At 41.4% G+C, this 71798-nt stretch overlaps 4 protein-coding genes and 1 long non-coding RNA gene across 8 annotated transcripts in view; all 5 read left to right on the top strand.

Moving 5' to 3' along the window:
- The first annotated feature begins 1648 nt into the window (after positions 1 to 1648).
- LOC115193545 (CMRF35-like molecule 7) lies at positions 1649 to 7944 on the top strand. 2 transcript variants are annotated; one of them, XM_029752265.1, is made up of 6 exons: positions 1649 to 1911; positions 2121 to 2198; positions 2459 to 2791; positions 6741 to 7160; positions 7328 to 7439; positions 7643 to 7944. In XM_029752265.1, exons 2-6 carry the CDS (start codon positions 2150 to 2152, stop codon positions 7743 to 7745), a joined length of 1017 nt encoding a protein of 338 aa, XP_029608125.1. In that variant the 5' UTR covers positions 1649 to 1911; positions 2121 to 2149; the 3' UTR covers positions 7746 to 7944. The 2 variants fall into 2 exon arrangements, with proteins under 2 accessions (XP_029608125.1, XP_029608124.1); XM_029752264.1 differs by having other exon boundaries at positions 6732 to 7160.
- A 3351-nt stretch (positions 7945 to 11295) lies between these two features.
- Positions 11296 to 32059, top strand: LOC115193546 (CMRF35-like molecule 3). 2 transcript variants are annotated; one of them, XM_029752268.1, is made up of 8 exons: positions 11296 to 11862; positions 12059 to 12364; positions 12961 to 13072; positions 13407 to 13501; positions 13716 to 13756; positions 30863 to 30946; positions 31204 to 31263; positions 31653 to 32059. In XM_029752268.1, exons 1-8 carry the CDS (start codon positions 11811 to 11813, stop codon positions 31668 to 31670), a joined length of 768 nt encoding a protein of 255 aa, XP_029608128.1. In that variant the 5' UTR covers positions 11296 to 11810; the 3' UTR covers positions 31671 to 32059. The 2 variants fall into 2 exon arrangements, with proteins under 2 accessions (XP_029608128.1, XP_029608127.1); XM_029752267.1 differs by having other exon boundaries at positions 31650 to 32059.
- A 4660-nt stretch (positions 32060 to 36719) lies between these two features.
- On the top strand, positions 36720 to 38380 carry LOC115193548 (uncharacterized). Its single transcript, XR_003878200.1, has 2 exons — positions 36720 to 36784; positions 36989 to 38380. It is a non-coding gene; the product is annotated as an uncharacterized LOC115193548 (long non-coding RNA).
- A 4731-nt stretch (positions 38381 to 43111) lies between these two features.
- On the top strand, positions 43112 to 50848 carry LOC115193542 (polymeric immunoglobulin receptor-like). The gene is made up of 10 exons (XM_029752261.1): positions 43112 to 43691; positions 43876 to 44181; positions 44591 to 44926; positions 45096 to 45207; positions 45624 to 45712; positions 45907 to 45947; positions 46248 to 46313; positions 50015 to 50098; positions 50356 to 50415; positions 50662 to 50848. Exons 1-10 carry the CDS (start codon positions 43634 to 43636, stop codon positions 50683 to 50685), a joined length of 1176 nt encoding a protein of 391 aa, XP_029608121.1. The 5' UTR covers positions 43112 to 43633; the 3' UTR covers positions 50686 to 50848.
- A 13828-nt stretch (positions 50849 to 64676) lies between these two features.
- LOC115193543 (polymeric immunoglobulin receptor-like) overlaps positions 64677 to 71798 on the top strand; it is a 10190-nt gene continuing 3068 nt past the window's right edge. The window contains exons 1-7 of one of the 2 annotated variants that reach the window (XM_029752263.1): positions 64677 to 65787; positions 65983 to 66288; positions 66776 to 67111; positions 67281 to 67392; positions 69277 to 69371; positions 69572 to 69612; positions 69721 to 69801. In XM_029752263.1, coding sequence (XP_029608123.1) covers positions 65733 to 65787; positions 65983 to 66288; positions 66776 to 67111; positions 67281 to 67392; positions 69277 to 69371; positions 69572 to 69612; positions 69721 to 69801 — 1026 coding nt within the window. In that variant the 5' untranslated portion in view covers positions 64677 to 65732. Of the gene's footprint in view, positions 65788 to 65982; positions 66289 to 66775; positions 67112 to 67280; positions 67393 to 69276; positions 69372 to 69571; positions 69613 to 69717; positions 69802 to 71798 lie in introns of both variants that reach the window. The other variant, XM_029752262.1, reaches the window with a different exon arrangement.

Raw genomic sequence — 71798 nt, 5'->3', positions numbered from 1 at the left:
TAATTTTATATACTTTACCTTTTCAAAAGGCTGCTGTTTTATTGCACTCTGTCTGTTGCCCAGATAAGGGGGAAAAGAGAAGAGGATTGTATCGTATTATTGAGGATTGAAAAGGACTGCATTTTATTTCCATGGGGAGGTCTGAAATTACAGGAGGCCTATTATGCACGTTGCACATTTTGTTGTTGTTTTTTCAAATCCTAAAATAAAAATGACATCAAAAATCTGATTTCTGTATTGTATTTCTATAATTTCATCAATGCAACGAAACATAATACATGAATATTATAATGGAAGTTAAACTTATTAAAGCACCATCGTACAGCAGAGTAGTCACGTGGTGCGTCATTCTCTCCAGGATGCGCTGCAGGTAAAATAAACGTTTAATCATGAATGCTCATTATGTATTTATAGTCTACTTATCATTTTGATAGTAGGCTAATATAGCTAGTATAGACACTTACAGCACGTGTTGCCTTCATTATAAGGCTTATATAAGGCTTTTAATTTTTTGCGGCTCCAGACAGATTTGTTTTTTGTTTTTTTGGTCCAATATGGCTCTTTCAACATTTTGGGTTGCCGACCCCTGATTTAGGCTAATAGGATCTCTGTGGTGCCAGCAAACTCATTAATGTGTTCTGACTGCCATCTTATTCAGATTATGCCTATCTTCATTAAAGCTTTATACAGAAGACCATTTTTCTAAATTAAAGTTAGCCTTTTATAGAGAGGGCATCCATTGAACTCCTATACATACTCTTTAAGCTCTGGACCTGTTTCTGTTTCTGTAGTGAACTCTAGTCCCTGTATAACTGTCCCAATAGGCTGTTTGGCCCGCTGGATACTGATGAATACTGTCTTCATCCAGCAGGGGTCAGTAAAGTTCCACCTGGGATGTAAAGTGATGAACATACAGTAAGTGCAATGTACAGTTAAGATAAGGAAGGAGTCATTGGGTTTGGCTCGTCGAACCCATACTACTGCTGCTGCAGTCAGCCAACAACGAGTTGCAATTTGCTGAAATTGCTGAAGGCCTTCTGCTGCCGTGCACGAGCTGAGCGCCTGCTGCTGACGTCACTCACAATGCACTTTTGCAGCCAGGCACGTGTTGTGACAGAGAAAATCGTTTTTGTGTCATTTTAGAGGGAAAATGCGTGCATTTTTCAAAAGTTGCTAAAAGTTCCAAATACATTTTTAAAAGTAGCTATATTTGTTGCTAGGTGCTGTTTGAAAAAAAAGTTGCCAGGGTAGTCTGAAAAGTTGCTAAATCTAGCAACAAAATTGCTAAGTTGGCATCACTGCCCCCAGGTCCTAGCACCTGCCCTTTAGAAGTTTAAGATGCGATGGAACGGTTGACGAAAAAAAGAAGAAATCACACAGAAAATATATTGATTGATATATAGATTTATTTAGGGGGGGCTCATTAATTAGCGACCAAGACAAATGAGCATCCACAAACTTCTTGTAAAATAAACCAATAGTAACTCCACACCAGCTGCTGCCTCCGCTCTAGTACTGCAGGGTCAACCAACCCTATAGTTTAGCTAAGCTGTCTTTTATCAACATTTAATGTAATGAGTTAACCTGAAACCTGTAGTCTTGTGGTACAGCAGCTTCCTGAGCTACTGCTGATGAGCTACCTTACAGGACAATGTGGTTTTGAGATGCGTCTATGACCAGGGTTTATTTCCTCGACACAGACAACGTTTATTGTTTCTTTTTCTATTCCTTTTTAGTCTTTTAAGACAGAGAGGCTTCATATCTGGATTTTGTCTAACCACCTTAAAATCACATAGACTGGATTGTGGAAGGTCTAATCATCAGTTTACTTTGAAGCTGATTTTAGGTCTGGTCTGTGGAGATATTGGCCTAACTTTATTGGGGGAAAAATACATCAAGTAACTACATACAGTAAGTACATTAAATAAAGAATTTAAATTAATTTAGTTGAATAAATCAAATCATATCAATTGCATTGACTGATCCACAGAATATATTGTTACCAGCCAATCAGGGGCATGTTCACTTAAACAGAAGCAGAAAGAGGGGTACAGACAGTGATGTTTATAGGAATCATTGTCGTCGGTGCCTCGGCCCTTGACACATACATTTGTGTACAGTTTGTACCACACAGAAACACAAACCACACATGGCTCCTCATCTCTCCCTCCTCCTCGTCATCTTCTCCAGACTCTCAGGTACTGGTAAAATGTTTTTATGAATTGATAAAGTCTCATGTTTCTGTGCACTGCTGCTTGAAGTCAGGTACTGGCTACATGCTGAAACCCTGAAGACAAAATATTGGCTAGCCTATATATTGATCCCACACTCATCCCTGCCATACCAGCCATGTTGTGCACTACTCACTTCTACTGGTGTCCTGAATGGGTAATTGGTAGACAACCTTATCAGTCGACCGAAAGGAGTCTAAAAGTGTTTTCTGTTGCTGTGTCTGCAGGTACTCAGTTAGGGGCGTACAGTGTGTCAACAGTAAGTAAGGTGTCTGTGAAGACAGGAAACTACATCACCATCCCATGTCGCTATGATCAGAGATACATACAATATGTCAAATACTGGTGTCAAGGAGATTACTGGAATTCTTGTTCTGCTCTTGTACGCACGGACCAACCAAAGCTATCTGGGACGGTGTCAATCTCTGATGATGTCACCCGAAGAATCTTCTCTGTTAACATGACTGATCTGCAGCCAGAGGACTCTGGGTATTACTGGTGTGCTGTGGAGACTGCAGGACGAGATCAAAATACATACTTGCACCTGTCAGTCACCACAGGTTAGCTCCCCTTACCTCTCCTCAATCACACTGTGTTTGATCATCATAGAGAGCTGACTTAGAGTGTATGACATGTTCTTGTCTTTTATACACTATAGTAATAATTGCAGGTCACATGCTATCATCCTTTGGTTTATTTGTTCAGTATGACACAGCTATGTAGCTATTGATTTGGGGAAGACTATTTTAAGGCTCTAAATACAATGTATTTACATGGTTATACATACAGGCAGTCACAATATAAATATGGAATGGGTTTACATTGTAGGTATACATTGTTACACTGTGGAGAACAGAAACACTTTATTTTGAAGGGTGCCTACATAAGGACGTCATAACACATTCATAAGCCATGCATAATGAATTCAAAGTTAATGTTTTTGTTAAGTCACAGTATTGTCACTTTCATATGCCTAACGCAACAACAAAAAAGAGTTCCCAAACCCAGAGATCCACCATGATGTGACATACAGCACTGTGATGCCTGATCAGTTCAGGACAGAAGATCAACATTTTATATACACTGTATTTCCTACAACATGAGGTTGGAATAATACTGTGAAATTGTGAAAATGATGATAATGCCCTTTTAGTGTTGAGCTGTTTGAAAAGACCGCCTGAAATGTCAGCCTGTTTTGGTGGGATGGAGTTGTGGCATTCCATGGTGCCATCACCATGCATTAATTAGTTAATATAAACTGGTTGGTTCGAGCCCTGAATGCTGATTGGCTGACAGTTGTGGTATATCATACCGTTTACCACGGGTATGACAAAACATTTATTTTTACTGCACTAATTACGTTGGTGAACAATTTTTAATAGTAAATAAGGTACCCCAGGGGTTTGGTATATGGCTAATATACCACAAGCCCCTGTAGCCAGGCACTGCGTAAGAACATCCCTCAGCCGTGGTATAATGGCCATATATCACACCCCCTCGTGCATTTTTGCTTAAAGACCAATAAGAAAGAGATCTCCAAAGCTCTCTACCAAGAACAGCTAATGAGGGATGAGCCTGGATAAATGTAACCACTCAAACTCATGGACAGAGCTATGGAGTGACCATCCAAGATAGTAAAATGATAGTTTTAAGCATGTTTTGAGGCTATACAGTGTTTGTTTACATTTACAATGTTTACAAACATTGGAGAAAAACAAGCTTACAGTTGAAGTCGGAAGTTTACATACACTTAAGTCATTAAAACTCGTTTTCGGCCACTCAACAAAATTCTTGTTAACAAACTATAGTTATGGCAAGTCGGTTAGGATATCTACTTTGTGCATGACACAAGTAATTTTCTCCAACAATTGTTTACAGACAGATTATTTCACTTATAACTCACTGTATCACAATTCCAGTGGGGCAGAAGTTTACATACACTAAATTGACTGTGCCTTTAAACAGCTTGGAAAATTCCAGAAAATTATGTCATGGTTTAGAAACTTCAGATAGGCTAATTGACATCATCTGAGTCAATTGGAGGTGTACCTGTAGATGTATTTTTAGGCCTACCTTCAAACTCAGTGACTTTTTGCTTGACATCATAGGAAAATCAAAAGAAATCAGCCAAGACCTCAGAAAAAAAATTGTAGACCTCCACAAGTCTGATTCTTCCTTGGGAGCAATTTCCAAATGCCTGAAGGTACCACGTTCATCTGTACAAACAATAGAACGCAAGTATAAACATCATGGGACCACGCAGCCGTCATACCGCTCAGGAAGGAGACGCTTTCTGTTTCCAAGAGATGAACGTACTTTGGTGCGAAAAGTGAAAATCAATCCCAGAACAACAGCAAAGGACCTTGTGAAGATGCTGGAGGAAACAGGTACAAAAGTATCTGTTTCCACAGTAAAACAAGTCCTATATCGACATAACCTGAAAGGCCACTCAGCAAGGTAGAAGCCTCTGCTCCTAAATTGCCATAAAAAAGCCAGACTATGGTTTGCAACTACACATGGGGACAAAGATCGTATTTTTTTGAGAAATGTCCTCTAGTCTGATGAAACAAAAATAGAACCGTTTGGCCATAACGACCATCGTTATGTTTGGAGGATAAAGGGGGAGGCTTGCAAGCTGAAGAACACCATCCCAACCGTGAAGCACGGGGGTGGAAGCATCATTATTGTGGGGGTGCTTTGCTGCAGGAGGGACTGGTGCCATTCACAAAATAGATGGCATCATGAGGATGGAAAATGATGTGGATATATTGAAGCAACATCTCAAGACATCAGTCAGGAAGTTAAAGCTTGGTGGCAAATGGGTCTTCCAAATGGACAATGACCCCAAGCATACTTCCATAGTTGTGGCAAAATGGCTTAAGGACAACAAAGTCAAGATATTGGAGTGGCCATCACAAAGCCCATCAATCCTATAGAGATTTTGTGGGCAGAACTGAAAAAGTGTGTGCGAGCAAGGAGGCCTACAAACCTGACTCAGTTACATCAGCTCTGTCAGGAGGGATGGGCAAAAATTCACCCAACTTATTGTGGGAAGGTTAAACAATTTAAAGGCAATGCTTCCAACTCCTAATTGAGTGTATGTAAACTTCTGACCCACTGGGAATGTGATGAAATAAATAAAAGCTGAAATAAATCATTCTCTCTACTATTATCCTGACATTTCACATTCTTAAAATAAAGTGGTGATCCTAACTGACCTAAGACAGGGAATTTTTACTAGGATTAAATGTCAGGAATTGTGAAAAACTGAGTATAAATGTGTTTGGCTAAGGTGTATGTAAACTTCCAACTTCAACTGTATATTTTGGGTTTTGATGGGGTACAACCATAGAACTAAGTGCATGAGGCATTTATAGGCTATATTTTCAAGAATAAATGGGTATATATATATCTATAAATGGGTAAATATATATATATATATCATTATTTGAAGTAATTGATTGAAGTAGTCACCTTTTCAGCTCATTTATCACATTTCAATAGGTGGTCCAGGTATCCTCATGACATGGCACAAGTGGGGGATGGACCTTTCCTCTTTTGTTGTCTATCATTCCTGTATTGTTCCCACAAGGGTAAGGTCGATGACCTCACGGATTCCCATCAGACCAACTCATTGACACTAAAAACACTATTTTGCTCAAAACATATTTTTTTACCCTTAAGTGTATGTGGAATTTTTTTACTCAACCCGGAAATGTAAAAAAATAGCTGGAGTGTGTCTTTAAATACATGTATTAATTATCTTTGAGACATTAAGTTGAAATACTGTGCAATTCCCATCATTCCTGTGGAAGACCGCTCCTTCTGAGGAGTACCAATATGGCAGACAGGTGCTTCAAAGCCTCTCATTGGCCAATACATAGCTTCAGCAATCTAGTGTTTGTATACACTGAATGCACAAAACATTAGGGACACCTTCCTAATATTGAGTTGCTCCCCCGTTTGACCTCAGATCAGCCTCAATTCGCCAGGGCATGGACAATACAAGGGGTCGAAAGCGTTCCACAGAGATGCTGGCCCATGTTGACTCAAATGCTTTCCACAGTTGTGTCAAGTTGGCTGGATAACCTTTGGGTGGTGGACCATTCTTGATACACACGGGAAACTGTTGAGTGTGAAAATCCAGCAGCATTGCAGTTCTTGACACACTCAAACCGGTGCACCTGGCACCTACTACCATACTGTGTTCAAAAGCACTTAAAGCTTTTGTCTTGCCCATACACAATCCATGTCTCAATTGTCTCAAGGCTTAAAAATCCTTTAACCTGTCTCCTCTTCTTCATCTACACTGATTGAAGTGGATTTAACAAGTGACATCAATAAAGGATTGTATCTTTCACCTGGATTCACCTGGTCAGTCTATGTCACAGAAAGAGCTGGTGTTCTTAATGTTTTGTGCACTCAGTGTACATCATTGCCTATGATATGACATGCTTTTCTTCTCCCTTGGTGAATTTGTGACTGTACCTCTGTGTTCAGGTACACCAGAACTCTATGTGGACCAACAGGAGGTGACTGGAGTTGAAGGAGGGAGTGTCACTGTCCGTTGTTACTATAGTAACACTGTGGTTAAGAAGTGGTTGTGGTGTAAGATGGGTATCTACTATGTCCCCTTGGTGGGGAGATATTCAGGGATTTTAGATGGAACATCAGTGACATCACAGCAGATCATTGATCACAACAACAGACACATTTTAACAGTGACTCTGAATGGATTGAATATGGGAGATACTGGCTGGTACTGGTGTTCCAGAGGAGACCTCCAAATGCCTGTTCATATCACTGTCAATCAACTGACCACAACACAGAGTACCACACCTGCCTCCACCACCACCCCTACCCCCTCTTCCACCATCATCATCTCCACTGTCAATCAACTGACCACAACACAGACTGATACCACCATTAGTAAGTAATGAGAGACCAGTTATAACCAAAAATAGTGGAATGAGTCTTTCAAATTCACAGAATCCAACTGAAGTCATTTTGTTAATTTAAAACATTGATATATCACGCTGAAATTGTGTCACTTTAACACTAATAAATGACATACGGAAACTGTTGCACCTTGACAGAAAAGCAGACCACTCAAGACATCTGCCTGACCTCACCCACAACTGTAGATCCTGCTGTCTCCTCTTCCACCTCTCAGGCCCCAGTCAACAACACACACCATGCAGCCCAGGGGTAAGTGTTCACTACCACCTCTTTAACCGGTACTCAATAAGCAAAATGGTAATTTATTTAAATTTCAATTACTGGATTAATGAATTGTGTTGTTTTATAATCACTTACAAAAATTGCCCCTGTATGCCTCATTCTTCAATTATATATGTCTGATTGAAATTGGCAGAGTATCATGTCCTCAAAGCAGTGTTGTTCTTCTACAGATGGGAGAGAACACTCTTCTACCTTCCAAAAACTGTTAATGCAGTGCTCTTCTTCCTGTGCAACGTCATTGCTGTGGTGAAGTTCAGGGCAACCCGACTCTGAGGTAAAACAGGATTAGTAGAAACTGGATTTATTTAGCATTTGCACCTTTTTCATTGTGGTATATGTCTTTATCTTCTTCACCTTCTCCAGCTTTAATGGAATATTTAAATGATTTGCTAATAGACATGTTTTACTGTTCTCAAGATCATCTGTCACCAAATTCTGTGAAATTCTGTGAAAGAAAATCTGAAATTCTGATATGTCGAAGTTATTTGCTGTGTTGGAGACAACAAGTGTTTAACAAGATGTCATAGTATGAGTTAGTTTACCAGAAACCTGCAGCCTTGTGGTACAGCAGCTTCCTGAGCTAACTTTAACAGTCTAGGTTGGAGGACATCTGTGGTTTTGAGCTGCATCTATGACCAGGGTTGATCTCTAAGTGGAAGGCAGTCAACACTCCATCTCCGTAGCTCATGTGCCCTCAATTCTATACATTTCTTTTTGTAATCATTAGTGACCTATTTTCCAGCTGAGGGTAACAGGATAATAGTGACTCTTGGTCCCAAAGAGCCCTTGGAGAAAGCTGGAAGCTGAAATACATTGTAGTGACTATGATTTTGTGGTTGAACTAGTCTACATAATGCAATGGTTCCTATCTTCCACTGAGGGGGCATGTACACAAAAATGTTCAGCTTTCTTCAGGATAAAACACACACACCCGTATGTTTTACAATCTTTGTGTGTACAAAAAAATGTATGCCAATTCAAAATCCTATTTCCCCTAACCCTAATTGTAACCATAACCCTAAACCTAACCCCTAAGCCTAAAATATACTTTTTCCTTGTGGGACCGGGCAAAATGTCCCAACTTGTCCAAATGGTGCATCACCCATCTCATATGTATATACTGTATTCTATACTATGCCACTGTATATTAGTCCAATGTCACTCTGACATATATTTATATATATTCTTAATCCATTCATTACTTAGTTTTACGTGTATTTTGGGAATATGTTGTGAAACTGTTAGATATTACTTGTTAGATATTACTGCACTGTCAGAGCTAGAAGCACAAGCATTTCGCTACACCTGCAATAACATCTGCTCAACACGTGTATGTGACCAATACATTTGATTTTAATTGATTTAGATTTTTGACTTGTCCAAATGGTCCTTGTTTTACCCACAAGGATAGTAAAACCAAACCACACACACACACACAAAACAAGGTTACATTTAAATGTTTTTGGTTTGTTTATTAATCCTGAGTTCTTGGGTTGTTTCATAGTTGATATTTGGTTTTCTGGTTTTCTGTAACAAATCCTCTCCTTGTTGAATCAGAGCCTTGGATAACTATTCTGTCTTCACCTTGTCCAGCTTTAATGGATTATATAAATGCTTTGTTAATGTTTTTGTTATAGCTTTGGGACTTTTTTCGAAAATATGTGGTACATTTTCCCAACTCTTAGTACAAAACTCCAAACTGGTCACACTTGTAACGCAGTCAGTCTTTCATTCATAACCTGTCATTGTGCGTCATTTGGATTGTAAACATCTCTCACCACAAAACCATTATTTCAAAATACAAATTTATTGTGAAATTTACTGAGAACATTGGTTTAATCACAAAAATTCAACATAATGAATTTAGTCATTTTAACAACCAGTTAATCCAATAGCAAACAATGCAAGATACGTGTTTCAAGTCGCCCTTAGAAGTCCTGGAAGTAGTTTGCTACAGTACTGTAAATTACAGTAGATTACACTGTTTTCACATTAGGCAATAAAATTACTTTACCCAACAAAATCTTTAACTTTCCATAATATCTATCCAATGTGTAAATAAAAGTGTGATCAATGAAGACACTGTTCTGAATTGATGTCGTAGCCTGCCTCATCCATGGCCAGAAGGAGGGCGGCACTCATGGGGATGGTGACCATACACCTTCCACCTCCATGCTGAAAATACATCCTCAATAGGGCTGAGGACAGGAGAGTATGGGGGCAGGTATAGGGTCACGAACCATATTCCGCCCACGGCACCGACTTTTAGCCAGGTTGAAGTCTGCTTCATCAACAAAGATCTACTTGTGATGGTTAACAGCAGCATCAGGCATCATCACTATCATGTAAGACCCAGGTGCAGACAGTGTCGAAATAACAAAGTTTATTATTCAAACAGGGTCAGGTAAAAGGACAGGTCAAGGGCAGGCTGAGGTCAGTAATCCAGATAGGTGGGGCAAAGGTACAGGACAGCAGGCAGGCTCAGGGTCAGGTCAGGCAGAATGGTCAACACCGGGGAAACTAGGAAACAGGAACAATCAAGAGACAGGAACAGAGGGGAAAACGCTGGTAGGCTTGACAAAACAAAACGAACTGGCAACAGACAAACAGAGAACACAGGTATAAATACACAGGGGATAATGGGGATGATGGGCGACAGCTGGAGGGGGGTGGAGCTAATCACAAAGATAGATGAAACAGATCAGGGTGTGACAGTCACACTCTAAAAATACATTTGGGTTAGTTATTTTTACAGTATAGTTCCTTCATGATATTGTGAAGTAGCATGTGCATCAAAACGTAACAGTAATACAGTTTATAGTGCTGTACCTGAACACACTCGGCCCACAGTTGTTTCACCTGGGGATCAAAAAGCACCAGGTAAATGTGTTTCATAGATATCTGGTGTCTCTTCATAAGGTGGCCGATTGTTGATAGGCTGATGGATGCCACATTGGCAAAGGTGTCATCATTTAACTCAATGGCCTGCCCTATATCGGACAGCCTTATGTTACAATATGTCATTTAATGTCTATGTAATGGTAAACCATAGTGCATATCCTGCAGACTTGCCGGTTTTCTTGGCAAAATGTTATCATGATTGAAATGACAGTTGATCTTTTCAGATATGGGTGAACAAATCTGGCAGCCTCTGCCATGGTAAGGCCTCTGTTTACCACAAGGTCAACAAAAATGGCCGGACTTCATTAGAGGCCCACCTCTTTGACGGGGCCCATTCCCACCTCATTAACCTCTTTGACGGGTCCATGCCCACCTCTTTGATGGGGCCCATGCCCACCTCTTTGACGTGGCCCCTGCCCACCTCTTTGACCTCTCTGACGGGCCCCTTGTCCACGAGCTCTGATTTCTCTCTCTCCCTTGCTGTCCAACCTGCTCCATGTTGAAAGTAAGTGTTCACACAAACACCCTTTTATATGGTCAATAAATCAATCAAATGTATTTATAAAGCCCTTTTTACATCAGCCGTTGTCACAAAGTGCTGTACAGAAACCCAGCCTAAAACCCCAAACAGCAAACAATGCAGATGTAGAAGCACGGTGGCTAGGAAAAACTCTCTAGAAAGGTCGGAACCTAGGAAGAAACCTAGAGAGGAACCAGTCTATGATGGGTGGCCAGTCCTCTTCTGGCTGTGCCGGGTGGAGATTATAACAGTACATGGCCAAGATGTTAAAACGTTCATAGATGACCACCAGGGTCAGATAACAATAATCACAGTGGTTGTAGAGGTGCAACAGGTCAGCACCTCAGGAGTAAATGTCTGTTGGCTTTTCAAAGCTGATCATTCAGAGTTAGAGACAGCAGGTGCGGTAGAGAGAGAGTCCAAAACAGCAGGTAGCATTGTTGCCAACTCATTTTCAGGGTAAGTTGCTAAAGGCAGGTTGATTTGTTGTTAAAAGTTGCTAAATGACTTTGTGATGTCATTGACATTAATGATATAGTTTGTTATATACTGTAATATAGATTTTTGCCAATGGAAATGTGGTGCATGTCGCCCAATAATTGAATCTTGATAATCATAAGTGGCCTGTGTTCCAGTAGAGAGTAACAGGATAGTAGTGACTCTAGGTCCCAAACAGCCCTTAGAGAAAGCTGGAAGCTGAAATATATTGTAGTGACTATGATTTTGGGGTTAATGTAGTCTATATGATGCAATAGTTCCTATCTTCCACTGAGGGGGGCATGTACACACAAACAGAAACAGGAAGAGAGTTAAAGTGAGGTCTGTGAACAAGAAGTAATTAACACTAGTGCCTTGGTCCTTGACACACGTTTGTGCTCAAGTTCAATTTAACATAACAGGCAGAGACTAACTTTCACATGGCTCTTCGTCTCTCCCTCCTCCTCCTCATCTTCTACAGGGTCTCAGCAGGTAAGGGTAACATTAACATGAATTAAGGGTGAAGTCACCTGAGTCAATTCACTTTAAACACTGTATAATCAATCTCTATCATGAACAAGCTGTTTAAAAGTGTTGGAGCAATACGATTTTTGTTATTTTTCCTCTGTACAGATTCTATTAAATGTTAACTCTAATTTAAATGTGTTTTGTGTTGATGTATCCACAGGGAGGCATGTGTCTGTGCAGACAGGAGGCTCCATCACCTTCCCATGTAGCTATGATCTGAATCACATCAACCATGTGAAATACTGGTGTAAAGGATTACGTTGGGATGCATGTTCTTATGTAGTACGCACTGACCATCCTAAGAGCAGTGGTAAGACCTCAATCTCTGATGACATCAACAAGAGAATCTTCACTGTGACCATGACTGACCTGACGTCATGGGACTATGGGAATTACAGGTGTGTTGTGGAGATCAATGGAGGAACAGATATCAGGATACAATGGTTCTACCTATCTGTCACTCCAGGTAAGATCCCTTCACTTTTCATATCTAGTAAAGTAGAATGAACAGTGCTCAGAAATGTCCTATGGAGTGTCCTGTAACCTGCAATGTCAAATACTAAATAATGATCCAATTATAAATAGCCTACTACAACAAATGAAATGAGAACTGTGAAACCTCTCTGAAATTCATAGACAGATCTATACTGTACATCTCTGTGCAATTAACTGACCATGTTTTGAAGCTGTACAGTGTTTGTTTACAATTACATTGTTTGCAAACAGCTGAGTAAAACAAGATTATATTTTGGGTCATGATGGGGCAAAAGTTGAACTAAGCTCCTGATGCAAGTTACATTCTTCAAGAATCAATGGCAATATATAACTATTATGAATTTAAAAGACCAAAAATGGATATACCAATCACATACTGCAGCTTTAAGGAATTTGTAAGGAGCCTGTTGTAAAAGCACTTTATGATCAATATGATTCACTTTGTTTAATCCACTGGTATCATCTGGAACTAATTGTAATATTAACTATGAATGTGATGTTGCTATACAACCTGACTATCTGGTATACCATTAACTTCATTGATGATATTGTTGTTTTACCTCACAGCAACCCAAGATCCAACCACTCAACAACTCTCTGTCTCTCCAACTGCTGAGCCTGTTCAGACTGACAACACAAGTCAAGGAGCTGAGGGGAACATGGAGGAAGTCCACCAGAGGTTATTAACGCTAACCAAACACCCTCCCTAAATGCATATAGAGACTGTTATCACTTCCTCTTGTGGTTGCCTTGTGAGAAGTAGCAGCAATGTTGGTCTTATTCTCCCTCATTTGCAAAGACAAGAAGAACACTTAAAATAGTCATAATCTCAATAATAATAATAATCTCAATAATAATCATATCATCTCTTCATTTGCATTGTCAACTTTCACACATGTGAATAGATCAATAATTGTTCCATTTATCACAACAGTGCATACAGCAAATTATCAATTTATAATGATCTATTTAAATTGTATTATTAATTCAAGTTTTTATATGTAATCCATCAGGTCCATAGATGTGAAAGTCCTACTCATCTCTCTGGGCATGTTGGTGGTGGTGACAGCTGGTATCCTAGTAACATGGAAGATGTGGAGAAAGCATAGTAAGTAGTCATTTTATGTGAATATAAAAAAGGAGAATAGTTTAGAAAAATACTAAATGTATTGATATTATGACCAACAGTATATTTCTTGCCTGTGATTTATCTTGAATGACAGAAAATATTTGTACGTATTGTCTTTAAGAAATCCATTCAGAGGTATTATTGTACTATAACAAACTCAGAAGTAATTGACATCTCCCTCTCTTTATTCGAGAGGACAATAAGGCCAAGGACCAGACAACTAACAACTCAGTGGTAGGATAAACCTATTTTATTTAATTATTTTCAACAACCTGCTATTCTGTTCTAGATCTGGGATCATCTACCAGTTGATTATCAATGAGTTGACATAAAAGGTCCCATGTTCTAACTGAAACCAAGCTCTTATAACACTCAAGATGTTGAAAAATGCTGTTAATAACATAGAGAACAGGAAATTGTCAGTTCACTAAATATATCTCTGACTGCATCCTATCATTTCACAGTATTACAGCTGATGACTGTTTCTAAACCAATTCTATGAATTCTTGACAAACACATGACATTTGAATATGCATTAGACAGATATGACATATTTTGTTTGCATGTATGTGTAAGAGTGTAACGGTTGACGTCGGGGATAGAGGACCAATACGCAGCAGGAATGTGGATGCTCATCTTAATATTTATTTTAAATAAAGAGAACACCAAAACAACAAAACAGAACGCACGACCAACAAAACAGTCCTTTCAGGCTCACACAGGCAAAACAAGAAACAATCTCCCACCAACACTAAACCAAACACATACCCATATATAGGACTCTCAATCAGATGCAACTAGAAAACACCTGCTTCCAATTGAGAGTCCAATCCCAATAAACTAGACATAGAAATACAAAAGACTAGAGACCACATAGAAATACAAACCTAGAACATAACCCCAAAAACCCGGAACTAACTAAACCAACACCCTACTAAATAAATCACCACCCCGAACCACATAAACAAAATACCCTCTGCCACGTCCTGACCAAACTACAATAACAAATAACCCTTATACTGGTCAGGACGTGACAGTACCCCCCCCCCCCCCCCCCCCCCCACCCAAAGGTGCAGACCCCGGATGCACCTCATAAAATTTTTTTTTTAAAATCCCCCTAAACTAAAGGGAGGGAAGGGAGGGTGGCTGCCGTCACCGATGGCACTTGTGCTACACCCCCCCTCCCCAACCCACCTATACAGGAGGTGGTTCTGGCTCCGGCCTACTGTCCTCCAGAATGCAGACAGACTTGCTCAGTTTCGGGCCGTAGGCAGACTCCCATCGTTCCGGATCGTAGGCAGACCTCTTCCGTTCCACACTGTAGGCAGACTCATTCGATACACAGTTAATCATCTTTAGCTAAGGATTGTCAACAGACTTACTCAGTTCCGGGTTGCTTATCGACTCCCTTGCTTCCTAGTCATAGTCAGACTCACCCAGTTCTGGGTCACAGGCAGACCCCTTCGTTTCTGGGTCGCAGGCAGGCTCCTTCGGTTCCGGGTCGCAGGCAGGCTCCTTCGGTTCCGGGTCGCAGGCAGGCTCCCTCGGTTCCGGGTCGCAGGCAGACTCCCTCGTTTCTGGGTCGCAGGCAGACTCCCTCGTTTCCGGGTCGCAGGCAGACTCCCTCGGTTCCGGATCGCAGGCAGTCTCTCTCGGTTCCGGACTAGACACTGTTGCCGGATACTCTGGACTGCACACTATTGCCGGATACTCTGGACTGCACACTGGTGCCGGATACTCTAGACTGCACACTGGTGCCGGATGCTCTGGACTGCACACTGGTGCCGGATGCTCTGGACTGCACACTGGTGCCGGATGCTCTGGACTGCACACTGGTGCCGGATGCTCTGGACTGCACACTGGTGCCGGATGCTCTGGACTGCACACTGGTGCCGGATGCTCTGGACTGCACACTGGTGCCGGATACTCTGGACTGCACACTGGTGCCGGATACTCTGGACTGCACACTGGTGCCGGATACTCTGGACTGCACACTGGTGCCGGATGCTCTGGACTGCACACTGTTGCCGGATGCTCTGGACTGCACACTGTAGCCGGATGCTCTGGACTGCACACTGTTGCCGGATGCTCTGGACTGCACACTGTTGCCGGATGCTCTGGACTGCACACTGTTGCCGGATGCTCTGGACTGCACACTGTTGCCGGATACTCTGGACTGCACACTGTTGCCGGATACTCTGGACTGCACACTGTTGCCGGATACTCTGGACTGCACACTGTTGCCGGATACTCTGGACTGCACACTGTTGCCGGATACTCTGGACTGCACACTATTGCCGAACTCTCGAGGCTGGGCTGATGCACTAGAAGCCTGATGCGTGGTACTGGTACTGGATGTGCCAGTCTGGGGACATGCTCCTCAGGGCTAGTGCGGGTAGCGGGAACAGGCCGAGTCGGACTGGGTTGACGCACTGGAAGCCTGATGCTTGGTGCTGGTACTGGAGGTATCAGCCTGGGAACACGCACCTCAGGGCTAGCGTGGGGAGCGGGAACAGGACGAGTCGGACTGGGCTGACGCACTGGACCATAGAGGCGTACTGGCGGTCTCGAGCACAGAACTGGCATCGATCTTACTGGCTGGATGCCCACTCTTCCCTGGCAAATGCGGGGCACTGGTACTGCGCGTACTGGCCTAAAAATACTTGGCCTCGCCACAGTACCCATTACCCCGAAGCACGGGACCTGTCCAGTCACTGGTTGCCCAAAAAAGGTACGGGGATTTGGCCTGGGGCTCACTCCTCACCCAGCCAAATTACCCATGTGCCCCCCCCAAAAAAAAATCTTGGGGCTGCCTCTCGGGTTCCTTTAAATCCTCCACAGCCCTGGAAATGCCTCTCCTCAACTCTGCCCATGTCTCCTTTTCCCGACAGTCCATATCATATTCCCATCGCTCCCTTCTCCGCTGCTTGGTCCTATTATGGTGGGAGATTCTGTATCGGTTGTCGTCGGGGATAGAGGACCAATACGCAGCAGGAATGTGGATGCTCATCTTGATATTTATTTTAAATAAAGAGAACAACAAAACGAAGAACGCACGACCAACAAAACAGTCTTGTCAGGCTCACACAGGCAAAACAAGAAACAATCTCCCACCAACACTAAACCAAACACATACCCATATATAGGACTCTCAATCAGAGGCAACTAGAAAACACCTGCCTAAAATTGAGAGTCTACCCCAATAAACTAGACATAGAAATACAAAAGACTAGAGACCACATAGAAATACAAACCCAGAACATAACCCCCAAAACCCGGAACTAACTAAACCAACACCCTACTAAATAAATCACCACCCCGAACCACATAAACAAAATACCCTCTGCCACGTCCTGACCAAACTACAACAACAAATAACCCTTACACTGGTCAGGACGTGACAAAGAGAGTTTAGCTCCTCTTGTCAGGCATATCGTGGAAACAAACTGTGGTTTAGGTGGTAAATAGACAAGTCCTGTTCTTCTTTGCTATTTATTTCTTTGCAGTCTGCTGACTCTGAGCAGGACATTACATACAGCACAGTGACCCACACCAGAGAAACAGCACCGCAGGTACAAACTGAATAAACTTGGTTTTGGTCTGTGGAGATCTTGGACTAGTACCGATCACTCCATCTTTGCAGTGAGATGTGAGATCTCCTCACATCAACACCATCATCCCAGAAACCCTAGACCCACTCCAATTTGCATACTGCCCTAACAGATCTATAGATGATACGATCTCTATTGCACTCCACACTGCCCTTTCCCACCTGGACAAAGGAACACCTATGTGATAATGCAATTCATTGACTACAGCTCAGCGTTCAACACCATAGTGCCCTCAAAGTTCATCGATAAGCTGAGGAGCCTGGGACTAAACACCTCCCTCTGCAACTGGATCCTGGACTTCCTGACGGGCCACCCCCAGGTGGTAAGGGTAGGTAACAACACATCCGCCACACTTATCCTTAACACAGGGGCCCCTCAGGGGTGCGTGCTCAGCCCCCTCCTAAATTCCCTTTTCCCTCATGACTGCACGGCCAGGCAAGACTCTACCACCATCATTACATTTTCCGATGACACAACAGTGGTAGGCCTGATCACCGACAACGACGAGACAGCCTATAGGGAGGAGGTCAGAGACCTGGCCGTGTGGTGCCAGGACAACAACCTCTCCCTCAACGTGATCAAGACAAAGGAGATGATTGTGGACTACAGGAAAAAGACGCTCGAGCATGCCCCCATTCTCATCGACGGGGATGCAGTGGAGCAGGTTGAGAGCTTCAAGTTCCTTGGTGTCCACATCACCAACAAGCTAACATGGTCCAAGCACACCAAGACAGTCGTGAAGAGGGCACGACAAAACCTATTCCCCCTCAGGAGACTGAAAAGATTTGGCATGGGTCCTCAGATCCTCAAAAGGTTCTACAGCTGCACCATCGAGAGCATCCTGACTGGATGCATCACTGCCTGGTATGGCAACTGCTTGGCCTCCGACCACAACGCACTACAGAGGGTAATGCGAACGGCCCAGTACATCACTGGAGCCAAGCTTCCTGCCATCCAGGACCTCTATACCAGACGGTGTCAGAGGAAGATCCCTAAAAATTGTCAAAGACTCCAGCCACCCTAGTCATAGACTGTTCTCTCTGCTACCGCATGGCAAGCGGTACCGGAGCGCCAAGTCTAGGTCTCAGAGGCTTCTAAAGAGCTTTTACCCCCAAGCCATAAGACTCCTGAACATCTAATCGAATGGCTACCCAGACCATTTGCATCTTTACACCACTGCTACTCTCTGTAGCTATCATCTATGCATAGTCACTTTAATAATTCCACCTACATGAACATACTACCTCAACTAACCGGTGCCCCCGCACATTGACTCTGTATCGGTACCCCCGTGTATATAATCTCGCAATTGCTATTTTACTGCTGCTCTTTAATTACTTCTTACTTTTATGTCTAATTCTTATCCATATTTTTTTGAAACTGCGTTGTTGGTTAGGGGCTTGTAAGTAAGCATTTCACTGTAAGGTCTACACCTGTTGTATTCGGGGCAAGTGACTAGTAACATTTGATTTGAGCTGGGGTTCTCTCTCTCACTCTCTCTCTCCTCCATCTCTGCAGTGATAGCTGGTGTTCTCTCTCTCTCTCTCAACTCGATTTCAATTCAAGGGCTTTATTGGCATGGGAAACATACTGTATGCTTACATTGCCAAAGCAAGTGAAATAGATAATAAAAGTGAAATATACAATACAAAATCAACAGTGAACATTACGCCAACAAACGTTACAAAGGAATAAAGACATTTCAAATGTTAAATTATGTATATACAGTTGAAGTCGGAAGTTTACATACACCTTAGGCAAATTTAAGCTCAGTTTTTCACAATTCCTGACATTTAATCCTAGTTAGAATTCCATGTCTTAGGTCAGATAGGATCACCACTTTATTTTAAGAATGTGAAATGTCATAATAGTAGAGAGAATGATTTATTTCAGCTTAAATTTATTTCATCACATTCCCAGTGGGCCAGATGTTTATATACACTCAATTAGTATTTGGTAGCATTGCCTTTAAATTGTTTAACTTGGGTCAAATGTTTCGAGTAGCCTTCCACAAGGTTCCCACAATAAGTTGGGTGAATTTTGGCCCATTCCTCCTGACAGAGCTGGTATAACTGAGTCAGATTTGTAGGCCTCCTTGCTCGCACACGCTTTTTCAGTTCTGCCCACACATTTTCTATAGGATTGCGGTCAGGGCTTTGTGATGGCCACTCCAATACCTTGACTTTGTTGTCCTTAAGCCATTTTGCCACAACTTTGGAAGTATACTTGGGGTCATTGTACATTTGGTAGATCCATTTGCGACCAAGCATTAACTTCCTGACTGATGTCTTGAGATGTTGCTTCAATATATCCACATAATTTTACTCCCTCATGATGCCATTTATTTTGTGAAGTGCACACGGGGTGATGCTGCCACCCCGTGCTTCACGGTTGGGATGGTGTTCATTGCCTTGCAAGCCTCCCCCTTTTTCCTCCAAACATAACAATGGTCATTATGGCCAAACAGTTCTATTTTTGTTTTATCAGACCAGGAGGACATTTCTCCACAAAGTATGATCTTTGTCCCCATGTGCAGTTGCAAACCGTAGTCTGGCTTTTTTATGCTGGTTTTTGGAGCAGTGGCTTCTTCCTTGCTGAGTGGCCGTTCAGGTTATGTTGATATAGGACTCGTTTTACTGTGGATATAGATACTTTTGTACCTGTTTCCTCCAGCATCTTCACAAGGTCCTTTGCTGTTGTTCTGAGATTTATTTGCACTTTTCGCACCAAAGTACGTTCATCTCTAGGAGACAGAATGCGTCTCCTTCCTGAGCGGTATGACGGCTGCGTGGTCCCATGGTGTTTATACTTGCGTACTATTGTTTGTACAGATGAACGTGGTACCTTCAGGCGTTTGTAAATTGCTCCCAAGGATGAACCACACTTGTGGAGGTGCACTTTTTTTTCTGAGGTCTTGGCTAATTTCTTTTGATTTTCCCATGATGTCAAGCAAAGAGGCACTTAGTTTGAAGGTAGGCCTTGAAATACATCCACAGGTACACGTCCAATTGACTCAAATTATGTCAATTAGCCTATCAGAAGCTTCTAAAGCCATGACATCATTTTCTGGAATTTTCCAAGCTGTTTAAAGGCACAGTCAACTTAGTGTATGGAAACTTCTGACCAACTGGAATTGTGATTCAGTGAATTATAAGTGAAATAATCTGTCTGTAAACAATTGTTGGAAAAATTACTTGTGTCATGCACAAAGTAGATATCCTAACTGACTTGCCAGAACCATAGTTTGTTAACAATAATTTTGTGGAGTGGTTGAAAAACGATTTTTAATTACTCCAACCTAAGTGTATGTAAACTTCCGACTTCAACTGTATACAGTGTTGTAATGATCTTCCAGTTCTCTGCTGCCAATGACTGGACGAACTGCAAAAATCTCTGAAGCTGGAGACTCTTACTTCCCTCACTAGCTTTAAGCACCAGCTGTCAGAGCAGCTCACAGATCACTGCACCTGTACATAGCTCATCTGTAAATAGCCCATCCAATCTATCTTATCCCCATACTGTATTTATTTATTTATCTTGCTCCTTTGCACCTGTCGTGTCTTTGGCTATGCCGGATTAAGTGGTATGACATGCTATTCTATAAAATCCTTTCTCTGTAATTAATTATACCTGATTAAGCTAATCATGTAAATGTAATTAACTAGAAAGTCGGGGCACCACGAAAGAGTGTTTATTGAGCTGTTATCTTCCGAATAAACTCTTAAAGACCTAGTAATATTTTACATCAATAGCAGTCAATATTAATCATCACCTTATTTCAGTCTCATCTGAACATCGTAAATTATTGGTTATCTTCACGAACCCTGGCTAACAAGTTGAATCAGCAATACAAATTTTGGTTTAATTATTTATTTACTAAATACCTAAATAATCACACAGAATTACATATTCACAGAATGCAAATTATGTCATACAGAAAACCTCCCTGGTGGATGGAGCCGACATGACGGCTGGTTACACAAAGGAAAGGGGGTTGGGTTCTTAGTGAAAGAGCGGGAAGAGTGAGGAACAAAGGGAGAAGCTATGCTATCGTAAATACAGTATCTTATGCATTCTAAATTACCGCTCATTTGGAAAAGGAAAATGCAATAAATATTTACTCTGAGCTGCGCTTCGGTAGGTTGGTCGTAGATGCTGGCCGTGTTGCCCAACAGAGATCTTCCTGTCCTCGGAAGAATGTCTCTGGTGGTAAATTGGATATGTTGTAGTATCGTCGTTGTGTGTTAGACTGGATCCGTCGTCCGTCCTTTCCTAGCCCACGTTTACAGCGGCTGCTGCTAACTCAATGGCTAGGAGGTATCACTTCTGTTGTGAATAAGAGTTCAAAGTTCATACCATTCACAACCAAAGCTCACGCTGGGGTTGGCTTAGTTCTGTAGTTGACATGTTAGTCCTTTTAACGTGGAATCGTTGTCCTCACAACAGTTTATTATCTGAATCCTTCTGACATCGGACCGTCGCCATCATGTTCCCGGAACAGAACGTTTTTCGCCCTTTTAACGCAGAGGCTGCAGACCTCGCGTACTCGGAACAGGAGGTTATGATAAAAACAACCTAAAGGTTGATTCTATACATCGTTTGACATGTTTCTACAAACTGTAGTATAACTTTTTTGACTTTTCGTCTGGACTAAGTAAGCATGCGCGCAGTGGATTTGGATAGTGAACCTAACGCGCGAACAAAATGGATTATTTGGAAATAAATATGAACTTTATCGAACATTTATTGTGGAGCTGGGATTCCTGGGAGTGCCTTCTGATGAAGATAATCAAAGGTAAGTGAATATTTATAATGTAATTTCTTAGTTTTATTGACTTCAAGATGGCGGGTTTCTGTTTGATAGTTGTTAGTGTCATCTGGGCTGTACTCAGATTATTGAAAATTGTGCTTTCGCGGTGAACCTTTTTTGAAATCTGACAATGCAATTACATTTAGGAGAAGTATATCTATAATTCTGTGCATAACACTTCTATATTGATCAATGTTTACGATGAGAATTTATGTACTATGTGTGCTCATTTTGCTGATTCACCGGTGTGTTTGGAGGGAAAACAATTCTCAACATTACGCGCCAATGTAAAATGCTGTTTTTGGATATAAGTATGAACATTATCGAGCAAAACGTACATGTATTGTGTAACATAATGTCCTAGGAGTGTCATCTGATGAAGATCGTCAAAGGTTAGTGCTTCATTTAGCTGTGTTTTGGGTTTTTGTGATGCATCTAGTTGCTTGGAAAATGGCTGTGTGGTGTTTCTTGTGAAGTTTATGTCCTAACATAATCTAATTTTATGCTTTCGCCGTAAAGTATTTTTGAAATTGGACAATGTGGTTAGATTAACGAGAAGTTTATCTTTAAAATGGTGTAAAATAGTTGATTGTTTGAGAAAATGGAATTATGAGATTTTAGGTGTTTTAAATTTGGCGCTCTGATTTTCCACTGGCTGTTGTCAAAATCAATCCCGTTAACGGGATGAGAACGGGAAGGGGTCCCAAAGAGGTTAATTGCAATATTGTAATTGCTTTGCCACCATGGCCTATTTATTGCCTTACCTCTCTTATCCTACCTCATTTGGACATGCTGTATATAGATTTTTCTACTGTATTATTGATTGTATGTTTGTTTATTCCATGTGTAACTCTGTGTTGTTGTATGTGTCGATGTCACGAAACACTTCGATAGCAGGAGGGGTGAAGTCAGGCGCAGGAGACCGTGAAACACACATTTAATAGTTATGAAAAAATGCCGCAACAAGGCAGGGTGCACAATAATAAGGTAGGAGAACAACTCCAAAAATACCAAAGGACGGGATACAGTCCGGCAACCCTAATGCCTAAAACACGCAGCGTAAAATCGAAAATGCAATGAACCCCTACGTGCCCAAAAGGCATGACACAATAAACAATCCCGCACAAATCCCCAAACGAAACAGACAAACTAAATACCCCACTAATTGACTAACACAAAACAGGTGCAGACTAAACAGACATAACCAAAAGACACAGAAACAGATCTGTGGCAGCTAGTAGGCCAGCGATGACAACCGCCGAGCCCCCCGACCGGGGAGAGGCGCCACCTTCTGTGGACGTTGTGACAGTCGAACTGCTTTGCTTTATCTTGGCCAGGTGGCAGTTGCAAATAAGAACTTGTTCTCAACTAGCCTACCTGGTTAAATAAAGGTGAAATAAAATAAAAAAAATATGCAAATAGTTAAAGTACAAAAGGGAAAATTCACATTTGTACAGGTTTTTCTAGTGGCAACAGGTCACAAATCTTGCTGCTGTGATTGCACACTGTGGTATTTTACCCAATATATATATATATATATATATATATATATATATATATATATATATGTATCTAGTATGGTCATCTATTTGGCAGGAGGTTAGGAAGTGCAGCTCAGTTTTCACCTCATTTTGTGGGCAGTGTGCACATGTGGGCCTGTCTTGTCCTGAGAGCCTGACTTTGTTGACTTTGTTAGACCTTGGCTGCAGCCTAGGGTCACTTTATTCTAATCTGTTCATTCTTCACTCCCATGTCTTATACCTTCGGGTCAGAAGTGGGCGTAACCGCCTTTAGGGCAATTCTCTGGGCGTACCAAGTTAAGAGACAAGGCCTAGATTTTACTCAAATCCAATTTTAGACAACTAACTTCACATTTCATCTTTACCAAAACATTGTCTTTGATTTGGATATTTTCCACACAACGTACAATGTATAAACATCAGGCATATACTGGGAAAACTCTTAAAGGTACAATGTTTTCATAATAACGTCATCTGTTAACCTTTAATAACAAAACAAAAATTACATACATTTTCATATTCCATCTATTGTCATGACCACCATTGTGGCTGACGGAAACCATTGTTCCAAAGTCCCTTTATTGCATGTTTAATGTTCTGAGGCCAGTTCTCCATAGTGAGGACAAAGGAATTTCGCCTGTGGCCTAAGATTTATCATGGGCGTGAGGGGTCATAAAACCCCCACATCTTCAGACCCCGAGATCTCTCCTCCTCTGTTGGGGGTGAGAGATAATCTGTAGGATTGTGGTCTCCTGTAACCTGACCTGATCAGGACAGTCATGACAATGGCATAGAAGGCCATTCTTGCCTTGTCTCTCAGATCGTTCACAGCTTTCTGGAAGTTTTATGTGGCGCTGATGTTTAGGCCAAGGTATGTATCGTTTTTCTGTGTAATCTAGGGCAACAGTGTCTAGATGAAAATTGTATTTGTGGTCCTGTCAACTGGACCTTTTTTGGAACACCATTGTTTTTGTCTTACTGAGATTTACTATCAGGGCCCAGGTCTGACAGAATCTGGGCAGATGATCTAGGGGCTGTTGTAGGCCCTACTTGGTTGGGGACAGAAGTACCAGATCATCAGCAAACAGTAGCCATTTGACTTCAGATTCTAGTGGTATCACGTTTCAGGTAAGACCCAGATGCAGACAACGTTGAAGTAACAACAGCTAATTAATCCAACAGGGGCAGGCAAAAGACAGGTCAAGGGCAGGCAGTGGTCAGTAATCCAGATAGGTGGGGCAAGGTACAGGGCGGCAGGCATGCTCAGGGTCAGAGTAGGCAGAGGTAAGTAATACAGATAGGTGGGGCAAGGTACAGGACGGCAGGCAGGCTCAGGGTCAGAGTAGGCAGAGGTAAGTAATACAGACAGGTGGGGCAAAGGTACAGGACGGCAGGAATGCTCAGGGTCAGGGCAGGCAGAAATGGAAAGACAGGTGAAACAGATCAGGGTGTTACAAGCAGACTGTTCTAGTGCCCTCGCGAATTCGTTGATATATATGTTGAAGAGGGTGGGGCTTCCCTGTCTCACCTCCCCGGCCCTGTGGAAAGAAATGTGTGTTTTTTGCCAATTTTAACCGCACACTTGTTGTTGGTGTACATGGATTTTATAATGTAGAATGTTTTTCCCCAATCACCAATTTCCATCCATTTGTATAGCAGGCACTCATGCCAAATTGAGTTGAAAGCTTTTTTGAAATCAACAAAGCATGAAAAGAATTTGCCGTTGTTTTGGTGTGTTTGTTTGTCAATTAGGGTATGCCGGGTGAATACATGGTCTGTTGTACGGTACTTTGGTAAAAAGCCAATTTGACATTTGCTCAGTACATTGTTTTCACTGAGGGAATGTACGAGTCTGCTGTTAATGATAATGCAGAGGATTTTCCAAGGTTTCTGTTGACGCTTCATCTATGGTAGTTATTGGGGTCAAATTTGTCTCCACTTTAGTGGATTGGGGTGATCAGTCCTTGGTTCCAAATATTGAGGAATATGCCAGAGCTGAGGATTATGTTAAAGACCCTTGTGTTGTTTTAAGGGAAATTTGATGACTTTTCCTTGAGTGACCCCAACATTAGAAAAAGTGAAACATCACCTTTGTTCATATTTTAGTGAAAGCTGTACACCACCAGGGTACAACGATTGTCTTAGGGTAATTTTTGACCCGGCAGTTATAAAACTATTTACACACCACAAAAAACACACACACACACACACACACACACACACACACACACACACACACACACACACACACACACACACACACACACACACACACACACACACACACACACACACACGAGATTGAGATTATGTGTGCTACTGATTGAACTCAGACAAAACTAGAACTTTCTTGTGCAAGTGCAGCATCTCCCCTCCACAACCCCACACATGACTCAAGTTCACAGACAAAATAAAACAATTTCAGACAAAATAAACATTTCTTGAAAGCATTGTTTACTAATGGGGAACGCAATCAGAGGCTATAAAGGTGCTGCAGATGACAGTCTCTCTTTGCTGAAGCCATAAGTGCACGTTTTAGTGCCCAACAGGTCGAAGATCTGATTTTTTCAGATGTCCAGGAGGAACAAGAGAACAATGATTTAGAAGAGGAGGTATCTTAAGAAGAAGTATGGGAAGAAAACAACCCAGAGCATGATGCATCATCTTCAGATGAAGAAGAAATCCCCCAAGCTGAAAGATACATTTTTGTCAAAGAACAGCAAAATAACATGGTCCTTGTCACCACATGACAACCAGGGCAGGATGGCAGCACAAAATGTCATAAGGATGACCCCAGGGCCCACAAGACATGCAGTTGCCCATGTCCAGGACCACCTCAACATTTCCATAAATATGGAGACACCTGGAAAAGGATGTATGAGGTTGACCTGCATGCCTACATAGGACTGCTAATCTTAGCGGTGTGTATAGGTCCCGAGGCGAGGCTACATGTAGTCTCTGGGATGCAGAGAGTGGAAGGGCGATTTTTTTGTGCCACGATGCCACTGAAAGTCTTTCACACTTTCTCAAGAATACTAGGATTTGATAACCGTGAGTCAAGACCTGCAAGACGTGTGAGAGACAAAATGCCGGCCATAAGAGAGGTCTAGGAGAAGTGGGTGGAGCGTTTGCCATACCTCTACAACCCTGGGCCTGAAGTAACAGTGGATGAGCAACTGGTTCCATTCAGAGGTAAATGTTTATTTTCCTATCTGTAATGTAAGATATTTTCACTGTTCATTTTATTATGTATTGCTGTAATATCGTTGATTTATGTGATTGTTTTCTGTGACATTGATGCTAATTACTGATAGTGTTACGCTCGTCGTAAAGATTTGACCAAGGTGCAGCGTGGTAGGCGAACATTTTACTTTATTTAAAATGAACACCGACAAAACAACAAAATACAAAACGAACGTAAAGTTCTGCAGGCTACACAGCAGCTATGCAAAATCAAGATCCCACAAACTAAAGGTGGAAAAAGGCTGCCTAAGTATGATCCCCAATCAGAGACAACGATAGACGGCTGCCTCTGATTGGGAACCATACCCGGCCAACAAAGAAATAGAAAACATAGATTGCCCTCCCTAGTCACACGCTGACCTAACCAAATAGAGAATAAAAGGGATCTCTAAGGTCAGGGCGTGACAGTACCCCGCCCCAAAGGTGCGGACTCCGGCCGCAAAACCTGACTCTAGAGGGGAGGGTCCGGGTGGGCATCTAGCCTTTATGGCGGCTCCGGTGCGGGACGTAGACCCCGCTCCGCTCGTGGATCCGCCATCTTCGGTGGCAACTCTGGTGCGGGGATCGTCGCCGGAAGCTTCGGACCGCGGATCGTCGCCGGAGGAACCGGACCGCGGATCGTCGCCGGAAACTCCGGACCGCAGACCGTCGCCGGAAACTCCGGACCGCCGACCGTCGCCGGAGGCTCCGGACCGCCGACCGTCGCCGGAGGCTCCGGACCGCCGACCGTCGCCGGAGGCTCCGGACCGCCGACCGTCGCCTGAGGATCCGGACCGCCGACCGTCGCCGGAGGCTCCGGACCGCCGACCGTCGCCGGAGGCTCCGGACTCCCGACCGTCGCCGGAGGCTCAAGGGCCGCGGATCGTCGCCGGAGGCTCCGGACTGAGGAGGCTCCGGACTGCGGAGGCGCACTTGAGGCCTAGTGCGTGGAGCCGGCACAGGGCGCACCAGGCTGGACAGATGCACTGGAGGCCGGTTGCGTGGAGCAGGCACAGGTCGTACCTGGCTGGGGAGACACACTGGGGACTGGGTGCGCGGAGCTGGCACAGGATAAACTGGGCCGTGGAGGCGCACTGGAGGTCTGGAGCGTAGAGCTGGCACAACCCGTGCTGGTTGGATGCTCACTTTAGCCCGGCAAGTACGGGGCTCTGGCACTGGACGCAATGGGCTGTGAAGGCGCACTGGAAACACAGTGAGTAGAACCAGCGCAGGATATCCTGGTCCAAGGAGGCGTACTGGAGACCAGGAGCGCTGAGCCGGCACAACCCGTCCTGTCTGGATGCTAATTTTCGCACGGCAAGTGCCGGGAGCTGGCACCGAGCGCACCGGGCTGTGAATGCGCACTGGAGACACAGTGTGTATCCCCGCATAACATGGTGCCTGAACGGTCACACGCTCCTTACAGCGAGTGCAGAGACCTGGCTCCGCCAACCACCCCGTATGCCCCCCCCCCACAAAACAAATTGGGGGCTGCCTCTCGTGCTTGCGTTGTGGTTGCGACCCCCAGAGTCGTCATTGATGGTCCTTCGTTGCTTCCGCCTGCTTCCCCGGCAGGCTTTCATATCTCTCCAATACTTCCTCCCAAGTCCAGGCTATTCTCTCCTCAACCTCTTCCAAAGACCAGGATGCCATCTCCTCCCGGGCACGCTGCTTGGTCCAGTTGAGGTGGGATCTTCTGTTACGACCGTTGTTGTAAAGATTGGACCAAGGTGCAGCGTGGTAGGCGAACATTTTACTTTATTTAAAATGAACACCGACAAAACAACAAAATACAAAATGAACGTAACGTTCTGCAGGCTACACAGCAGCTATGCAAAATCAAGATCCCACAAACTAAAGATGGAGAAAGGCTGCCTAAGTATGATCCCCAATCAGAGACAACGATAGACAGCTGCCTCTGATTGGGAACCATACCCGGCCAACAAAGAAATAGAAAACATAGATTGCCCACCCTAGTCACACCCTGACCTAACCAAATAGAGAATAAAAGGGATCTCTAAGGTCAGGGCGTGACAGATAGTAATTTATTTTGTCAAAAGATTGCTGTCCTTTCTGACAGTATATGCCCAGCAAGCCAGCAAAGTATGGCATCAAGATATGGGTGGCCTGTGATTCACAATCCAGCTACGTTTGGAAGACGCAAGTCTACACAGGGAAGCCGATAGTGATAGAGAAGAACCAGGGGATGCGGGTTGTGCTTGGTGTGACAGATGGACTGAGGGGCACTTGTAACCCCGTCTCTATGTTTTTGGTTGGACAGGTTTCTCAATTTCTTTTTTAGATTTTTGCATTCTTCATCAAAACGTTTGTCATTGTTGTTCATTTTCTTAGGTTGTCTGCTTGAAATATTTTGATTTGATATGTGAGCTGAGAGGTCAAATATACTGTTTAGGTTTTCTACTGCTAAGTTTACACCTTCACTATTACAGTGAAACGTTTTGTCAAGGAAATTGTCTAGAAGGGATTGAATTTGCTTGGGGTTTGGTCTTAGCTGTTTGGGGTGATCTTGGTGTCGGTTCTCAAGGTGCAGGTCTTTCAGGAGGGGGTCTTGCAGGTCTGGGCGGGGTGCAGGTTGCTCGCTTGCTCTTGTGTGAGTTGCTGGGGGTACGGTTGAAGGTGTCGTACTTCAGGGTCCTTCAGTGTTCTGGCAAAAGTTGGATTGCTGACTTGTAGAGGTGGACCTGGTCATAAATGTTGTTCAAGTCCAGGGTGGAGTGGTGGGCCTGGTAGACATTAGGTTTTTGTCATAGTCTCGCAAAATGCTTGCAATCAACCTCTGTTTGGTGGCAGGGTGAAAGTCTTTTCACCATCTCTGCAGTGTGAGCTGGGGTTCTTTCTCTCTGTCTCTCTTCCATCTCTGCAGTGTGAGCTGGGTTTCTCTCTCTCTATCTCTCTCTCCATCTCTGCAGTGTGAGCTGGGTTTCTCTCTCTCTCCATCTCTGCAGTGTGAGCTGGGTTTCTCTCTCTCTATCTCTCTCTCTCTCTCCATCTCTGCAGTGTGAGCTGGGTTTCTCTCTCTCTATCTCTCTCTCTCCATCTCTGCAGTGTGAGCTGGGTTTCTCTCTCTCTCTCTATCTCTCTCTCCATCTCTGCAGTGTGAGCTGGGGTTTCTCTCTCTCTATCTCCATCTCTGCAGTGTGAGCTGGGTTTCTCTCTATCTCTCTCTCCATCTCTGCAGTGTGAGCTGGGTTTCTCTCTCTCTATCTCTCTCTCTCCATCTCTGCAGTGTGAGCTGGGTTTCTCTCTATATAGCTCTCTCTCCATCTCTGCAGTGTGAGCTGGGTTTCTCTCTCTCTATCTCCATCTCTGCAGTGTGAGCTGGGTTTCTGTCTATCTCTCTCTCCATCTCTGCAGTGTGAGCTGGGTTTCTCTCTCTCTATCTCTCTCCATCTCTGCAGTGTGAGCTGGGTTTCTCTCTCTATCTCTCTCCATCTCTGCAGTGTGAGCTGGGTTTCTCTCTCTCTATCTCTCTCTCTCTCCATCTCTGCAGTGTGAGCTGGGTTTCTCTCTATCTCTCTCTCCATCTCTGCAGTGTGAGCTGGGTTTCTCTCTCTATCTCTCTCTCCATCTCTGCAGTGTGAGCTGGGTTTCTCTCTCTATCTCTCTCTCCATCTCTGCAGTGTGAGCTGGGTTTCTCTCTCTCTATCTCTCCATCTCTGCAGTGTGAGCTGGGTTTCTCTCTCTCTATCTCTCCATCTCTGCAGTGTGAGCTGGGTTTCTCTCTCTCTATCTCTCTCCATCTCTACAGTGTGAGCTGGGTTTCTCTCTATCTCTCTCTCCATCTCTGCAGTGTGAGCTGAGTATCTGAAGTTCCTGTACTCTCACTTCCTATGCATATAGACATGTGTTTACCTTCAGTGCTGTCCATTTCTCAGAGGCCAAACCGAGAGCCACCATGACGTGATGTACAGCACTGTCATACCTGATCAGTTCAGGACAGCACAGAATGTCAACATATGGCTTCAAGCATCTCGGCTGTTAGACAACATTATGGCTGTTACTCATTAAACGTCATAGCCCTGGCAAATGTGCATCTGTTTTAGAAAACAATTGTATTTCCATTATACTTTTCTGTCTTGGAACAAGCAATAGGTAAATGTACACTATAACAGTATAACAACACGTTTTTGTTATTTGTGTCTCTCTCTACCAACAGGATCTATTTCCTGAAGCTGATGATGATGTCACATACAGCACTGTCATCCCCCAGCACAAGGCCCAACTAAAAGGACAGACCAAGGTAAAGCTCTTCTACTGATTATCCACAGCTAGTATTATGTTATCAGAAACAACAGTAGGTGATTGTTTCCTCAGTGTTAATATAGTCATGGTTATGTCACCATTATAGCTGTAGGCCTAATATATCACCTTTATGTTACATATCACAATTATAACTGTCTATACTTTTAATTTCACTGAGAACTGTGTTTTTATAGTGTACTCTCCATCATGACAGAACTTTCCCTGTTCACCTCTCTCCCTGTTCCTCCTCTGTAGTCAGCAGAACCAGATGATAATGTGGTCTACAGCTCACTAGCTCTACAGGTGACCACACAGGTCAGTGTTGGTGTCTCCTCTGTCTGTTGTACCAAATGATGCTGATCTCTCAAAGATACAGACAACACCACATTACTATGTGTAGTAAACATCACTGTTTAACCACACAAATCTTTCTTAGTGTATTTGTTTTGCTGCATGTAAAATGTAATGACATTGTGACCAGCTAACCTCATTGTTATCAGTGTGTATCCATAACATTACAGTGTGGACTGTGCCTGGGTTTGTGTGAAGTTGCCCCTAGATGCTGATCTTGGGTCAGATTTCAATTTATTTCCCACTGAAGATTAAGGTTAGGATAGGAAGAGGGGAAGCTGATCCTAGATCTGTATCTAGTGGAAACGTCACAATGGAGATTGTGACTGAATGTTTCACTTCCTCTCCAGCAGAGGGCAGCAGCACAATAGTGACTGACAGAAGGCCTTGGTCGAGTCCTTTTCCTGGATGGACAGAACACTCCCCTCTCCTGTGTCACAACATCTATCTGCCTCCAATAAGCTTCTGTCATACCTGTTAACCCACACCATAAAGACCCCTCTATCCTTTTGTGTGATAAACTGCTGAAGACAGTCTGCTGTGTTTGTTCTGATTATCAACACATTTCTGTTTATAGTTTATGTTCCATCCACCTTTCCTCTTGTCTGGTGTTTCTTACATCATGATCTTATTGATCTCATCTAGTTAAATGTCCTATGACTGTAACTAATCATGATCAAACGTGTATTATGATCTTAGTATAGATAGCTACTCTGTATAATAACTCCTGTACTGCGATAATAAAATGTACTATATATATATATATATATATATATATATTAAACAATGGACATTGATTGTTTAATGCAATTGTTACATCTATTTATAGCAACTATTTGTAGGAATTACACAAACATTTTCTTTTTGCAAAACATATTTATTGGTAATCATTTAAGTCGTTTTTTTATGAATAAAAAAAATGGGGGATAGATCAGCTTTAATATTGCAGATAGATTGTGGCTTCTATCAATGTATTTGTCTGCATCATTTCCAATCCCATATATATATAGCTAAAAAAAATAAAGGGAACACTTAAACACCACATCCTAGATCTGAATAAAAGAAATAATCGTATTAAATACTTTTTTCTTTACATAGTTGAATGTGCTGACAACAAAATCACACAAAAATAATCAATGGAAATCCAATTTATCAAGCCATGGAGGTCTGGATTTGGAGTCACACTCAAAATTAAAGTGGAAAACCACACTACAGGCTGATCCAACTTTGATGTAATGTCCTTAAAACAAGTCAAAATGAGGCTCAGTAGTGTGTGTGGCCTCCACGTGCCTGTATGACCTCCCTACAAAGCCTGGGCATGCTCCTGATGAGGTGGCAGATGGTCTCCTGAGGGATCTCCTCCCAGACCTGGACTAAAGCATCCGCCAACTCCTGGACAGTCTGTGGTGCAACGTTATAGGAATCATTGTAGTTGGTGCCTCGGCCATTGACATATACATTTGTGTACAACACAGAAACACAAACCACACATGGCTTATCATCTCTTCCTCGTCATCTTCTCCAGACTCTCAGGTACGGGTAAAATATTTTGATGAATTGATAAAGTCTCATGTTTCTGTGCACTGCTGCTTGAAGTCAGGTACTGGCTACATGCTGAAACCCTGAAGACAAAATATTGGCTAGCCTATATATTGAGCCCACACTCATCCCTGCCATACCAGCCATGTTGTGCACTACTCACTTCTACTGGTGTCCTGAATGGGTAATTAGTAAACCACCTTATCAGTCGAAATGTCAGCCTGTTTTGGTGGGATGGAGTTGTGGCATTCCATGGTGCCATCACCATGCATACATTAGTTAATATAAACTGGTTGGTTCGAGCCCTGAATGCTGATTGGCTGACCACTGTGGTATACCACGGGTACCAACCAGTGGGTATGACAAAACATGTATTTTTACTGCGCTAATTATGTTGGTAAACAGTTTTTAATAGTAAATAAGGTACCCCAGGGGTTTGGTATATGGCTAATATACCACAAGCCCCTGTATCCAGGCACTGCGTAAGAACAACCCTCAGCCGTGGTATATTGGCCATATATCACACCCCCTCGTGCCTTTTTGCTTAAAGACCAATAAGAAAGAGATCTCCAAAGCTCTCTACCAAGAACAGCTAATGAGGGATGAGCCTGGATAAATGTAACCACTCAAACTCATGGACAAAGCTATGGAGTGACCATCCAAGATAGTAAAATGATAGTTTTAAGCATGTTTTGAGGCTATACAGTGTTTGTTTACATTTACAATGTTTACAAACATTGGAGAAAAACAAGCTTACAGTTGAAGTCGGAAGTTTACATACACTTAAGTCATTAAAACTCATTTTCGACCACTCAACAAAATTCTTATTAACAAACTATAGTTTTGGCAAGTCGGTTAGGACATCTACTTTGTGCATGACACACGTCCTTTTTCCAACAATTGTTTACAGACAGATTATTTCACTTATAACTCACTGTGTCACAATTCCAGTGGGTCAGAAGTTAACATGCACTAAGTTGACTGTGCCTTTAAACAGCTTGGAAAATTCCAGAAAATGATGTCATGGCTTTAGAAACTTCAGATAGGCTAATTGACATCATCTGAGTCAATTGGGTGTACCTGTGGATGTATTACCTTCAAACTCTGTGCCTCTTTGCTTGACATCATGGGAAAATCAAACGAAATCAGCAAAGACCTCAGAAAAAAAATTGTAAACCTCCACAAGTCTGATTCTTCCTTGGGAGCAATTTCCAAATGCCTGAAGGTACCACGTTCATCTGAACAAATGTAAGGGCTGTCGTGAGAGAGAGTAGACCAAGGTGCAGCGGAGTTAGTGTTCATCATTGAATATTTAATCACAGAAAGAACACTATACAAACTAAACAAGAAAACTGACAGCCAAACAGTCCTGTCAGGTGCAAACACTAACAGAAACAATTACCCACAAAACCCAAAGGAAAAACATGCTCCTTATGTGTGACTCCCAATCAGCAACAACGAGCTTCAGCTGTGCCTGATTGGGAGCCACACACAGCCCAAAACAAAGAAATACAAAAACATAGAAAAAGGAACATAGAACGCCCACCCAATGTAACACCCTGGCCTAACCAAAATAAAGAACAAAAACCCCTCTCTATGGCCAGGGCGTTACAACAAACACTAGTACGCAAGTATAAACACCATGGGACCACGCAGCCGTCATACCGCTCAGGAAGGAGACGCGTTCTGTCTCCTAGAGATGAACGTACTTTGGTGCGAAAAGTGAAAATCAATCCCAGAACAACAGCAAAGGACCTTGTGAAGATGCTGGAGGAAACAGGTACAAAAGTATCTATTTCCACAGTAAAACAAGTCCTATATCGACATAACCTGAAAGGCCACTCAGCAAGGTAGAAGCCTCTGCTCCTAAATTGCCATAAAAAAGCCAGACTATGGTTTGCAACTGCACATGGGGACAAAGATCGTACTTTTTGGAGAAATGTCTTCTAGTCTGATGAAACAAAAATAGAACAGTTTGGCCATAACGACCATCGTTAGGTTTTGAGGATAAAGGGGGAGGCTTGCAAGCTGAAGAACACCATCCCAACCGTGAAGCACGGGGGTGGAAGCATCATGTTGTGGGGGTGCTTTGCTGCAGGAGGGACTGGTGCCATTCACAAAATAGATGGCATCATGAGGATGGAAAATGATGTGGATATATTGAAGCAACATCTCAAGAAATCAGTCAGGAAGTTAAAGCTTGGTCGCAAGCTTGGTCTTTCAAATGGGCAATGACCACAAGTATACTTCCATAGTTGTGGCAAAATGGCTTAAGGACAACAAAGTCAAGATATTGGAGTGGCCATCACAAAGCCCATCAATCCTATAGAAAATTTGTGGGCAGAACTGAAAAAGTGTGTGCGAGCAAGGAGGCCTACAAACCTGACTCAGTTACACCAGCTCTGTCAGGAGGGATGGGCAAAAATTCACCCAACTTATTGTGGGAAGCTTGTGGAAGGCTACCCGAAACGTTTGACCCAGGTTAAACAATTTAAAGGCAATGCTACCAACTACTTATTGAGTGTATGTAAACTTCTGACCCACTGGGAATGTGACGAAAGAAATAAAAGCTGAAATAAATCATCCTCTCTACTATTATCCTGACATTTCACATTCTTAAAATAAAGGGGTGATACTAACTGACCTAAGACAGGGAATTTTTACTAGGATTAAATGTCAGGAATTGTGAAAAACTGAGTATAAATGTGTTTGGCTAAGGTGTATGTAAACTTCCAACTTCAACTGTATATTTTGGGTTCTGATGGGGTACAACCATAGAACTAAGTGCATGAGGCACTTATAGGCTATATTTTCAAGAATAAATGGGCATATATATATATATATATCTATAAATGGGTAAATATATATATATATATATACCATTATTTGAAGTAATTGATTGAAGTAGTCACCTTTTGTACCTCATTTATCACATTTCAATAGGTGGTCCAGGTATCCTCATGACATGGCACAAGTGGGGGATGGACCATTCCTCTTTTGTTGTCTATCGTTCCTCTATTGTTCCCACAAGGGTAAGGTCGATGATTCCCATCAGCTCACGGATTCCCATCAGACCAACTCATTGACACTAAAAACACTATTTGTTCAAAACATATTTTTTTTACCCTTAAGTGTATGTTGGATTTTATTACTCAACCGGAAATGTAAAAAAATAGCTGGAGTGTGTCTTTAAATACATGTATTAATTATCTTTGAGACATTAAGTTGAAATACTGTGCAATTCCCATCATTCCTGTGGAAGACCGCTCCTTCTGAGGAGTACCAATATGGCAGACAGGTGCTTCAAAGCCTCTCATTGGCCAATACATAGCTTCAGCAATCTAGTGTTTGTATACACTGAATGCACAAAACATTAGGGACACCTTCCTAATATTGAGTTGCTCCCCCGTTTGACCTCAGATCAGCCTCAATTCGTCAGGGCATGGACAATACAAGGGGTCGAAAGCGTTCCACAGAGATGCTGGCCCATGTTGACTCAAATGCTTTCCACAGTTGTGTCAAGTTGGCTGGATAACCTTTGACAGTGACTCTGAATGGATTGAATATGGGAGATACTGGCTGGTACTGGTGTTCCAGAGGAGACCTCCAAATGCCTGTTCACATCACTGTCAATCAACTGACCACAACACAGACTGACACCATCATTAGTAAGTAATGAGAGACCAGTTATAACCAAAAGTAGTGGAATGAGTCTTTCAAATTCACAGAATCCAACTGAAGTCATTTTGTTAATTTAAAACATTGATATATCACGCTGAAATTCTGTCACTTCAACACTAATAAATGACGTACGGAAACTGTTGCACCTTGCCAGAAAAGCAGACCACTCAAGACATCTGCCTGACCTCACCCACAACTGTAGATCCTGCTGTCTCCTCTTCCACCTCTCAGGTCCAGTCAACAACACACACCATGCAGCCCAGGGGTAAGTGTTCACTACCACCTCTTTAACCGGTACTCAATAAGCTAAAAAGGTCATTTATTTAAATTTCAATTACTGGATTAATGAATTGTGTTGTTTTATAATCACTTACAAAAATGTCCCCTGTATGCCTCATTCTTCAATTATATATGTCTGATTGAAATTGGCAGAGTATCATGTCCTCAAAGCAGTGTTGTTCTTCTACAGATGGGAGAGAACACTCTTCTACCTTCCAAAAACTGTTAATGCAGTGCTCTTCTTCCTGTGCAACGTCATTGCTGTGGTGAAGTTCAGGGCAACCTGACTCTGAGGTAAAACAGGATGAGTAGAAACTAGATTTATTTAGCATTTGCACATTTTTCATTGTGGTATATGTCTTTATCTTCTTCACCTTCTCCAGCTTTAATGGAATATTTAAATGATTTGCTAATAGACATGTTTTACTGTTCTCAAGATCATCTGTCACCAAATTCTGTGAAATTCTGTGAAAGAAAATCTGAAATTCTGATGTATCGAAGTTATTTGCTGTGTTGGAGACAACAAGTGTTTAACAAGATGTCATAGTATGAGTTAGTTTACCAGAAACCTGCAGCCTTGTGGTACAGCAGCTTCCTGAGCTAACTTTAACAGTCTAGGTTGGAGGACATCTGTGGTTTTGAGCTGCATCTATGACCAGGGTTGATCTCTAAGTGGAAGGCAGTCAACACTCCATCTCCGTAGCTCATGTGCCCTCAATTCTATACATTTCTTTTTGTAATCATTAGTGACCTATTTTCCAGCTGAGGGTAACAGGATAATAGTGACTCTTGGTCCCAAAGAGCCCTTGGAGAAAGCTGGAAGCTGAAATACATAGTAGTGACTATGATTTTGGGGTTGACCTAGTCTACATAATGCAATAGTTCCTATCTGCCACTGAGGGGGGCATGTACACAAAAATGTTCAGCTTTCTTCAGGATAAAACACACACACACAAACGTCTGTTTTACAATCTTTGTGTGTACAAAAAAATGTATGCCAATTCAAAATCTTATTTTCCCTAAACTAATTATGATTCTAAACTTAACCCTAATTGTAACCATTAACCTAAACCTAACCCATAAGCCTAAAATATACTTTTTGCTTGTGGGGCCGGGCAAAATGTCCCAACTTGTCCAAATGGTGCACCACCCATCTCATATGTATATATTGTATTCTATACTGTGCCACTGTATGTCCTGTATGTCCAATGTCACTCTGACATATATGTATATATATTCTTAATCCATTCATTACTTAGTTTTATGTGTATTTTGGGAATATGTTGTGAAACTGTTAGAAGCTAGAAGCACAAGCATTTCACTACACCCGCAATAACATCTGCTCAACACGTGTATGTGACCAATACATTTGCTTTTAATTGATTTAGATTTTTGACTTGTCCAAATGGTCCTTGTTTTACCCACAAGGATAGTAAAACCAAACCACACACACACACACACAAAACAAGGTTACATTTAAATGTTTTTGGTTCGTTTATTAATCCTGAGATCTTGGGTTGTATCATAGTTGATATTTGGTTGTCTGGTTGTCTGTAATAAATCCTCTCCTTGTTGAATCAGAGCCTTGGATAACTATTCTGTCTTCACCTTGTCCAGCTTTAATGGAATATATAAATGCTTGTTAGTTTTTTAAATTTTCTTTGGTACTATTTTCGAAAGTATGTGGTACATTTTCACAACTCTTAGTACAAAACTCCACACTGATCATACTTGTAACTCAGTCAGACTTTCATTCATGGCCTGTCATTGTGCGTCATTGTGATTGTAAACATCTCTCACCACACAACCACTGATTCAAAATATATGTATTGTATTGTGAAATGCACTGAGAACATCACCAAAATTCAACATAATGAATTTAGTCATTTTAACTACCAGTTAATCCCAATAACAAACAATGCAAGATACGTGTTTCAAATCGCCCTTAGATGTGCTGAAAGTAGTATGCTACAGTACTGTAAATTACAGTAGATTATACTGTTTTCACATTAGGAAATATACTTACATTACCCAACAAAATTGACAGAAAATCTTTAACTTTCCATAATATTTATCCGATGTATAATTATAGGTGTGATATCAATGAAGACGTCCAATGAAGACATCGGTCTGAATAGATGTAGTAGCCTGCCTCATCCATGGCCAGAAGGAGGGTGGCACTCTCGTACACCTTCCAGCTCCATGCTGAAAATACATCCTCAATAGGGCTGAGGACAGGAGAGTATGGGGGCAGGTATAGGGTCACGAACAGCGGATGAGCCCGAAACTATGCCTGAACAACCTCTGCATGGTGGAACCTGACATTGTCCCACACAATGACATAGGTGAACCCATCACCTTGACAGGCCAGCTCAATTTCTTACGGCTGAAATCTCGTTAACGGGATTGATATGACAACAGCCAGTGAAAGTGCAGAGGGCCAAATATAAAACAGCAAAAATCTCATCATTAAAATTTCTCAAACATACAAGTATTATACACCATTTTAAAGATAAGATTCTCATTAATCCAGCCACAGTGTCCGATTTCAAAAAGGCTTTACAGCAAAAGCACACCAAACGATTATGTTAGGTCAGCACCTAGTCACAAAAAAACATACATCCATTTTCCAGCCAAAGAGAGGAGTCACAAAAAGCAGAAATAGAGATAAAATGAATCACTAACCTTTGATGATCTTCATCAGATGGCACTCATAGGACTTCATGTTACACAATACATGTATGTTTTGTTTGATAAAGTTCATATTTATATCCAAAAATCTCAGTTTAAATTGGCGCGTTATGTTCAGTAATGTTTTGCCTCCAAAACTCCCGGTGACTTTGCAGAGAGCCACATCAATTTACAGAAATACTTATCATAAACTTTGATCAAATGTACAAGTGTTATGCACAGAATTAAAGATACACTTCTCCTTAATGCAACCGATGTGTCAGATTTCAAAAGAGCTTTACAGCGAAAGCAAACTTTGCAATAATCTGAGTACAGCGCTCAGATATCAAAACAAGCCATACAGATACCTGCCATTTTGGAGTCAACAGAAGTCACAAATACCATTATAAATATTCACTTACCTTTGATGATCTTCATCAGAATGCACTCCCAGGAATCCCAGTTCCAAAAGAAATGTTTGTTTTGTTCGATAAAGTCCATCCTTTATGTCCAAATACCTCCTTTTTGTTTGCGCGTTCCGTCGAGTAATCCAAATGCACTGTGCTCGCGCAGTTAGTTCAGACGAATAGTCCAAAAAGTTATATTACAGTTTGTAGAAACATGTCAAACGATGTATAGAATCAATTTTTAGGATGTTTTTATCATAAATCTTTCATAATATTCCAACCGGACGATTCCTTTGTCTTCAGAAAAGAAAAGGAACACAGCTAACTCTTACGTGAGCGCGTGCCACAGAGCTCATGTCATTTTCTCAGTCATCTGATTCCAATGGCTCTTATTCTCTCCCCATTCACAATAGAAGCATGAAACAACGTTCTAAAGACTGTTGACATCTAGTGGAAGCCGTAGGAAATGCAAAATGACCCCACAGACACTGTATACTGGATAGGCAATCACTTAAAAAACTATAACCTCAGATTTCCACACTTCCTGGTTGGATTTTTTTCTCAGGTTTTTGCCTGCCATATGCGTTCTGTTATACTCACAGACATCATTCAAACAGTTTTAAAAACTTCAGAGTGTTTTCTATCCAAATCTACTAATAATATGCATATCTTAGCTTTTGGGACTGAGTAGCAGGCAGTTTACTCTGGGCACCTTCTTCATCCAAGCTACTCAATACTGCCACCCATCCATAAGAAGTTTAAAAAACACAATGAGGTGTGCAGCGTTGTAATATCCAAGTAGTGGCCTTCGTCCTACCACACCATCTTTAGTGGTAATTGCACATGTGGAGATGTTTCCCCCACATTGTCCAGGCACTTGGCCGATGAGAGTTTGCCCACAGCGCTGAGTTTTGGCCAGGTTGAAGCCCGCTTCATCAACAAACATATACTTGTGGTGGTTAACAACAGCATCAAGCAGCATCACCCTCTAAAAATACATTTGGGTTATTTATTTTTACAGTATAGTTCCTTCATGATATTGTGAAGTAGCATGTGCATCAAATAGTAACAGTAATACAGTATATAGCGTAGTACCTGAACACACTCGGCCCCGCTGTTGTTTCACCTGGTTGTTGTTTCTCTCCAAAGGCACCAGGTAAACGTGTTTCATCGATACCTGGTGGATCTTCAGAAGGTGGCCAATTGTTGGAAGGCTGATGGATGCCACATTGACAAAGGTGTCATCATTCTCCTCAATGGCCTGCTTCTTTTCGGACAGCCGCATGTCATTCCTGGCCCTCACCATTTCCACCACTCTCTCTGATGTCCACCTCTTTGACAGGGTCCATGCCCACCTCTTTGACCTCTTTAACGGGGCCCATGCACACCTCTTTGACCTCTTTGACGGGGTCCATGCCCACCTCTTTGACCTCTTTGATGAGGTCCATGCCCACCTCTTTGAACTCTTTGAAGGGGTCCATGCCACCTCTCTGCCGGGCCCCTTGTCCACGAGCTCTTTGATTTCTTCCTCTCCCTTGCTGTCTATCCTGCTCCATGTTGAAAAAAATTGAAGTGTTCACACACACACCTGTTACATGTTGACCAACTGTGGTTACCACTACGTGAAATCAATTAGAAAAAATGAATGTTCATTATGTATGGTTATCATGTATTATACATGTCATTTAGATGTTTATACCGTACAAACAGACATTTTATTTCTGTAGTTCTCAAAATCCATATGCTGTATAGTATACAAACCAGTTTAAAATCTACATGTTTACCAAACAGTTAAGTGATTAAACATGAAATGCCGTTGGATTAACCCTCCTGCTGTGCTCCAGTCTAAAGTTTCCTCTCTGAAAAATGTAGTTCATTTAATCTGATTGTCATAAGGTTCAATGGCTTTGTCCACACAGGGCATCTGAACACAAAAATACATTTGGATGATTTTCATTATATTTTGCGTGTTTTATTTAACTTTTGTACACCTGTGGTGTTCCCGGTCAGAAATGACCGGTCATTAGAAATGAATAGGTGAGACTACAATTAGTGTATAAAAGGCACATGCCCATTCATCAGATGGACACACTTCCTCTCCCAGACCCCCCCCCCCCCCACACACACACACACACACACACACACACACACACACACACACACACACACACACACACACACACACACACACACACACACACACCTCACTCCCCTTCTTGGCTTCCATGGTAACCCCCATGGGAACCTTTCCCCAATAGAATCTTTCCCCATGGGAACCCCACCTGATGGCATTCTCACAAACAATCGCAACATTGTTTCAACAATATATAGAACTTTTCTTGCAGCTCTGGTATATAAAGCTTTTTTGAGGCCTTGCTCACAATTCATTCTGTGGCAGCACAATGACCAAACGATATACTGTATGTGAGGCTCTTGATCATATCTTTGATCGTGACACTGGTGAGGAGGAGAGAGTCCTTGTTTAACTGTGACACAAAGTGGTCTGTGATAAATAGCACAATATGTTTCATCTGAGTATTTGTTATAGTCAAAATAATCCATACATTATGCTTTTTTTACTCAAAAACGAGTTGTATGAGCTCAGGTTAATGAGGCCTACAGGCCATAAATAGCAAATATAAGTTCAAAACTTGTAATGTTCACAAGAACTTAAGTTGATAAAAAGATCTAACACAACATTAGGTGATATATATGTATTATTATGGATTTATAATCAGCTATAATGGGGCGGTCATTTTGGACCGGGAACACAGAATGAATTAACATGAAACGAACACAACAGGAAGGTTAAGTGATGGTCAAATGTATTTAAACAAATTAGAAGATAAAAATATGAAAAGTATTGTGAGCATTGCATTGGGAATGGCAATGACTTTATATGAAAGGTATTTCTAGATGAAACTGATTAGGTTTGGTGAAAAGGTTACTGAGTGATTTTGTGTGTTGTATTTAGTCAATAGATAATGTGCTTAAAGTTTTGTTAAACCAGCATTTCTGAAGATCTGTTTTAAGTTTTGTACTAAAAGTTATGAAATGTTAACACAGATGTGTGAAAATAGCATGAAAGCAATAAAAAAATATATATTTTGAGAGTTAATGCGGCTTCCTGAGCTAACTTTAGCACTTTCACTTGGAGGACATCTGTGGTTATGAGCTGTACATGACCAGGGTTCACTTCCTGTATAGAAGGGGGAGAGAGACAGAGTGTTCTTGTTGACCATAAAATCACATCAGACTGGGTTGAACCTTGAACTTGGTTTAAAGTGAGAGTCTGTGGAGGTCTTGGTCTAGTACCCATCACTACATCTCTGTAGCACATGACCCCTCAAATCTATCAATGTTCAGCATATGCAGGACATTTATCATGTAGTTTCTTATATAGTGAAATATAGAATTTTGCCAATGGAAAAATAGTGCACCAAATATTTGTAATCATTAGTGACCTATGTTCCAGTAGAAAGTAAGAAGATAGTAGTGACTCTTGGTCCCAAAACCCATAGAGAAAGCTGAAATATATTTTGGTGACTATGATTATGTGGTTAAATTAGTCCATTTTATGCAATAGTTGCTGTCTGCCACAGGGGGGAATGTACACACAAACAGAAGCAGGAAGAGAGTTACAGACAGTGAAGTCTATAAACATTCGGAAGTAGAGTCATTCTGGCTGGTGCCTTGGTCCTTGACACACATTTATGCTCAGGTACCATTTAATATTACAGGCAGACTGAAACACTCATATGGCTAACCATCTCTGCTTCCTCCTCCTCTTCCTCATCTTCTACAGAGTCTCAGCAGGTATGTGAAACATGTTTCTATGAAGGTCTGAAGTCCAGTGGGTCAAATCACTGTAAACACTGTATAATACATCTCGATCTTTAACAAGCTGTTTTATAGTTTATAAGCAATGGGATTTTGTTTTCTGCAGTGCAGATTCTATTGAATTCAAAACTAAATGTGTTTTGTGTTGATTTGTCCACAGTCAGCCATGTGTCTGTGCAGACAGGAGGCTCCATCACCATCCCATGTAGCTATGATCAGTATTACATCAACCATGTGAAATACTGGTGTAAAGGGTATGTTTGGACTATTTGCTCCTCTGTAGTACGCACTGACCATCCTAAGAGCACTGATAGGGCCTCAATCTCTGATGACATCACCCAGAAAGTCTTCACTGTGATCATGACTGATCTGGAGCCAGAGGACTCTAATACCTACAGGTGTGTTGTGGAGATCAATGGAGGAACAGATAGCATGATACAATTGTTCTACCTATCTGTCACTCCAGGTAAGATCCCTGCAACTCTTACAATTCAGTAAAGTAGAATAGGTAGTTCTCAGTAATGATGAGACACTCAGAAAATGCCAGCTTTCACAAACTACATGACTGGTGTTCTCGTTTCATTTCCTTGTAACAAGTTCCTTGTTTGGTAACTGGTATTACCATTATTGTTCAAGTTGACCTGAGGAATGTAGGCATACGTATATTTTATGTTTTCTATATGTAGATGTTGATGTAAACTTTGTTTAAAGTCCGCTGTCTGCATTGTGTCTTTCAACGTTGTCTACCACAAGAAGCACCATATCACCAAGTAACACTATGTGTAAATGTACTTGGAGAATAAAGGTCATACACCTGCTAGATATAAAGGTCTGCTGCTGAGTTCTTTCTATGGTGTCTGTACCTCTGTGTTCAGGTACTCCAGAACTCTATGTGGACCATCAGGAAGTGACTGGAGTAGAAGGAGGGAGTGTCACTGTTTGTTGTTACTTTAGTAACTCAGGAGATATGAAGTGGTGCAGGATGGGTGGTGATTGTGTGAGTGGGTATTCTGGGACTTTAAATGGAACATCAGTGAGATTAAAGCAGACTAGTGATGCCAACAACAGAACAGTCTTAACAGTGACCATGAGTGGACTGAAGATGGAGAACATTGACTGGTATTGGTGTAGAGTGGGAGAACTAGAGATGCCTGTTCACATCACTGTCAGTCAACAAACTGCAACACAGAGAAGCTCTAAGATGACCTCAAGTTAGTTGATCAATCACATACTTTATGATCAATATGATTCACTTTGTTTAATCCACTGGTATCATCTGGAACTAATTGGAATATTAACTATGAATGTGATGTTGCTATACAACCTGACTACCTGGTATACCATTAACTTCATTGATGATATTGTTGTTTTACCTCACAGCAACCCAAGATCCAACCACTCAACAACCCTCTGTCTCTCCAACTGCTGAGCCTGTTCAGACTGACAACACAAGTCAAGGAGCTGAGGGGAACATGGAGGAAGTCCACCAGAGGTTATTATCACTCATTCAGCTGTATTATCCCACATATTGTTAGATACTATGAACACAGAGAAACATTACAATTCCATCACACACTACAACAGTTAATGCTAATCAAACACTCTCCCTAAATGCATATAGAGACTGGTATCACTTCCTCTTGGGTAGAAGAAGTAGCAGCATTATAGTGTTATTCTCACTCATTTGCAAGGACAAGTTGCACACATAAAAAAACGTTTTTTTTATAGTAATAATCTCAATAATAATCATATCATCTCTTCATTTGCATGGTCAACTTCCACACATGAATAGATCAATAATTGTTCCACTTATCATACATCAAGTTATTACCTTTTCACAAATGATCCATTTATAATGATCTACTTTCATTGTATTATTAATGATATGTTTTATATGTAATCCATCAGGTCCGTGAAAGTCCTACTCATCTCTCTGGGCATGTTGGTGGTGGTGACAGCTGGTATCCTAGTAACATGGAAGATGTGGAGAAAGCATAGTAAGTAGTCATTTTATGTGAATATAAAAAAGGAGAATAGTTTAGAAAATACTAAATGTATTGATATTGTGACTGTGATTTATCTTGAATGACAGAAAATATTTGGAGGAATTGTCAAAAAGAAAACCATTCAGAGGTATTATTGTACTATAACAAACTCAGAAGTAATTGACATCTCCCTCTCTTTATTCCAGAGGACAATAAGGCCAAGGACCAGACAACTAACTACTCAGTGGTAGGATACACTTATTTCATTATTTTCAACCATCTGCTTTTCTGTTCTTGATCTGGGATCATCTACCATTTGACTCCATCGTTACCTCTTCAGTTGATTATCAATGAGTTGACATAAAAGGTCCCATCCCATGTTCTAACTGAACCCAAGCTCTTATAACACTCAAGATGTTGAAAAATGCTGTTAATACTGTCAGTTCACTAAATATACACCTGACTGCATCCTATCAGTGGAAACAAACTGTGGTTTAGGTGGTAAATAGACAAGTCCTGTTTCTCTTTGCTATTTATTTCTTTGCAGTCTGCTGATCCTGAGCAGGACATTACATACAGCACAGTGACCCACACCAGAGAAACCGCACAGCAGGTACAAACTGAATAAACTTGGTTTTGGTCTGTGGAGATCTTGGACTAGAACCAATCACTCCATCTCTGCAGTGAGCTGGGGTTCTCTCTCTCTCTCTCTCTCTCTCTCTCTCTCTCTCTCTCTCTCTTTCCTCCATCTCAGCAGTGAGCTGGGGTTCTCTCTCTCTCTCTCTCTCTCTCTCTCTCTCTCTCTCTTTCCTCCATCTCAGCAGTGAGCTGGGGTTCTCTCTCTCTCTTTCCTCCATCTCAGCAGTGAGCTGGGGTTCTCTCTCTCTCTCTTTCCTCCATCTCTGCAGTGAGCTGGGGTTCTCTCTCTCTCTCTCTCTCTCTCCCTCTCTTTCCTCCATCTCTGAAGTGTGAGCTGGGGTTCTCTCTCTCTTTCTCTCAATTCAATTCAAGGGGCTTTATTGGCATGGGAAACATATGTTAGCATTGCCAAAGCAAGTGAAGTAGATAATAAACAAAAGTGAAATAAACAATATAAATTAACAGTATACATTACATTAACAGAAGTTCCAAAAGAATAAAGACATTTCAAATGTCATATGGTGGCTATATACAGTGTTGTAACGATGTGCAAATAGTTACAAAAGGGAAAATAAATCAACATAAATATGGGTTGTATTTACAATGGTGTTTGTTCTTCACAGGTTGACCTTTTCTTGTGGCAACAGGTCACAAACATTGCCGCTGTGATGGCACACTGTGGTATTTCACCCAGTAGATATGGCAGTTGATCAAACAAAACAAATCCTTTGTGGATCTGTGTAACCTGAGGGAAATATGTGTCTCTAATATTGTCATACATTTGGCAGTAGGTTAGGAAATGTATCTCAGTTTCCATCTCATTTTGTGGGCAGTATGCACATAGCCTGTCTTGTCTTGAGAGCCAGGTCTGCCTTTGGCGGCTTTTCTCAATAGCAAGGCTTTGCTCACTGAGTCTTTACATAGTCAAAGATTTTTTTTGGTGTTGGTTTTGTTATGGAAGGTTTGAGAATCGCTTCCGTTTAGGTAATTGTAGAATTTAAAGTCTCTTTTCTGGATTTTGTTAATTAGCAGATATCGGCCTAATTCTGCTCTGCATGTATTATTTAATGTTTTACGTTGTACACAGAAGATATTTTTGCCGAATTCTGCATGCAGAGTCTCAATTTGATGTTTGTCCCATTGTGTGAATTATTGGTTGGTGAGCGGACCCCAGAATTTACAACCATGAATGGCAATGGGTCCTGTAACTGATTCAATATTTTTAGCTAGATCCTAATTGGTATGTCTAATTTTACGTTCCTTTTGATGGCATAGAAGGCCCTTCTTCACTTTCACAGCTTTGTGGAAGTTACTGTGGTGCTGATGTTTAGGCCGAGGTATGTATACTTTTTTTGTGTGCTCTAGGGCAATGGTGTCAAGATGGAATTTGTATTCGCTGTCCTGGCAACTGGACTTTTTTTGGAACACCATTATTTTTCGTCTTACTGAGATTTACTGTCAGGGCCCAGGTCTGGCAGAATCTGTGCAGAAGATCTAGGTGCTGCTGTAGGCCCTCCGTGGTTGAGGACAGAAGCACCAGATCAGACTTCAGATTCAAGTAGGGTGAATCCGGGTGCTGCAGACTGTTCTAGTACCCTCGCCAATTCGTTGATATATATGTTGAAGAGGGTGGGTGTCACGTCCTGACCAGTAAAGGGGTCTTTTGTTATTGTAGTATGGTCAGGGCGTGGCAGGGGGTGTTTGTTTTGTGTGTTTTGGGGGGGTTTTCTAGGGGATTTTGGTTCTAGTTTTCATTTTCTCTGTTTCATTTTCGAGGTTTGGCCGAGTGTGGTTTCCAATCAGAGGCAGGTGTCTTTCGTTGTCTCTGATTGGAAGCCATACTTAGCTAGCCTGTTTTCCTTTGGGTTTTGTGGGTGGTTGTTTTTCATATAGTCCTTGTGTCCTTACGGAACTGTTTGGCATTGGTTTATTTTGTTTAAGTGTTCACTCGTAGTAGAAAGATGAGCACTTTACGAGCTGCGCCTTGGTCTGTCCTTTACGACGCCCCTGACAGTGGGGCTTAAGCTGCATCCCTGTCTCACCCCCCGGCCCTGTGGAAAGAAATGTGTGTTTTTTTTGTACATGGATTTTATAATGTCGTATTGTTTTCACGCAACACCACTTTCCATCAATTATGTATAGTATAGCAGGCCCTCATGCCAAATTGATTCGAAAGCTTTTTTGAAACCAACAAGATTTTGAAGAAGAATTTGCCTTTGTTTTGTTTTGTTTGTTTGTCGATTAGGGTGTGCAGGGTAAATATATGGTCTGTTGCTCAGTACATTGTTTTCGCTGAGGAAATGTACGAGTCTGCTGTTAATGATAATGCAGTGGATTTTCCCAGGGTTGCTGTTGACAAATTTCCCACGGTAATTATTGGGGTCAAATGTGTCTTCACTTTTGTGGTTTGGGGTGATGAGTCCTTGGTTCCAGATATTGGGGAATATGCCAGAGCTGAGGATGATGTTAAAGAGTTTAAGTATAGGCAATTGGAATTTGTGGTGTGTATATTTTATCATTTCATTTAGGATACCATCAACCCCAAAGGCCTTTTTGGGTTGGAGGGTTTGTATTTTGTCCTGTAGATCATTCAATGTAATTGGAGTATCAAGTGGGTTCTGCTAGTATTTAATAGTTGATTCTAAGATTTGTATTTGATCATGTATATGTGTCTGCTGTTTGTTCTTTGTTATAGAACCAAAAAGATTGGAGAAGTGGTTTATCCAAACATCTCCATTTTGGATAGATAACTCTTTGTGTTGCTGTTTGTTTAGAGTTTTCCAATTTTCCCACAAGTGGTTAGATTCTATGGATTATTCAATTACATTGAGCTGATTTCCTATGTGCTGTTCCTTCTTTTTCTGTAGTGTATATTTGTCCAGGAAATGGTCTAGAAGGGATTGAATTTGTTTTGCCTCATTGTTTTTTGGTAGATTTCCACAATACTTTCCTTCCATCTACAGCATTTCTTAATATTATTCAGGTCCTTTGGCTTTGATGCCTCATGATTGAGCATGGCTCTGTTCAAGTAGAGTGTGATTTTGCTGTGATCTGATAGGGGTCTCACCACTACTGCCAAGAGATGAGCTATAGGTGTACCTACCATAGGAGTCCCCTCGAGCCTACCATTGACTATGTACAGTTATGTTGTCGTAGTTGTGTCTGGGGGGACATATGGGGGAGGGAATGCTGTCACCTCCAGCTAGGTGTTTGTCCCCATGTGTGCTGAGGGTGTCAGGTTCTTGTCCAGTTCTGGCACTTAGGTCGCCACAGAGTAGTACATGTCCCTGAGCCTGGGAATTGTTGATCTCCCCCTTTAGGGTGAGCTGAGTGAGCTGAGTATCTGTAGTTCCTGTTCCATGTGTTTACCTTCAGTGCTGTCCATTTCTCAGAGGTAAAACCCAGAGAGCCTCCATGACATGATGTACAGCACTGTCATGCCTGATCAGTTCAGGACAGCAGAGAAGGTCAGCATATGGCTACAAGCATCTCGGCTCTTGCACAACATTATGACTGTTACTAATAAAACGTCATAGTCTTGGCAAATGTCCATCTGTTTTAGAAAACAATTGTATTTACAGTATCATTTTCTGTCTTGGAACAAGCAATAGGTACATGTACACTATAACAGTATAACAACATGTTTTTGTTATTTGTGTCTCTCTCTACCAACAGGATCTATTTCCTGAAGCTGATGATGATGTCACATACAGCACTGTCATCCTCCAGCACAAGGCCCAACTAAAAGGACAGACCAAGGTAAAGCTCTTCTACTGATTATCCACAGCTAGTATTATGTTATCAGAAACAACAGTAGGTGATTGTTTCCTCAGTGTTAATATAGTCATGGTTATGTCACCATTATAGCTGTAGGCCTAATATATCACCTTTATGTTACATATCACAATTATAACTGTCTATACTTTTAATTTCACTGAGAACTGTGTTTTTATAGTGTACTCTCCATCATGACAGAACTTTCCCTGTTCACCTCTCTCCCTGTTCCTCCTCTGTAGTCAGCAGAACCAGATGATAATGTGGTCTACAGCTCACTAGCTCTACTGGTGACCACACAGGTCAGTGTTGGTGTCTCCTCTGTCTGTTGTACCAGATGATGCTGATCTCTCAACAAAGATACAGACAACATCACATTACTATGTGTACTAAACATCACTGTTTAACCACACACATCTTCATTAGTCTTTTTAGTTTGCTGCACTTAAACCTGTATCACCACTTTCTAAGAAGCGGACCTTATCGTTTCCATTGTCTGTAAGATTACAGTGGTTTGATTGTGACTGAATGTTTCACTTCCTCTCCAGCAGAGGGCAGCAGCACTGCAGTGACTGACTGAGTGACCTTGGTTGAGTCCTTAACCTGGAAGGACAGAACATTCCCCTCTCCTGTGTCACAACATCTATCTGCCTCCAATATGCTTCTGTCATACCTCTTAACCCACCCCAGAAAGACCCCTCTAACCTGTTGTGTAATAAACCACTGAAGACCGTATGCTGTGTTTGTTTTCATTATCACCACATACACTATCTGTTATATTAGTTATGTTCCATCCACCTTTTCACCTTGTCTCTTGTTTTTTACATGTTCATCTTATATCTCTCATGTATATTGTCAAATGTCCAACGCCAGTAACTAATCATGATCAAGTGTGTAAATTAAATGTACAAGCTGTGTAACAAAATAAATATGATGACGATGAATACAAAATGTACAGTGCCTTGCAAAAGTATTCACCCCCCTTGGCATTTTTCCTATTTTGTGGCATTACAACCTGTAATTTAAATGGATTTTATTTGGATTTAATGTAATGGACATACACAAAATAGTCCAAATTGGTGAAGTGAAATTTAAAAAATGACTTGTTTCAAAAACATAAAAACGCAAGTGGTGCGTTTTCACCCCCTATTCACCCCCTTTGCTATGAAGCCCCTAAATAAGATCTGGTGCAACTACCGTAATTTCCGGACTATTGAGCGCACCTGAATATAAGCCACACCCACTGATTTTTTTAAAAATTATTATTTTGAACATAAATAAGCCGCACATGTCAATAAGCCGCAGGTGCCTACCGATACATTGAAACAAAATAACTTTACGCAGGTTTTAATGAAACACGGCTTGTAACAAAAATAAATAGGCTTTAACGAAACACGGCTTGTAACAAAAATAAATAGGCTTTAACGAAACACGGCTTGTAACAAAAAATTAAAAATTAGCAGTAAACAGTAGCCTACCAAGAAAGTCATTGCTCCAGACCAAGCTCCCGTGCAGCAGCTCTATTTCCTTTTCTAACAGCCAGATCAATCGCCTTCAACTTGAAGCTGCATCATATGCATTTCTCCGTGTCTTTGCCATGATAAGGGTGACAAAATGACTACCGTAATCAGAATGATGGGAAGTTTGAGAGCGCTCGATTTAATCTAAACAGCAAACAAAAAAGTTATTTGACTGTAACCCGTTCGGCAATTTCATTGCTCTAATGAAAGCTTCATGCCGCCAAAAAACTGAGCACGTCACAGAATGTGTTTATTTATTTTTTAATTTGAAAGCGGGAAAAATCCATATATTAGCCGCGTCATTGTTTAAGCCGCGAGGTTCAAAGCCCGGGAAAAAAGTAGAGGCTTATAGTCCGGAAATTACGGTAATAGCCTTCAGAATTCACATAATTTAATTAAGTCCACCTGTGTGCAATCAAAGTGTCACATGATCTGTCACATGATCTCAGTATATCTCAGTATATACAGTTGAAGTCAGAAGTTTACATACACCTTAGCCAAATACATTCAAACTAAGTTTTTCACAATTCCTGACATTTAATCCTCGTAAAAATGACCTGTCTTAGGTCAGATAGGATCACCACTTTATTTTAAGAATGTGAAATGTCAGAATAATAGTAGAGATGATTCATTTCAGCTTTTATTTCTTTCATTACATTCCCAGTGGGTCAGAAGTTTACATACACTAAATTAGTATTTGGTAACATTGCCTTTAAATTGATTAACTTGGGTCAAACGTTTTGGGTAGCCTTCCACAAGCTTCCCACAATAAGTTTGGTGAATGTTGGCCCATTCCTCCTGACAGAGCTGGTGTAACTGAGTCAGGTTGGTAGGCCTCCTTGCTTGCACATACATGCCTTTTCAGTTCTGCCAACACATTTTCTATAGGATTCAGGTCAGGGGTTTGTGATGGCCATTCCAATACCTTGACTTTGTTGTCCTTAAGCCATTTTGCCACAACTTTGGAAGTATGCTTGGGGTCATTGTCCTTTTGGAAGACCCATTTGCGACCAAGCTTTAACTTCCTGACTGATGTCTTGAGATGTTGCTTCAATATATCCACATAATTTTCATTCCTCGTGTTGCCATCTATTTTGTGAAGTGCACCAGACCCTCCTGCAGCAAACCACCCCGACAACATGATGCAGCCATCGTCCTTCACGGTTGGGATGGTGTTCTTTGGCTTGCAAGCCTCCCCCTTTTTCCTCTAAACATAACGATGGTCAATATGGCCAAACGGTTGTATATTTGTTTCATCAGACCAGAGGACATTTCTCCAAAAAGTACAATCTTTGTCCCCATGTGCAGTTGCAAACCGTAGTCTGGCTTTTTTATGGCTGTTTTTGAGCAGTGATGTCTTCCTTGCTGAGCGGCCTTTCAGGTTATGCCGATATAGGACTGGTTTTACTATGGATATAGATACTTTTGTACCTGCTTCCTCCAGCATCTTCACAAGGTCCTTTGCTATTGTTTCGGGATTGATTTGCACTTTTCGCACCAAAGTACGTTCATCTCTAGGAGACAGAACGCGTCTCCTTCCTGAGCGGCATGACGGCTGCGTGGTTCCATGATGTTTATACTTGCGTACTATTGTTTGTACAGATGAACGTGGTGCCTTTAGGCATTTGGAAATTGCTCCCAAGGATGAGCCGGACTTGTGGAGGTGTACAATTTTTTCTGAGGTCTTGGCTGATTTCATTTGATTTTCCCGTGATGTCAAGCAAAGAGGCACTGAGTTTGAAGGTTGCCTTGAAATACATCCACAGGTACACCTCCATTTGACTCAAATTATGTCAATTAGCCCATCAGAAGCTTCTAAAGCCATTAAATTATTTTCTGGAATTTTCCAAGCTGTTTAAAGGCACAGTCAACTTAGGGTATGTAAACTTATGACCCACTGGAATTGTGATACAGTGAATTATAAGTGAAATAATCTGTCTGTAAACAATTGTTGGAAAAATTACTTGTGTCATGCACAAAGTAGATGTCCTAATGGACTTGCCAAAACTATAGTTTGTTATCAAGAAATTTGTGGAGTGGTTGAAAAAATTAGTTTTAATTACTCCAACCTAAGTGTATGTAAACTTCCGACTTCAACTGTATACACCTGTTCTGAAAGGCCCCAGAGTCTGCAACACCACTAAGCAAGCGGCACAACCATACAAGTGGCACTATGAAGACTAGGGAGCTCTCCAAACAGGTCAGGGACAAAGTTGTGGAGAAGTACAGATCAGGGTTGGGTTATAAAAAAAGATCCAAAACTTTACATCCATTATTAAAAATTGGAAAGAATATGGCACCACAACAAACCTGCTAAGAGAGGGCCGCCCACAAAAACTCACGGACCAGGCAAGGAGGGAATTAATCAGAGAGGCAACAAAGAGACCAAAGATAACCCTGAAGGAGCTGCAAAGCTCCACAGTGAATACTGGAGTATCTGTCCATAGGACCACTTTAAGCCGTACACTCCACAGATCTGGACTTTACAGAAGTGGCCAGAAAAAAAGCCATTGCTTGAAGAAAAAAATAAGCCCAAAAGGCATGTAGGAGACTCCGCAAACATATTGAAGAAGGTACTCTGGTCAGATGAGACTAAAATTGAGCTTTTTGGCCATCAAGGAAAACGCTATGTCTGGCGCAAACCAATGATGCTGGCACCACTATGCTGTGGGGATGTTTTTCATTGGTTTTTCATTGGCAGGGACTGGGAAACTGGTCAGAATTGAAGGAATGACGGATGGCGCTAAATAGAGGAAAATTCTTGAGGGAAACCTCTTTCAGTCCTCAATAGATTTGTGACTGGGACGGAGGTTCACCTTCCAGCAGGACAATGACCGTAAGCATACTGCTTAACTTGTTATGGATAGGGGGCAGTATTTGCACGGCCGGATAAAAAACGTACCCGATTTAATCTGATTATTACTCCTGACCAGAAACTAGAATATGCATATAATTATTCGCTTTGGATAGAAAACACTCCAAAGTTTCTAAAACTGTTTGAATGGTGTCTGTGAGTATAACAGAACTCATTTGGCAGGCCAAAACCTGAGAAGATTCCAAACAGGAAGCGCCCTCTCTGACCATTTCTTGGCCTTCTTGATCATCTCTATCCAAAACAGGGGATCACTGCTGTAACGTGACATTTTCTAACGCTCCCATGGGCTCTCAGAAGGCGCCAGAACATTGAATGATGACTTTGCAGGCCATGGCTGAAACACAGTAGCGCATTTGGTAAGTGGTCGATCTGAGAACAATGAGACTGGCGCGCGCGTGCACGAGACGACTCCATGTTTTTATTTTCAGTCTTTGAATGAAAACAACGACTCCCGGTCGGAATATTATAGCTTTTTTACGAGAAAAATCACATAAAAATTGATTTTAAACAGCGTTTGACATGCTTCGAAGTACGGTAATGGAATATTTTAATTTTTTTTGTCACGAAACGCGCCGGGCGCTACCCTTCGGATAGTGTCTTGAACGCACAACAAAACGCCGCTATTTGGATATAACTATGGATTATTTGGAACCAAACCAACATTTGTTATTGAAGTAGAAGTCCTGGGAGTGCATTCTGATGAAGAACAGCAAAGGTAATCCAATTTTTCTTATAGTAAATCTGAGTTTGGTGAGTACCAAACTTGGTGGGTGTCAAAATAGATAGCCATGATGGCCGGGCTATCTACTCAGAATATTGCAAAATGTGCTTTCACCGAAAAGCTATTTTAAAATCGGACACCGCGATTGCATAAAGGAGTTCTGTATCTATAATTCTTAAAATAATTGTTATGTTTTTTGTGAACGTTTATCGTGAGTAATTTAGTAAATTCACCGGAAGTGTTCGGTGGGAATGCTAGTTCTGAACGTCACATGCTAATGTAAAAAGCTGGTTTTTGATATAAATATGAACTTGATTGAACAAAACATGCATGTATTGTATAACATAATGTCCTAGGAGTGTCATCTGATGAAGATCATCAAAGGTTAGTGCTGCATTTAGCTGTGGTTTTGTTTTTTGTGACATTATATGCTAGCTTGAAAAATGGGTGTCTGATTATTTCTGGCTGGGTACTCTGCTGACATAATCTAATGTTTTGCTTTCGCTGTAAAGCCTTTTTGAAATCGGACAGTGTGGTTAGATAAAGGAGAGTCTTGTCTTTAAAATGGTGTAAAATAATAATATGTTTAAAAAATTGACGTTTTCGGATTTGAGGAGTTTGTATTTCGCGCCAAGCCTATCATTGGATATTGGAGCAGGTGTTCCGCTAGCGGAACGTCTAGATGTAAGAGGTTTTAAGCAACACTCGAGTGGTTTAAGGGGAAACATTTAAGTGTCTTGGAATGACCTAGTCAAAGCCCAGACCTCAATCCAATTGAGAATCTGTGGTATGACTTAAAGATTGCTGTACACCTGCGGAACCCATCCAATTTGGAGCAGTCTTGCCTTGAAGAATGGGCAAAAATCCCAGTGGATAGATGTATCAAGCTTATAGAGACATACCCCAAGAGACTTGCAGCTGTAATTGATGCAAAAGGTGGCTCTACAAAGTATTGACATTGGGGGGTGATGCACGCTCAAGTTTTCATTTTTTTGTCTTATTTCTTGTTTGTTTCACAATAAAACAATGTTTGCATCTTCAAAGTTGTAGGCATGTTGGGTAAATCAAATTATACAACCCCCCCAAAAAACCATTTTAATTCCAGGTTGTAAGGCAACAAAATAGGAAAAATGCCAAAGGGGTGAATACTTTCACAAGCCATTGTATTGAAATGAATATGTATTATGTTACAACTAGACCATAGAATACCATAGATGTTATCTACCACTGAGTGGGGCATGTAGATTCAAACAAAATCAGGAAGAGAGTTAATGACAGTAATGTTGATTAACATCAGAAAGTAGAGTTATTGTTTTTAATCTTTTCAAATGTTTTGTGGATTTCATGTTGAATTCACGTTAGTTGTTACTCAACCAAATGTAAATCAAAACTAGACGTTGGACTGCCGTCTGTGCCCAGTAGGTAGTACCACTGTCCATTTTCACTACAATAACCTGGTGGTATGAGGTGGTGCAGGCTGGGTGGTAGTGGCTCATGTGTGAGGAGCAATTCTGGGACTTTAGATGGAAGATCAGTGACTTTAAGAAGACCACTGATGCTGCCAAAAGACAAGTCCTTATGCAATCTTTTTAATACAAATGTTAAATTATGACTATATTAACAATAAATTACTGTTTATTTCATGAAAATAACTTCTAATATGTTTTTTCCCCTGAGCCTCCTTTTGCTATTGAAATCCTCGGTCTGATCAAGTGTGTGTGTTGATAGAAATTGTAATCTATTTACATACACAGCCCTGATTGGTACAAGGGATCGATTAGACTCCCCACTTACCCATTCAAAGTAGTAGGATACATCTGGTCATTGGTCAGAATAATCAGTTCAGAGTTCATGCTTTGGGCAAAAAAAAACATCCCACCTGAACAGGCTGAAATTCCAGATTTTATCATAATTTTCACAATTTCAGATTGTTATTCCAACTTTATAGCGTGAAACTATCATAAAAAACCTGGTTTATCACGTTTTTGACTGCACTGCCCCTTTAACAGTGACTATGAGTGGACTGAAGATGGAGAACATTGACTGGTATTGGTGTAGAGTGGGAGAACTAGAGATGCCTGTTCACATCACTGTCAGTCAACCAACTGCAGAGAAGCTCTAAGATGACCTCAAGTTAGTAGATCAATCACATACTTTATGATCAATATGATTCACTTTGTTTAATCCACTGGTATCATCTGGAACTAATTGAGTGATTGTGTGAGTAGGTTTTCTGGGACTTTAAATGGAACATCAGTGACATTAAAGCGGACTAGTGATGCCAACAACAGAAAAGTCTTAACAGTGACTATGAGTGGACTGAAGATGGAGAACACTGACTGGTATTGGTGTAGAGTGGGAGAACTAGAGATGCCTGTTCACATTACTGTCAGTCAACAATCTGCAACACAGAGAACCCCTTTATCAGTAAGTTAAGTTTGGTTGGGTCCCGATAAACTATTTAATATGCATAGTTACTGCACATATAAATTCAGTAGTTGTGTTACATTAGTATCAGCCTCATAATATGTATTTATTCCATGCTTTACTTCCTCACAAAGATGCTAGTATGTGAAAAACATAATCTGCTATTGTTTTCATAATAGCAACGACCATGCCAACCATCCAAGACAGCTCTGCTGTTAGGATGGGAGATCCTGCTGTCTCCTCTTCCACCTCTCAGGCCCCAGTCAACAACACATCATGGAGCCCAGGGGTGAGTGTACACAATGATGATTAGCACTTAATAAGCAATGCAATTCATTTTGTATCTCAACTGATTATTTGTACTGTCCACAATCACTTGCTATTTCTGTATCACCCTTCATACATGTCTATCTGATTGCAGTTTGCAGAGTCTCAAAACAATGTTGTTCTTATGTAGTTTACAAAAGCTGAATCAGGAGGTCCCGAGTCTTGGTTTCTACTAAGCTACTAAGCTAACATATGGAATTGTTACGTCATCATAGGATCATACCAAGGATAATTTAGCTATTTGATTTAGAATTTGTAAGCATAAATAAGTGTATAACTAAATTATTTGATGAAACATTGAATTTTGCCTTACTGCTATTATCTCATAGAAACACATTGAATAGCATATTCATAAATGACAAATCAGATAGTCAAAAAATAGGTATGTTGTCACACTTTTCACGCTGTGTAACATTTACTGGGCACAATACATCACAATGGTATAAATGAAAGAAGGAAGTCTTGGGCACATATTTTGTATTCATTACATCTTCATATCTTATTTCAGTATGGAGTTGTAGACCGTTAAATAGAGAGTGTGCACTTGTGACAATTTGACACATTAGCTGGTAAATTGTCACACTACGTCCAGTAAGTTATCACATTGGATTATCAACAAATAAGAACACAACTAATTAATTGTGAATATTGATTTTAATTTCAAATTCAAAACCAAATTCAACTTCATCAAAGAACTCAAAATAAAAACAATCATGCCTAGAGAATCTGTCAAATCATGCATTTCAATCAAAACAATGATGCTGGCAGAGCACACATTAATTAAGTGGCACGACCACTTTACTTAAATCGAACGTTCTCTGGCGTGCACATAGATCCACGGTAATTGTTGGATTCGGAATGGAATGTAATACTGCAGGAAACTTGCTTAAATGTTTAAAGTCTTAACAAAAGAGACATGGTGTTTAAACACACTAATGCACAGTTTTGTAGCTGCCTATACGACGTACATCCATATCTGACTAATCAGACTCATCTTCAGAGTCACAGTTCTGGCACACATTAATTGCCTGGCCTGAGGTGCAAGCATCATGGGCCCATTTTTTGCATCTCACACACTTCACCCAAGTCTTCTTTGGAAGGCTGTTTGAAACTGGCTCCACACAGACGAGGCAGAAGCAGTCCTCTTCATCTGAGGATGACTCTTCTACGATTTTTATTTTTTCAGCTGCTTTCTTGTTCTTTGCAGATCCAGATGTTGACTCCCCCCTGCTTCCCTTTCTTCAGAAACAGCCTTTTGCTAGATTGTGCCTTATTATTTTCCATTTCTAATGCCTTCTTCACTGGTGTGTTAGTTGGAATTGCTGTTTTTCGCCATTTTCTTCCTTTGCAAGCTGTTTTTTCGGGGGCCAGCTTTTGGATATGGCCGGATGTCCTCTGGAGTTGGTAGTCCACTGTCAGCAATGGCATTGTTGGGCAAGGGTGAGCTGGTGCTAGCATAAGAACTGGGCAGGTCTGTGTCTGAGCTCGTGCTAGGCATGGCTGGAATGGTGCTGGGAACTGGCAGGGCTGAATTGGTGCTGGGGCCTGGCAAGTTGGTGCTGGAACCTGGCAGAGCTGGAATAGTGCTGGGGCCTGGCAGGGCTGGAATAGTGCTGGGGCCTGGCAGGGCTGGAATAGTGCTGGGGCCTGGCAGGGCTGGAATAGTGCTGGGGCCTGGCAGGTTGGTGCTGGGGCCTGGCAGGTTGGTGCTGGGGACTGGCAAGTTAGTGCTGGAGCCTGGCAGGGCTGGAATAGTGCTGGGGTCTGGCAGATTGGTGCTGGGGCCTGGCAGGGCTGGAATAGTGCTGGGGCCTGGCAGATTGGTGCTGGGGACCTGGCAGGGCTGGAATAGTGCTGGGGCCTGGCAGGGCTGGAATAGTGCTGGGGCCTGGCAGGTTGGTGCTGGGGCCTGGCAAGTTGGTGCTGGAGCCTGGCAGGGCTGGAATAGTGCTGGGGTCTGGCAGATTGGTGCTGGGGCCTGGCAGGGCTGGAATGTTGCTGGGGCCTGGCAGGGCAATGTTGGTGCTGGGGCCTGGCAGGGCTGGGTTCTGAATGGGGCGATCTGAAACATAGGATGGCGCAGACTCGGTTTCCAGCAATACATACCCATTGTAAGGTTGTACCCCAGCCACCTTAAAGCCAGCCTGAATGTTCAAGGGAGTTGCAGCCAGAGGATAGGCGATTGCCACAATCCCAGGAATGTCATAAATTGACATTGTCCTCCTGGAATTGTTCCTCATCCTGGCATCACACGCTGTGTTGATGTGCCTCTTTAGCGGCCTGTAGACAGACCTGTCTAAGGGTTGAAGCCGATGAGAGCAATGGGGTGGGAATGACAGCATAATTATGCAATTGGCATAATTGAGTCCATCAATGGACAGATGAGACTCGTTGTTTTGTCCAAAAGGAGTAAACAGGGATTCTCCTTTGAGCACTTGACAAAATGTTTCAGGAAGTCAACAAAGTGCACATCTTTCATCCACCCAGAGGGATTTGCCTCTCCTTTTCTGCCAGGTGGCCCGTTGATCAGGAAATGATTGCGGAAGCATACCCCATTTAAAATATGGAGGTATACTATTCCCTGTGGCTGAGACAGCACAGGCCAGTGTGACGAGGGTTCCCCTTTCAGCGGAGGTCAGTGACCCTTGAATCCACATCTGCCCACCACTTTGTCAGGTTTATGTACAGTGGTCACCTCAGTTCCACCGACACTCCATGTGTATCCTGGTCCAAATTGGTATCTCTGTAGCACTTCTGCTACATTGTGGAAGAAAGTGTTATTCGGAAGATAACAGCTCTATAAACATTATTTTGTGGTGCCCCGACTTTCTAGTTAATTACCTACCTGATTAGCTTAATCAGGTAATATTAATTACAGAGATATGATTTTATAGAATAGCATGTCATGTCACTTAATCCGGCATAGCCAAAGACATGACAGAATCCAGTAAACCACTCCGAGCTGGCCTTTTCTTTTTCTGCCCACATTGGCGCGAACTTCAGCTGGTGTGCCACAGCAAACTGGTAGGCAAGTCTTCTGACCTCACTTGGCGACTGACCAAAATAAATGTCAGCTGACCCAGTAATATACTGAACAAGCTGCATTTCCAAATCAGGTGAAAAAACCTGCCGTGGCTTTGTATAGCCAACCACTGTTGTTGGCATGGCTGTCTGACTTTCAACTTCTTCTCTGGTAACCTTTTGACAATACCGAGTCAGAGTATGGAAATTTATGTCAAAATCCTTCACTGTACTCCTGATTGATTTGTTCTGCAACTTCACCTGCCTCACTGCCTTTAACATTATGCCAGGTGGTGTGCTGCCATTCTCTGTCTTTCTTTTATCATTTCTAACCATTTTTCCTTCCTTCCCCTCTTTCTCTTTCTTTCTTTCTTTCTTTCTTTCTTTCCTTCCTTCCTTCCTTCCTTCCTTCCTTCCTTCCTTCCTTCCTTCCTTCCTTCCTTCCTTCCTTCCTTCAAAAACACATTTCCTCATTGCAATTACATATTTTTACAGACTTATTACGCCCACCTCCCTGTCTACTATCCTTGTTGCCACAATGCAATTATTAACACCACCCTAAATTCATGACACTGTATGAAGTAGTGTGTGTGTGTGTGGATATACTGTCTCATACAGTAGGCATGTTTTGTGTGAGTAGACACACACACACACACACACACACACACACGCACACGCACACACACACACACACACACACACACACACACACACACACACACACACACACACACACACACACACACACACACACACCAGAGCCTGTCTTGTGTAGCCCAGGGATATGTCTGCTGCTCTAAACTATACGTATATATAATAATCAATTTACAGTAACATGTAATACTATTACCAGAGCTGATTACACAATATCACAATGTATTTTGAGCATGTTCTATGTGTCTATGTATACTGGGGCAAGTTGTCACATGTGAAGACTTGCCCAAAGGTCATTGAGACATCTTGCCCCAAACTGACATGTGTGCTAATGTTGGCTAAATCTCAAGGTTAGCTCAACATAGCACTGCATCTAAAGTATCAAAATACACATTATTGTCTCCTCTACTCAGTGCAAAATTATGATTTTGAACATTCATACCTAACAAAGTTTTACTGCATAAAATGTAAAGTGCCCATTTTTTACTTTTGAAGGGGAAAAATAAGAAACTTGTGCTCACCTCAGATTAGAGTGACCTTGACCACATCTGAACAGGAAGTGTCAATGGAACATGTAGTCACACAAAGTAGCTATTTGATTTTTGAGATCGAGCCTCTAGTGTTGGAGGTATGAACAGTTTGACAACTTACCCATGTGACAACCTACCTCGCTCTCCCCTGCATCAAAATAAAGTATGTTTTGAAGTGACTGTCCTATATCTGAGAGATATAAGAAAAATGTGGATGTTCTTATAAAAATGTATTATTGTAAATGTTTTCCGCTTTTGGGGGGATAAAACACACACACACACCTATACGTTTGGCGTTTTTGTTAATAGTTTAATTTATGAATCCTGGTGTCATAATGACCAACGTTTTGTAAACAGTACTTTTTGTTTCATAGTTGTAATTTGATCGTCTGATTTACTGTAACAAATCCTCTCCTTGTTGAATCAGAGCCTTGGAGTACTGTTCTGTCTTTATCTTCTCCAGCTTTAATGGAATATATACATGCTTTGTTAAAGTTTTTGTTATTGCTTTGGAACTATTTTTGAAAGTATGTGGTATATTTTCACAACTCTTAGTACAAAACTCCAAACTGGTCACCCTTGTAACGTAGTCAGTCTTTCATTCATGACCTGTCATTGTGCGTCATTGTGATTGTAAACATCTCTCACCACACAACCATTGATTCAAAATATACGTTTATTGTGAAATTTACTGAGAACATTGGTTTAATCACCAAAACTCAACATAATGAATATAGTCATTTTAACTACCAGTTAATCCAATAGAAAACAATGCAAGATACGTGTTTCAAATCACCCTTAGAAGTCCTGAAAGTAGTATGCTACAGAACTGTAAATTACAGTATATTATACTGTTTTCACATGAGGAAATATACTTACATTACCCAACAAAATTGACAGAAAATCTTTAACTTTCCATAATATCTATCCAATGTGTAAATAAAGGTGTGATCAATGAAGACACTGTTCTGAATTGATGTCGTAGCCTGCCTCATCCATGGCCAGAAGGAGGGCGGCACTCATGGGGATGGTGACCATACATCTTCCACCTCCATGCTGAAAATACATCCTCAATAGGGCTGAGGACAGGAGAGTATGGGGGCAGGTATAGGGTCACGATATGGGAATGGGCAGAAACCATGCCTGAACCACCTCTGTATGGTGGAACCTGACATTGTCCCTCACAATGACATATCTGACCCCTTCACCTTGACAGGCCTGCTCAATTCCATTAAGAAACACAATGACATGTGCAGCGTTGTAAGGTCCAAGTAATGGCCTACGTCCTCCATACCATCTTCAGAGGTAGTTGCACACATGGAGATGTTTCACCATGTTGTCCAGGCACTTGGACGGTCGCCTGATGGCCGATGATATTCCGCCCACGCGCCGACTTTTAGCCAGTTTGAAGCCCACTTCATCAACAAAGATGTACTAATGATGGTTAACAACAGTGTCAAGCACCATCACTATCACGTTTAAGGTAAGACCCAGGTGCAGACTGTGTCAAAACAACAAAGTTTATTATTCGAACAGGGGCAGGCAAAATGACAGGGTCAGGGTAGGCAGAGGTCAGTAATCCAGATAGGTGGGGCAAAGGTACAGGACAGCAGGCATGCTCAGGGTCAGGGCAGGCAGAATGGTCAACACCGGGGAAACTAGGAAACAGGAACAATCAGGAAACAGGAACAATCAAGAGACAGGAGCAGAGGGGAAACCGCTGGTGGGCTTGACGAAACAGAACGAACTGGCAACAGACAAACAGAGAACACAGGTATAAATACACAGGGGATAATGGGGATGATGGGCAACACCTGGAGGGGGGTGGAGACAATCACAAAGACAGGTGAAACAGATCAGGGTGTGACAATCACGCTCTAAAAATACATTTGGGTTTGTTAGTTTTACAGTATAGTTCCTTCATGATATTGTGAAGGAGCATGTGCATCACATAGAAACAGTAATACAGTATATAGCGCTGTACCTGAACATACTCGGCCCGTAGTTCTTTCTCTCAAAAAGCACAAGGTAAATGTGTTTCATAGATACCTGGTGCCTCTTCATAAGGTGGCCGATTGTTGGTAGGCTGATGGATGCCACATTGGGAAAGGTGCCATCGTTCTTCTCAATGGCCTGCTTTATTTCGGACAGCCGTATGTCATTCCTGGCCCTCACCATTTCCACCACAGCCCACTACTGCTGGACCGTCAGCACAAACCCATGGCCACCACCATGGGGTGTTCTGTCAATTCTGATGGTAGAACAGAGTGTACTGTCAATAGTTCATACTGTAGGAATACTGTAACATGTTTTGTGAATTTACATTCATTACAATATGTCATTTACTGTCTATGTAATGGTAAAGCATAGTGCATATTCTTAGCGAAATGTTCTCATGATCGAGTTGACAGTTGATCTTTTCAGATATGGGTGAACAAATCTGGAAGCTTCTGCCATGGCAAGGCCTCTGTTTACCACAAGGTCAACAAAAATGGCCGGACTTCATTAGATGCCCACCTCTTTGACCTCTTTGACGGGGCCCATGCCCTCCTCTCTGAATGGCCCCTTGTCCACAAGCACTTTGATTTCTTCCTGCCCCTTGCTGTCTATCTGCTCCATGTTCAAAGAAAGTGTTCACACACACACCTTTTATATGTTGACCAATTGTGGTTACCACTATGTGAAATCAATGAGCAACAATGAATAGTCATTATGTATGGCTATGATGTATTATTCTTATCATTTAGATGTTTATATTATACAAACACGCATTTATTTATGTAGTTCTCAAAATCCATATGTAGTAGACCAACCAGATTAAAATATATATGTTTACCAAACAGTTAAGTGATTAACCATTAAGCGACGTTGGATTAAGTGATGGTCAAATGTATTTAAATAAATGAGAAGACAATCATATGAAAAGTATTGAAAGAATTGCATTGTGAAAGGCAATTACTTTATTTTAAAGGTATTTCTAGACGAAACACTGATTAGGTTTGGTGAAAAAGTTACTGTGTGATTTTGTGTTGCACTCAATTGAAAAAGTGCTTAAAGTTTTGAAACAACAGCCTTCTTGATGATCTGAAGTAGAGTTGTGAAATATTACCACATATGTGTGAAAATTGTATGAAAGCATAAATAACTAAAAGTAATGAATGTTTTGAAAGACATTTTATTGTTCTCAAGATGATTTGTCACAATATGATGTGAGCTCTGTGCTCTGTGAGTTTGAGTGAGAAATTCTGATGTATCTGAAGTAGTTTGGAGTATTGGAGCCAATAATAGAATGTATAGCTCAGTATTTAACATGACGTCATGGAAAGATTGTAACTGAAACTTGCAGAATTCTGAGCTACTGTAACTTTCACACTTTTGCTGTACATTTCCTGTACAGAGAGTGTTCTTGTTGAATGTACACACAAACAGAAGCAGGAAGAGAGTTCTGTGAACACTAGGAAGTAGTAGTTCTCGCTGGTGCCTTGGTCCTTGACACACATTTGTGCTCAGGCCCATTTAACGTAAAAGGCAGACTCTAACTCTCATGGCTCTTCATCTCTCCCTCTTCCTCCTCCTCATCTTCTACAGACTCTCAGCAGGTAAGGGTAACATTTCTATGAATTAAGGGTGAAGTCCCCTGAGTCAATTCACTTTAAACACTGTATAATCAATCTCAATCATGAACAAGCTGTTTAAAAGTGTTGGAGCAATATGATTTTTACATATTACCTCTGTAAAGATTCTGTTAAATGTTAACTCTAATTTAAATGTGTTTTGTGTTGATATGTCCACAGGGTGGCATGTGTCTGTGCAGACAGGAGGCTCCATCAGCTTCCCATGTAGCTATGATCTGAATCACATCAACCATGTGAAATACTGGTGTAAAGGATTAGGTTGGGATGTATGTTCTTATGTAGTACGCACTGACCATCCTAAGAGCAGTGGTAAAAACTCAATCTCTGATGACATCAACAAGAGAATCTTCACTGTGACCATGACTGGCCTGGAGCCAGAGGATTCTGAGAATTACAGGTGTGTTGTGGAGATCAATGGAGGACCAGATATCAGGATACAATGGTTCTACCTATCTGTCACTCCAGGTAAGATCCCTTCACTTTTCATATCTAGTAAAGTAGAATGAACAGTGCTCAGAAATGTCCTATGGAGTGTCCTGTAAACCTGCAATGTCAAATACTAAATAATGACCCAATTATAGATAGCCTACTACAACAAATGAATTGAGAAATGTGTAGCCACTCTGAAATTCATAGACAGATCTATACTGTACATCTCTGTGCAATGAACTGACCATGTTTTGAAGCCGTACAGTGTTTGTTTACAATTACATTGTTTCCAAACAGCTGAGTAAAACAAGATTATATTTTGGGTCATTATGGGGCAACAGTTGAACTAAGCTCCTGATGCAAGTTACATTCTTCAAGAATCAATGGCAATATATAACTATTATGAATTTAAAAGACCAAAAATGGATGTACCAATCACAGACTGCAGCTTTAAGGAATTTGTAAGGCACTTTGTAAAAGCACTTTTTTCTTCTCTGAATTCTTGTTTTTTACCTGTGTTCAGGTACTCCAGAACTCTATGTGGACCATCAGGAAGTGACTGGAGTAGAAGGAGGGAGTGTCACTGTCCGTTGTTACTATAGTAACACTGGAGATATGAAGTGGTGCAGGATGGGTGGTGATTGTGTGAGTGGGTTTTCTGGGACTTTAAATGGAACATCAGTGACATTAAAGCGGACTAGTGATGCCAACAACAGAAAAGCCTTAACAGTGACTATGAGTGGACTGAAGATGGAGAACACTGACTGGTATTGGTGTAGAGTGGGAGAACTAGAGATGCCTGTTCACATTACTGTCAGTCAACAAACTGCAACACAGAGAAGCTCTAAGATGACCTCAAGTTAGTAGATCAATCACATACTTTATGATCAATATGATTCACTTTGTTTAATCCACTGGTATCATCTGGAACTAATTGGAATATTAACTATGAATGTGATGTTGCTATACAACCTGACTACCTGGTATACCATTAACTTCATTGATGATATTGTTGTTTTACCTCACAGCAACCCAAGATCCAACCACTCAACAACCCTCTGCCTCTCCAACTGCTGAGCCTGTTCAGACTGACAACACAAGTCAAGGAGCTGAGGGGAACATGGAGGAAGTCCACCAGAGGTTATTATCACTCATTCAGCTGTATTATCCCACATATTGTTAGATACTATGAACACAGAGAAACATTACAATTCCATCATACACTACAACAGTTAATGCTAACCTAACACCCTCCCTAAATGCATATAGAGACTGTTATCACGTCCTCTTGGGTAGAACATTTCTGTGGTTGCCTTGTGAGAAGTAGCAGCAATGTTGGTGTTATTTTCACTCTCTCATTTGCAAGGTCATGTTGCACTCATAAAATGAACGTAATTTCAACAGTAATCATATTATCTCTTCAAGTTTCTAAACTTCCAAAGATACAATCAATCATGGACGAATGATAGCATACCTAGCTTCACATTGAAATATGGTGTTTGTTGTTGGGCTAATCAGATGTCAATGTAGCCTACATAAACCCAACCTCACTCTGAATTTACCTTCACGTACAGCTTGTGTAAGAAAAGTTAGAGGAGTTACTTTCAACTATTTCAACTATTTCATGTTACCTGGGGCGGCAGGGTAGCTTAGTTGTTAGAGTATTGGGGTAGTAACTGAAAGGTTGCAAGTTCAAATCCCCAAGCTGACAAGGTACATATCTGTCGTTCTGCCCCTGAACAAGGCAGTTAACCACTGTTTGTAGGCTGTCATTGAAAATAAGAATTTGTTCTTAACTGACTTGCCTAGTTAAATAAAATGTTGGTAGTCTATGCAAATGAGTGTGGAAACTGATCAATGTGTTGACATGACAGTTTAGCTGAGTTGAACACAGCTTGTTTCCAAAGCTAAGCAGGGTACAAAGAGAAAAGCATCTGGAAGGTAAGCTAGTTGTCTCTGATGTGCGTTACCCATCATATACCAGTAAGAGTCACTGTTTAGGCAGGAATTGTTTGACTGTGTAATTTAATTAACTAGGCAAGTCAGTTAATAAGAACAAATTCTTATTTTATAATGACGGCCTACCCCAGTCAAACCCTCCCCTAACCCAATTGTGCGCAGCCCTATGGGACTCCCGAGCACGGCCGTTTGTGATACAGCCCGGGATCTACATCTGTAGTGATGTCTCTAGCACTGAGATGCAGTGCCTTAGACCGCTGCGCCACCTCTTTATTTAGGTTAATAGCATGACATTGAAACAATGACGTTTATTGAAACATACCATTTTACTATCAACATTGAAACAAGGTTAAATAAAATATGTCTAATCAAATCTACAATTCAACATAATTTCAACCCCCCAGTCGAATATTTTCTACGCAATTCCAGCAAACATAGTTCTGATGATTATGTTGAAAATAGATTGATGTAACAACCTGCTAGTCAAGTTAAGTCAATGTATTTAAATTCACGTTTGACCCTAATTTCAATGTTAGTTGAAATGAGCTGAAAACAGTACTGGTTGATGACTTTTTTCAAACCCAATGTATTTTCTACATAGATTCCACTCCACAATACGTTGAGAAATTACGTTGAAACAACATTGATTTAACCAACATTGCTTACCATTTCCTCTTGGGTAGAAGAGCATCTCTGTGGTTGCCTTGTGAGAAGTAGCAGCAATGTTGGTGTTATTCTCAGTCTCTCATTTGCATTATTAAGTTGTACTTTTATATGATCAGAGGCCGTCTGCGCTCTAAGGTCCTTACTACTGAAAAGTGTCTGTTCCAGGTGTGTAGGAATCAGAATAAGAATACTGGAAGAGATAGAGAGACCCACACACTGTCGAAACCTTATAAACCTTATTTGTATAGTAATAATCTCAATAGTAATAATATCATATCTTTAATTGCATGGTGAAGATCCACACGTGAATAGCTGGAAACAACTAATTATTACTTTTTCACAAATTATAAATTCATAATGATCTATTTTAAAGTTCTTATACAGTATGCCATCCATCAGGCCCATAGATGTGAAAGTCCTACTCATCTCTCTGGGCATGTTGGTGGTGGTGACAGCTGGTATCCTAGTGGCATGGAAGATGTGGAGAAAGCACAGTATGTTAATTTTTTATTTTTATATATGACAATATATTCATGTTGGAATATACAATAGAATGAATTGTGCACACATTATGGCATGTACATACAGTACACCTTCATTTAGCTCTGAGGAGACAGGTGGTGTTGATGTGACATGAAATGTAACTGAGTCCATTGTAACTCAGGGGACATTAATATCTCCCTCTCTATTTCAGAAGACAATAAAGCCGAGAACCAGCCAATAATCACCTCAGCGGTAGACTACGCTCATCTTGTCTTTTCAATCATACATGAATATGCCTTTCTATTCTTGATATAGTCATTTCCATACAGTATGAGTCAGTGTGTGTCTCTGTACCAGCAGGACCGATTTCCTGACAATGATGATGTAACGTACAGTACTGTCGTTCTAAAGAGGAAGACCCAGCAAAAGTTACAGACCAAGGTAAGAATGATCTAATAGAATTTATTTTACAATTTTTTTTAGATTTATTTTTATATTGTTTCATCGATGAAAAAAGGACAAAACACATCTGACACATAATAGTCTACAGATTTATTCCCACTGTGGTTATTATTATTATTATTATTATTACTATTACTTTAATACTATTACTATTATTATTATTATTACTATTACTTTAATACTATTACTATTATTAGTATTATTATTACTGCTAGTATTATTACTACTATTATTATTAGTGGTAGTAGTAGTAGTAGTATTACTAATATTACTAGTAGTATTATTACTATTATAATTATTACAAGTATTACTTATTATTATTACTAATATTACTATTATTATTATTATTATTATTGCTATTATTATTAGTACTATTATTACTGGTGGTATTATTACTGGTATTACTAGTATTATTATTACTGTTATTATTATTACTATTATCATTATTACTACTGTTATTAGTATTACTATTATTACTAGTATTATTATTACTGCTATAATTATTATCAATACTAATATTTCTAGTATTATTATTACTGTTATTACTATCACTATTATTGTTATTACTATTATTACTAGTATTATTATCGCTGTTATTACTAGCACTATTAATACTGTTATTATTATTAATACTAATATTACTAATATTATTATTGCTATTATTACTTGTATTATTATTACTAAATCAAATAAAATGTATTTATATAGCCCTTCTTACATCAGCTGATATCTCAAAGTGCTGCACAGAAACCCAGCCTAAAACCCCAAATAGCAAGCAATGCAGGTGTAGAAGCACGGTGGCCAGGAAAAACTCCCTAGAAAGGCCAAAACCTAGGAAGAAACCTAGAGAGGAACCAGGCTATGAGGGGTGGCCAGTCCTCTTCTGGCTGTGCCAGGGGGAGATTATAACAGCACATGGCCAAGATGTTCAAATGTTCATAAATGACCAGCATGGTCAAATAATAATAATCATAGTAGTTGTCGAGGGTGCAACAAGTCAGTAACTCAAGAGTAAGTGTCAGTTGGCTTTTTCATAGCCGATCTTTGAGAGTATCTCTACCGCTCCTGCTGTCTCAAGAGAGTTGAAAACAGCAGGTCTGGGACAGGTAGCACGTCCGGTGAACAGGTCAGTGTTCCAGCAGGTCTGGGACAGGTAGAACGTCCGGTGAACAGGTCAGGGTTCCAGCAGGTCTGGGACAGCAGATCTGGGACAGGTAGCACGTCCAGAGAACAGGTCAGGGTTCCATAGCCGCAGGCAGAACAGTTGAAACTGGAGCAGCAGCACGGCCAGGTGGACTGGGGACAGCAAGGAGTCATCTTGCCAGGTAGTCCTGAGGCATGGTCCTAGGGCTCAGGTCCTCCGAGAGAGAGAAAGAAAGAAAGGAAGAGAGAAAGAGAGAATTAGAGAGAGCATATTTAAATTCACACAGGACACCGGATAAGACAAGAGAAATACTCCAGATGTAACAGACTGACCCTAGCCCCCCGACACATAAACTACTGCAGCATAAATACTGGAGGCTGAGACAGGAGGGGTCAGGAGACACTGTGGCCCCATCCGATGAAACCCCCGGACAGGGCCAAACAGGCAGGATATAACCCCACCCACTTTGCCAAAGCACAGCCCCCACACCACTGGAGGGATAACTCCAACCACCAACTTAACATCCTGAGACAAGGCCGAGTATAGCCCACAAAGATCTCCGCCACGGCACAACCCGGGGGGGGGGGGGGCGCCAACCCAGACAGGAATACCACGTCAGTGACTCAACCCACTCAAGTGACGCACCCCTCCAGGGACGGCATGGAAGAGCACCAGTAAGCCAGTGACTCAGCCCCTGTAATAGGGTTAGAGGAAGAGAATCCCAGTGGAGAGGGGAACCGGCCAGGCAGAGTCAGCAAGGGCGGTTCGTTGCTCCAGCCTTTCCGTTCACCTTCACCATCCTGGGCCAGACTATACTTAATCATAGGACCTA

This window comes from Salmo trutta, chromosome 5 (assembly GCF_901001165.1).
Source record: "Salmo trutta chromosome 5, fSalTru1.1, whole genome shotgun sequence".
NCBI lineage: Eukaryota > Metazoa > Chordata > Actinopteri > Salmoniformes > Salmonidae > Salmo > Salmo trutta.
Note: the sequence above shows the minus strand (reverse complement) of the source record. Positions and strands in the feature narration are given on the sequence as shown.

What these genes read in the sequence shown, in the direction of transcription:
- LOC115193545 (XM_029752264.1), top strand. Translation starts at nt 2,150, where the DNA reads ATGGCTCCTCATCTCTCCCTCCTCCTCGTCATCTTCTCCAGACTCTCA. An exon ending in CATCTTCTCCAGACTCTCAG is followed by an intron (nt 2,199 to 2,458) that starts GTACTGGTAAAA and finishes CTGTGTCTGCAG; the next exon opens with GTACTCAGTTAGGGGCGTAC. An exon ending in ACAGACTGATACCACCATTA is followed by an intron (nt 7,161 to 7,327) that starts GTAAGTAATGAG and finishes GCACCTTGACAG; the next exon opens with AAAAGCAGACCACTCAAGAC.
- LOC115193546 (XM_029752267.1), top strand. Translation starts at nt 11,811, where the DNA reads ATGGCTCTTCGTCTCTCCCTCCTCCTCCTCATCTTCTACAGGGTCTCA. An exon ending in CTTCTACAGGGTCTCAGCAG is followed by an intron (nt 11,863 to 12,058) that starts GTAAGGGTAACA and finishes ATGTATCCACAG; the next exon opens with GGAGGCATGTGTCTGTGCAG. An exon ending in CTACCTATCTGTCACTCCAG is followed by an intron (nt 12,365 to 12,960) that starts GTAAGATCCCTT and finishes TTTACCTCACAG; the next exon opens with CAACCCAAGATCCAACCACT.
- LOC115193542 (XM_029752261.1), top strand. Translation starts at nt 43,634, where the DNA reads ATGGCTAACCATCTCTGCTTCCTCCTCCTCTTCCTCATCTTCTACAGA. An exon ending in CTTCTACAGAGTCTCAGCAG is followed by an intron (nt 43,692 to 43,875) that starts GTATGTGAAACA and finishes ATTTGTCCACAG; the next exon opens with TCAGCCATGTGTCTGTGCAG. An exon ending in AACTAAAAGGACAGACCAAG is followed by an intron (nt 50,099 to 50,355) that starts GTAAAGCTCTTC and finishes CCTCCTCTGTAG; the next exon opens with TCAGCAGAACCAGATGATAA.